The sequence below is a fragment of the Oncorhynchus gorbuscha genome, linkage group LG12 (genome assembly GCF_021184085.1).
Source record: "Oncorhynchus gorbuscha isolate QuinsamMale2020 ecotype Even-year linkage group LG12, OgorEven_v1.0, whole genome shotgun sequence".
Taxonomy (NCBI): Eukaryota; Metazoa; Chordata; class Actinopteri; order Salmoniformes; family Salmonidae; genus Oncorhynchus; species Oncorhynchus gorbuscha.
The window spans coordinates 59,521,124-59,592,857 of record NC_060184.1 but is presented as its reverse complement, the minus strand read 5'-3'; the positions used below and the strand labels follow the sequence as shown (position 1 = coordinate 59,592,857).

General features: G+C 41.5%; 4 protein-coding genes across 11 annotated transcripts in view; 3 read left to right on the top strand and 1 right to left on the bottom strand.

The window, feature by feature from the left end:
• Window positions 1-14,556, bottom strand: part of frrs1b (ferric-chelate reductase 1b) — a 22,395-nt gene extending 7,839 nt beyond the window's left edge. Inside the window, exons 1-3 of one of the 7 annotated variants that reach the window (XM_046292486.1) lie at window positions 14,429-14,554; window positions 14,200-14,259; window positions 362-463 (exon numbers count right to left, since the gene is read on the bottom strand). Coding sequence is in view for 1 of the 7 variants with exons in the window: in XM_046292483.1 (XP_046148439.1) it covers window positions 14,200-14,271 (72 nt within the window). In the remaining 6 variants the exon portion in view is untranslated. Of the gene's footprint in view, window positions 1-361; window positions 562-9,278; window positions 9,605-14,199; window positions 14,287-14,428 lie in introns of those variants that run through there. The other 6 variants (XM_046292490.1, XM_046292487.1, XM_046292485.1 and 3 more) reach the window with 6 other exon arrangements.
• Window positions 14,230-38,135, top strand: LOC123991177 (glycogen debranching enzyme-like). 2 transcript variants are annotated; one of them, XM_046292479.1, is made up of 31 exons: window positions 14,230-14,657; window positions 15,582-15,792; window positions 16,321-16,490; window positions 17,040-17,243; window positions 19,728-19,909; window positions 20,063-20,174; window positions 20,415-20,541; window positions 21,473-21,816; window positions 22,359-22,546; window positions 24,373-24,496; window positions 25,597-25,760; window positions 26,628-26,729; window positions 26,928-27,083; window positions 27,446-27,596; window positions 27,751-27,875; window positions 28,135-28,247; window positions 28,429-28,563; window positions 28,783-28,913; window positions 29,131-29,267; window positions 29,609-29,742; window positions 29,935-30,110; window positions 30,285-30,387; window positions 30,595-30,820; window positions 31,131-31,242; window positions 31,351-31,486; window positions 31,653-31,765; window positions 31,979-32,190; window positions 32,561-32,658; window positions 33,493-33,580; window positions 36,418-36,551; window positions 37,439-38,135. In XM_046292479.1, the coding sequence occupies exons 1-31, from the start codon at window positions 14,576-14,578 to the stop codon at window positions 37,554-37,556; spliced, it is 4,608 nt and encodes a 1,535-aa protein (XP_046148435.1). In that variant the 5' UTR covers window positions 14,230-14,575; the 3' UTR covers window positions 37,557-38,135. The 2 variants fall into 2 exon arrangements, with proteins under 2 accessions (XP_046148435.1, XP_046148434.1); XM_046292478.1 differs by lacking the exon at window positions 24,373-24,496 and adding an exon at window positions 25,005-25,128 and having other exon boundaries at window positions 14,232-14,657.
• A 5,009-nt stretch (window positions 38,136-43,144) lies between these two features.
• On the top strand, window positions 43,145-51,385 carry LOC123991175 (putative ferric-chelate reductase 1). Its single transcript, XM_046292475.1, has 16 exons — window positions 43,145-43,167; window positions 43,663-43,846; window positions 44,030-44,163; window positions 45,518-45,615; window positions 45,755-45,914; window positions 46,086-46,280; window positions 46,535-46,636; window positions 46,858-47,002; window positions 48,173-48,280; window positions 48,403-48,515; window positions 49,875-49,961; window positions 50,165-50,256; window positions 50,353-50,411; window positions 50,534-50,671; window positions 50,898-50,923; window positions 51,046-51,385. Exons 2-16 carry the CDS (start codon window positions 43,663-43,665, stop codon window positions 51,133-51,135), a joined length of 1,731 nt encoding a protein of 576 aa, XP_046148431.1. The 5' UTR covers window positions 43,145-43,167; the 3' UTR covers window positions 51,136-51,385.
• Window positions 51,386-51,529: 144 nt separating this feature from the next.
• eif1b (eukaryotic translation initiation factor 1B) lies at window positions 51,530-54,316 on the top strand. The gene is made up of 4 exons (XM_046292477.1): window positions 51,530-51,731; window positions 52,262-52,425; window positions 53,089-53,190; window positions 54,133-54,316. Exons 1-4 carry the CDS (start codon window positions 51,701-51,703, stop codon window positions 54,175-54,177), a joined length of 342 nt encoding a protein of 113 aa, XP_046148433.1. The 5' UTR covers window positions 51,530-51,700; the 3' UTR covers window positions 54,178-54,316.
• The last annotated feature ends 17,418 nt before the right edge of the window (window positions 54,317-71,734 follow it).

Below are 71,734 nucleotides of genomic sequence, written 5' to 3'. Positions count from 1 at the left end.
ACTGGATGTATTATACTTTAGAATTGCATTGGGGGCATACTTATTTCACTGTACAGCCTTACCTATGGATTGTGAATCAGTCTACTCAGTGACACCCAGAGAACATTAGTGTCGTAGCTCTTATTGCAGGACTCTGAAACAACTGAATTGAGCCACATTTTTTGTCAACCTGTGTATTGTCAACCTATGTGTACAGGTGATGGTGCCGGAGGGTAGGGTTGCGGTCTTATTGGCTCTCAACCAATCCTGCTATTTTGTTAGTTTTTTCACGTTGTTCGTAACTTGTTTTGTACATAATGTTGCTACTACCGTCTCTTATGACTGAAAAGAGCTTCTGAACATCAGAACTGGGATTATTCACCTCAAAATTGGACGAGGAGTTCTTCTTCAAGGAGTCGGACACGAGGGATACACTGCAGACACCCGACCAGGCTCAAACCCCGTGATTCGCTGGAGAAGGAAACTGAGATTGAGGCAAAAGATCAGGGTGCCTTGTGAGGATCAGGCGACGAGTGACTTCATCTGCCCTTGCCTTCCGTTCTGCTAGTGAATGTTCAATCGCTGGAAAATAAATATGTTGAACTGAAAGCACGTACATCCTTCAAAATGGGACATTAAAAACGGTAATGTCTAGTCTTTCAGAGTCGTGGCTGAACGACGACATTAGCACACAACTGGCAAACACTATCTGCGAGACAGAACAGCAGCCTCTGGTAAGACATGGGACAGGGGCCTATGCATTTGCGTAAACAACTGCTGGTGCACGATATCTAAGGAAGTCTCAAGGTTTTGCTTGCCTGAGGTAGAGTATCTCATGATAATCTGTAGGCCACACTAACTACCTAGAGACTTTATCTGTATTTTTCGTAGGTGTCTACATTCCACCACAGAGCGAGATTGGAACTTAAACCGCACTAAATGAGCTATATTGTAAGCAGAAAGCACCAGTGACTCAGTCTATAAAAACAGTGGTCAGATGAAGCAGATGCTAAACTACAGGACTGTTTTGCTAGCACAGACTGAAATATGTTCTGGGATTCTTCCGATGGCATTGGAGTACACCACATCAGTCACTGTCTTTATCAATAAGTGCATTGAGGACGTCGTCCCCACAGTGACCGTACGTACAGCCCCCACCAGGAGCCATGGATTACAGGCAAAATTCACACAAAGCGAAATGGTAGAGCTGCCGCTTTCAAGGACCTTATAAAGAAATCCCGCTATGCCCTCCGACGGACCATCAAAACAGGCAAAGCATCAATACAGGACTAAGATCGAATCCTACTACACAGGCTCCGATGCTCGTCATATGTGTCAGGGCTGGGAAACTATTACACACTACAAAAAGGGAAGCACAGCCGAGAGCTGCCCAGTGACACAAGCCTACCAGACGAGCTAAATAACTTCTATGCTCGGTTTGAGGCAAGTTACACTGAAGTATGCATAAGAGCATCAGCTTTTCCGGATGACTATGTGATCACGCTCTCCGCAGCCAATATGAGTAAGACCTTTAAACAGGCCAATATTCACAAGGCCACTGGGCCAGACGGATTACCAGAACATTTAATCCGAGCATTCGCTGACCAACTGTCAAGTGTCTTCACTGACATTTTCAATCTCTCCCTGTCGGAGTCTGTAATACCAACATGTTTCAAGCAGACCACCATAGTCCCTAGCCCCAAGAATACTAAGGTAACCTGCGCAAATGACTACCGACCCGTAAGCACTCACGTCTGTAGCCATGAAATGCTTTGAAAGGCTGGTCATGGCTCACAACACCATTATCCCAGAAACCCTACTAGAACCACTCCAATTAGCAAAATGCACCAACAGATCCACAGATGATGCAATCTCTATTGCACTCCACACTGCCCTTTCCCACCTGAACAAAAGGAACACCTATGTGAGAATGCTATTCATTGACTACAGCTCAGCGTTCAACACCATATTGGCCTCAAAGCACACCACTAAGCTTAGGACCCTGGGACGAAACTCCTCCCTCTGCAACTGGATCCTAGACTTCCTGACCTGCCACCCCCAGGTTGTAAGGGTAGGTAAAAACACATCCGCCACACTGATCCTCAACATGAGGGCCCCTCAGGGGTGCTTGCTCAGTCCCCTCCTGTACTCCCTGTTCACTCATGACTGCATGGCCAGGCTCAACTCCAACACCATCATTCAGTTTGCTGATTACAACAGTGGAATAAAGAGATGATTGTGGAATACAGGAAAAGTAGGACCGAGCACACCCCCATTCTCATCGATGGGGATGTTGTGGAGCAGGTTGAGAGCTGCTCAACCAAGTTCCTTGGTGTCCACATCACCAACAAACTCTTCCCACTATCATCCAAGCCCACCAAGACAGTCGTGAAGAGGGAACGACAAAACCTATTCACCCTCAGGAGACTGGAAAGATTTGGCAATGGTTCTCAGATCCCCAAAAATGTTTTCCAGCTGCACCATCGAGAGCATCCTGATGGGTTGCATCACTGCCTGGTATGGCAAATGCTCGGCCTCTGACCGCAAGGCACCACAGAGGGTAATGCGTATGGAAGAAAATCCCCAAATCCAAATGTGAAAGTTGATACAGTCATACCCAAGATGACTCAAAGCTGTAATCAACACCAAAAGGTCATTCTACAAAGTACTGACTCAGCGGTGCGAATACTTATTTAAATGACATATTTCTGCATTTCATTTTCTATATATGTGCAAAAAATTCAATACATTTCTAAAAACATGTTTTCACTTTATCATTATTGCGTATTGTGTGTAAATGGGTCAAAAAAACATTTTGAATTCAGGCTGTAACAAAGTACAAAATAAAGAAAAACAATTACGGGTCAACATCTAAATATTGCTCCCAGCGTCGATCAAAGCTCAGAATGCTCATATTTTTGATCTGACTGAGTTCTAATCGCACCTGCCTCTTTGCAAAAGAGTGGAATCATGAACAGTGGTTTGTTTGTTATGTTCGCCTGCGTCCCCTGATTTGCCTTTTTAGCAGCACATTCACCACTCTTTTAAACGGCTAACTACGCACTCTCGCGGCACAGGTCGAGGGAAACGCGGAACTACCCAAGATCACAGTTGGCTCAATAGGCAAATAGTCTAGAAGCGACTATGTTTTGCAAGATGCCAGACAAAAGGCCATTTTAAAACCGTCCCACGACTCCTAATGTGTCTACAGACATCCCAAACAAACAAAAAATGACTCTCGGAGAATGAGTGCACAAGTAGTAAATAGTCACTTATAGATATTTCAGTCAGGTGGGTATCTGACGACAGAGACCTCTATTACAGTAATGTTGAAGCGCTCTGGCTAGTATTACTTAGCCAGCTAGAAGGATGAATTAAGAAGCAAACTTTACAGAGAGTATGCTACTGAGACAGACGGTGATGTGGAGCTCAGTGGAGAGGCTGAGGCAGGCTGCGATGCATGCAGGAGGAAGCAGATATAGCCCTTGGTTCACCCCAGACTTGACTGCCCTTGACCAGCACAAAAACATCATGTGGCGTTCTGCATTAGCATCGAAATAGCCCCCACGATATGCAACTTTTCAGGGAAGTCAAGAACCAATATACTCAGTCTGTTAGGAAAGCTAAGGCTAGCTTTTTCAAACAGAAATGTGCATCCTGTACTACCCTCTGGAGAGCCTTACGGTTATGGGCGGAGCAGTTGTCATACCAGGAGGTGATACAGCCCGACTGGATGCTCTCGATTGTGCATCTGTAAAAGTTTGTTTTAGGTGACAAGCCAAATTTCTTCAGACGCCTGAAGTTGAAGAGGCATTGTTGCGCCTTCTTCACCATGCTGTCTGAGTGGGTGGACCATTTCAGTTTGTCCGTGATGTGTACGCCAAGGAACTTAAACTTTCCATCTTCTCCACTACTGTCCCGTCGATGTGGATAGGGTGGTGCTCCCTCTGCTGTTTCCTGAAGTCTACTATCATCTCCTTTGTTTTGTTGACGTTGAGTGTGAAGTTATTTTCCTGACACCACACTCAGAGGGCCCTGACATCCTCCCTGTAGGCTGTCTCGTCATTGTTGGTAATCAAGCCTACCACTGTAGTGTCGGCTGCAAACTCGATGATTGAGTTCCAGGTGTGCATGGCCACGCAGTTATAGGTGAACATCACATCTGCTAACCATGTGTATATGACCAATAAAATTTGCTTTGATTATTATTATTTTTTTGATTCAACCTCTTTCGTATCGTCTGAGATCTCCAAAGATTGGAAAGCTGCCACGGTCATCCCCCTCTTCAAAGGGGGAGATACGCTAGACCCAAACTGTTATATACCTACAGTATATCCATCCTGCCCTGCCTTTCTAAAATCTTCGAAAGCCAAGTTAACAAAACAGATCACCGACCACTTCAAACCCCACCTTACCTTCTCCACTATGCAATCTGGTTTCCGAGCTGGTCATGGGTGCACCTCAGCCACGCTCAAGGTCCTAAACGATATCATAACCGCCATCGATAAAAGACAGTACTGTGCAGCAGTCTTCATCGACCTGGCCAAGGCTTTCGATTCTGTCAACACCACATTCTTAGTGGCAGACTCAAAAGCCTTCGCTTCTCAAATGACTGCTTCGCCAACTACTTCTCAGCTAGAGATCAGTGTGTCAAATCGGAGGGCCTGTTGTCCGAACCTCTGGCAGTCTCTATGGGGGTGCCACAGGGTTCAATTCTCGGGCCAGCTCTTTTCTCTGTGTATATCAATGATGTCGCTCTTGCTGCTGGTGATTCTCTGATCCACCTCTACGCAGACGACACCATTCTGTATACATCTGGCCCTTCTTTGGACACTGTTAACAAACCTCCAAACAAGCTTCAATGCCATACAACACTCTTTCAGAGGCCTCCAACTGCTCTCAAATGCAAGTAAAACTAAATGCATGCTCTTCAACCGATTGCACCCTCCCACCCGACTAGCATCACTACTCTGGATGGTTCTGACTTGTAGACAACTACAAATACCTAGGTGTCTGGTTAGACTGTAAACTCTCCTTCCAGACTCACATTAAGCATCTCCAATCCAAAATTAAATCTAGAATCGACATCCTATTTCGCAACAAAACCTCCTTCACTCATGCTGCCAAACATACCCTCGTAAAACTGACTATCCGACCGATCCTTGACTTCAGCAATGTAATTTATAAAATAGCCTCCAACACTCTACTCAGCTAATTGGATGTAGGCTATCACAGTGCCATCCGCTTTGTCACCAAAGCCCCATATACTACTGCGACATGTATGCTCTCGATGGCTGGCCCTCACTACATATTCGTCACCAAACCAATGGCTCCAGTTCATCTATAAGTCTAGGCTAGGTAAAGCCCCGCCTTATCTCAGCTCACTGGTCGCCATAGCAACACCCACCCATAGCAACACCCACCCATAGCATGCGCTCCAGCAGGTATATTTCACTGGTCATCCCCAAAGCCAAACACTTCCTTTGGTCGCATTTCCTTCCAGTTCTCTGCTGCCAATGACGGGAACGAATTGCAAAAATCACTGAAGCCTTATATCTCCCTCTATAACTTAAACACCAGCTGTCAGAGCAGACACAGCTTGTCTGTAAATAGCACACGCAACTACCTCATCCTCATATTGTTACTTATAGTCTTGCTCTTTTGCACCCCAGTATCTCTACTTGCACATCATCATCTGCACATCGACAACTCCAGTGTTAATGCTAAATTGTAATTATTTCACCTCCATGGCCTTACCTCCCTACTCTTCTACATTTGCACACACTGTACATATATTTTTCTATTGTGTTATTGACTGTACATTTGTTTATGTGTAACTCTGTTTTTGTCGCACTGCTTTTCTTTATCTTGGCCAGGTCGCAGTTGTAAATGAGAACTTGTTCTCAACTGGCCTACCGGGTTAAATAAACGGTGAAATAAATATATATATATTTTTTAAAGCAGAGAGAGACAGAGGAAGCAAGCAAGCACAGAGAGCGAGGTTGGTACAGTGGTTCCCAAACTTGGGGTCTGGGCCCCATTTGTGGTCCCCTGAGAAATTCTGCACTAATCTCATCAAACATGATAGAAACATTAAAAAAGATCTGTTTCAGTATGAACATCTTCCCTATAGGACGACATTTAAAATGCAATCAAAATGTAAACAATAGAGTCCTAAAAATTTCGTGTTTTTGTTTCGTCGCCGATGCTACATGTCAGTGTGAAACATTTATCATATTTCCCTCCTTTCAAGGGTATAACATTACAATTGTATAGATGGGCTTTGTGTTTGTTTTGTAAATCGACTGAAATGAATGAATCTTGAGCAGCCAATGTGATAATGGCTGGGGTGATTTTTTCTTGTGTTTGCTGTTCTCCAAATAGCATTGAAACGTGTTCTTTTGTTTGTTGTATAGCAATGCAATAAATTAACTTCAAACAAATATTTTTTAAAGTTATTCCTTCCGGATCTCACTAAAACTCAAACCCTAGTTATGGCCCTCGCACCAAACCAGTGTCTACATAATCGGGAAAAAAAGCATTTCTATGAGAAGAAAGATCCTATAAAATGCTTCTCTGCGTCATCACAGGGTAGGATTAAGAGCAAAAAGTGTTTTCAAAACCTGCAATGAGTTTCTAGAAAGAGGGTTCTGGCTTTGCATGATGTAGAACTTTTTTTCTTTTTACACAAAACATAGAAAATGTGCAGTTTTCAAATATGTAGACATTAGTTTTGTGATGGAGATAACCATTAAGGTTGAAAAGTAATGGAATTGCCCTTTAAAAGGAAAAATATACAAAATAATTATCTTGATATTTTTTTCATTAGTCTACTATTGAGACAGTTAAAAAATGTTTTGCAATTCAGCAGTCAAGTTTTCAAGATATAGGACATTCAAGAAGCAAAGGGAAATTTACCTCATCAGTCTGTTACAGATAAAGAAAAACTGAGCTGGTTGTCACAGATAACAACAAGCAGTATTCTCATGACTTGCCCAAGAATGTTCTCTCGGGGAGCCTACTCTTACTCCTTAAGGTCCAATGACCGTATGTTAGTTTCAGAAACATAAAGCCCTTTACTTTCAAATCACATCAGAATAATTTCACAAATGTAAAATATACACTTATATACAAATATACACTGTTCTAACAGGCTTTATCACAGTTGCAGCCGACAGTATTTATCCATTTACAATATGCTTCTGGTGACCTTCTTCCATTACGGTGCGAATACTTTCAGAAAGTATTATCACCCCTTGACTTTTTCCACATTTTGTTGTGTTACAGCCTGAATTGAAAATGGATTCAATTGAGATTTTGTCATTGCTGGCCTACACACAATACCCCATAATGTCAAAGTGGAATTATGTTTTTAGAAATGTGTATAACTGAATACAAAATGACGAGCTGAAATGTCTTGAGTCAATAAGTATTCAACCCCATTGTTATGGCAAGCATAAATAAGTTCAGGAGTAAAAATGTCACATAATAAGTTGCATGGACTCACTCTGTGTGAAATAGTGCTTAACATGATGTTTGAATGACTACCTCATCTCTGTACCCCACAAAGAAAAGCATAAATGGAATATCCATTTGAGAATGTTGAAGTTATTATTTACACTTTCGATGGTGTATCAATACACCTAGTCAAATAAAAATGTTATCTGTCACATGCGCCAAATAAAACAGGTGTAAACCTAACTGTGAAATGCTTAATTACAAACCCTTAACCAAAGATGCAGTTCAAGAAAGAGTTTTAGAAAATATTTACTAAATAAACTAAAGTAAAAATGTTATTAAAAATAACAATAACGAGGCTATATACAGGAGGTACCGGTACCGAGTCAATATGTGGTGGTACAGGTTAGTTGAGGTAATTTGTAGGTAGGGGTAAAGTGACTATGCATAGATAATAACAGTGAGTAGCAGCAGTGTAAAAACAAAGGGTTGGGGGGGGGGGGATTTTATGATTTGTTCAGCAGTCTTATGGCCTGGGGGTAGAAGCTGATAATGAGCCTTTTGGACCTAGACATGGCACTCCAGTACCGACTGCCGTGTGGTAGCAGAGAGAACAGTCTATGACTTGGGTGACTGGAGTCTGACAATTTTTTGGGCCTTCCTCTGACACTGCCTAGTATACAGGTCCTGGATGGCAGGAACCTTGGCCCCAGTGAAGTCCTGGGTGCAATGCACTACCCTCTGTAGTGCCTTACGGATGGGTGCCGAGCAGTTGCCATACCAGGCGGTGATGCAACCGGCCAGGATGCTCTCGATGGTGCAGCTGTAGAACTTTGAGGATCTGCACAGGTGTTCGCGTGTCTTCCGGTTGTTTGTCTTTCGTAAACGCGCGCTGTAACGTGGAGATATGGCCATGTGGGAACATACGTCCCCAAAACCGGAACGCAAGCGATCTGATTTATTGTTCAGAACAAGCATCGGAGCTCTTAACAAAACTTCCCGTGCAAGATACTATACTGTGCGTTAAAGGTAGTTAGCGAACCCCCCAAAATACTGCTCACACTCACAACAGTAATATCTTATGGTGTTTTCTTAAGACGGTGGGAAGAGAAATGTTAATCGACTTCCCATGTACAGTTAGTTGGTTCTATCAGTCTGCTGTAGACAAAGAATAACTGAACTGTGGTTGTTACAAAAACGAGTAGTCTCATGACCAACTGTAGTGGCTGCTTGAAACACGAGTTTACCGTTTATAGTTATAGCCTACAGGTCCCAGTAGGGTACATGTAACAATTTATTCAAACATATAAATATAAATTGTTAGACAAATACATAATGCGTAGAGCAGTAGCCTACAATATGTAGGAATGGGACCGATTTTGCCTTAGTTATTGAACCTTTTTTACATCTATACATTTAACTCACTGCCAATGATAGGCCTAATTCTAACAAAGCTACATTTGGCGTTGAATATTTCTTCAGAAAATCTCATTCTTTAACACAATTGTTGATCAGTGAATCCATTGTATTCTAAATATGCTCGTCATTGACAGCTCAAACAATATTGGCAAATAAGACCAAAGCAATGATTCCTTTAGGTAAAATCGGAATGTAGAGGATGGGTCATAATAACCGACTGTGCTTACCTGCACACACACACCACTGTCAAAACAAATATTTTATTGAGTGTGTTCTGTAAACTAAAGAAACCAAAACAATTCGCAATGCTCTCTTATATACGATTTCGTGTGAAGAACGGTAGGCTATATTACCTATTGCAGGACAGTAAGAATGTTTATCTATTTCACTCTTTAAAATAAATGTAATTGAGCATACCTTACCTTGTCTCACTCAACTCTTGAAACCAAATTCAAGTCCGTCGGCAAATAGCCAACGGAAAGGGGGGCTGTCCTTACTCAGTGAGTGTTGATTGGTTGAGGAGATGTAAAGGCAAAGAGTATCTATTATATTGACAAGAGAGCCGAGTGACCGCTTGTGATCAATGAATGAGGGCAGATAACCATATGAACAACAGGCACAACCTAAGTAAGACTGTGTCTCTTACCAGTTCATTCTGGTTTTGTATTCTGATCATGAAGTATAGTAGTCTGTCTGGCTAACTTGTGCTCGCACGTCAGCTTCGCTGAGCAGTGCAGAGCTGTTGGGAAGGAAGTTGTTAAGGAAGTGAGTGTGTGTTTATACAGGACCCCCCGCCCTCACCTACCGTTAACCAATCATGTCAATATAGCGCCCTCCGCATTGTTACAACGTTTGAGAGACGCATAGCTATGAAGTAAAGAGCTCAATTTGGCCTGGCGTGCCTCGATGCTCCGCGATTGCGTCACACCATCCATACGGCGTATCCGACCACATGTCATATGACGTTTTTTAATTTGTAATTAAATAATTAATATATATATATATTAATATATAATATTGTATATATATTTATATATTTTTTAATTTAAATGTTTTATTACCAATGTAGAAAAATCTGTATACATACAATAAGTACATAAATAGACAATGATAACATATGATAGGAGGTACAACAAATTACAGATTATACAAAGACCTTAAAAGAAACACACATATTGATTGTTTTAACAACTTTCATATTAGATGAATATACACTGCTCAAAAAAATAAAGGGAACACTTAAACAACACAATGTAACTCCAAGTCAATCACACTTCTGTGAAATCAAACTGTCCACTTAGGAAGCAACACTGATTGACAATAAATTTCACATCCTGTTGTGCAAATGTAATAGACAACAGGTGGAAATTATAGGCAATTAGCAAGACACCCCCAATAAAGGAGTGGTTCTGCAGGTGATAACCACAGACCACTTCTCAGTTCCTATGCTTCCTGGCTGATGTTTTGGTCACGTTTGAATGCTGGCGGTGCTTTCACTCTAGTGGTAGCATGAGACGGAGTCTACAACCCACACAAGTGGCTCAGGTAGTGCAGCTCAACCAGGATGGCACATCAATGTGAGCTGTGGCAAGCAGCAATTTCAGCAAATTGCAAATCATTGTTGGCTGACTGCAGCAGCAGCAGTAGTACGGGTTCAACGAGCCAAACCCAATATAGTTGGTTAAGCATGTTTGATCTTGAACAGAACTTACAACATAAATCAACATGTCTCAATCAAAATGGTACAGAAAAGAGTTGGACTCTGTACCTGAACAAATGTCAAATCATAATTTTTGCCGAGATGGCCAGTCAATTTGAGTATTTTTTTAATTTAATTTAATTAATTTTTTTATTTTTATTAACAACAAATCAATACATAAAGCACATGAGGGAACACAAGCATACATAGATTACAAACAATGGAAAATCGAGCTAGGGGGTACAATATCACATTACAATTACACAAGGACCTTAAGGGACATGCATATACTTACAATTCTAATAGCTTTTTTGTTAGTAGAGCATTTAACCGTCTTAAAATACAGTTCAATTTCTTTTTGTAGGGTACGAAAATGTGGTTTTCTGTTTGTAAATTTACATTTGTGTATATGAAATTTGTCCAAAAGAATAATGAAATTAATTACATAAAAATGTTTCAGATTATTTATATTGTATGTAAAGAATCCAAACAGTACATCTCTCCACAATAGTGTAAAATCTTCATAAATGTGTTCAATTATAAACCTACTGATGTCTTGCCACAGTTTTCTTACATGCATACAATGCAAAAAAGATGCAACACTGTTTATGGGTGGTCATTACAATAGGAGCAATTTGAGTTGATGTTTTCCTTAAACTTCTTCATATAGTGGTTGGCAGGATAATATTTATTAATAATTTTTAAAGAAACTTCCTTAATTTTGTTAACAAGTAGGTATGTGTGTGGCAACATCCAAACTTTTTCCCAACAGATATTATCAATAAATCCATTCCAATAAGGCACGACATAAGGTATAGACACAATATCCTGCTGAAGTAAGGATCGTATCGCTCTGTTGTGGAATGGACCAAAAGAGAAACAAATCTTTCCTACTGATGAGTCAACAGGGTCAATAGAAGGTAGGCTCTGAGGGTCAGGTCTTGACACGTTCCTGAATAACATAGCAACACCTGAGGGAATGGCATCTAAAACAATTGCAAAATCTTTAGGTGTTACAGGGACCTTGTAAAGTGATAAGAATTCTTTATAACTGAGTAAAAGACCCTCTGCATTTACCAGTTGGCTCACCAATAGGATATTATTTCGGAACCAATTTAAGGTATATATGAGGTATTTTTATACAATATATCCCGATTATTTCATATATAATATCTGTGTGGAGAAAAATTGTGTTTATAAATTAAGGACCATGACAAGAGAACCTGCCGATGAAAAGCAGAAGGTTTCACTGGAACTTTGTCAATATTATAATTGCAAAACAACATGAAGTTAAGGCCACCAAAAGTAGAGAAGACATGATGAGGAATACAATTCCAGATATAAGTGGGTCTTCTTAGGAATTGTTTTATCCAATTGATCTTAAAAGTATTATTTAAAGTAGTAAAGTCCAGAAAATTCAGTCCACCATTCTCATAAGTGCTCATTACAACAGTTTTCCTAATGTAATGGGTACGGTTTCTCCAAAGAAAGTTGAAAAGCATCTGGTCTATCTCCTTGCTTATTTTACTGTCAAGATATAAAGATAGAGCACCATATGTTAGTCTAGAGATATCTTCAGCCTTGGTTATTAGGACTCTACCTTTTAAAGATAAGTCCCTCTGTAGCCATTGATTTAGATTTAGTTTCTTCTGGGGTTTTTAATAAGAGGGTTAAAATTTTGTAAGCCTCTAGACTTCTGATCCTTTGTAATGGTTATGCCTAAATATGTAAGTTCTTCTTTTACTGGAATACCACAATATGAAGGTGTCACACAATCTTTGACAGCTATGAGTTCACATTTATTAATGTTAAGATATAGACCAGATGCTTTGGAAAAGGATTGTATCACATTGATCGATATGGGAATTTGGTTAGCGTCATTCAGAAAACGTGTAGTATCGTCAGCCAGCTGGCTTATAATAATTGATTTACCAGCTATGGAAATACCTTGTACAGGAATAATATTTAAAGAATTTGCAAGAAGTTGGGTGATTAATAAAAACAGGTATGGAGAGATAGGACAACCTTGCCTAATTCCTCTCTTTAACTCAAATCTAGTTGAGGTGCCATGTTTCAATTTGATAGAGCTGTTACCATTTGCATAGAGAGTCTTATTAGCCTTACAGAAAAATTCCCCAAAGCAAAGTCTCTCAAGGGAGTGGAAGAGGAACTGATGCTCTACTGTGTCAAATGCTTTATAAAAATCTAAAAAATAATATGAAGCTATCCTTAGTTATTAGGTCTGAGTAGTCAAGTATGTCTAATACTAGTCTGACATGGTTAGAAATATGTCTGTTCCTCATGAAGCCAGACTGTGTTTCATCAATGATTGCATCCAGGACTTCTTTAATTATTTTTGCAAGTAGTAAGGCTAATATCTTATAGTCATTATTAAGAAGACAAATTGGACGCCAGTTATCGATGAGCAGCACTTCTTTTTTAGGCTTAGGTATCGGTGTTATTAACCCCTGACTCATTGTAGGAGGGAGAACATTGTCTTTAATACTCTCTAAAAAAGACTTCAAATAGGAAGGGAGCTACTTGTTCAGAAAATAATTTGTAAAATTCTGATGTAATTCCATCAACACCTGGTGATTTATTGTTCTTTAGATGTTTGATAGACTCTATAATCTCTTCAACTTTGATGGGTTAATCACACTGTTTAGATTCTTTATCACTGATAGAGTGAACATTATTCATTGAGTTAAAAAACATATCTGTGGATTCCTGACGGTACGTAGAGCTATACAATTTTCTGTAAAAATTGCTACAGTATTTAGCAATTAATTTTTGGTCATCTGTAATAACACCATCAATGTTTAACTTATGGATAGTGTTATTTTTAGAGTGAAATTTCTCAAGTCTAAAGAAATAGGATGAATACTGTTCTCCCTCCTCAATCCATTTTTTCCTAGATCTAATAAAGACTCCTTCTGCTTTTAATTGATATATACTGTATTATCCCGTTTATTTTGTAACTCAATTAGTTCCATCTTCTCCTCCCCCAAGAGGTCGGCTGGGGACCTCTGAGAAAGGGAAGTTATCTTAATGATCACATTTTCCTCCTCAGCTCTTCTGGTCTTAGCAAGATTACTACCATATTTTCTAAGGTATTTGGACACCTCAAATTTAAAGAGCTCCCAGTTCTTGCAACACGATTTTTCTTTACAAGCCCTTTCCCAAAAGTGTGAGAGCAGATCTTTAACCTCAAATTTAACTATATCATTATTTAATAATGAGCTATTTAGCTTCCAGTAGAATGCTCTACCAAGCTTCGTATCAGGGGTCAATATTTTGATATCAATGTAGTCAATTTGAGTAACGTTAACGTGTATTCTACGTAATGACACCGTTTTACGTTATCACGCAATGACATCACAACGTCATTTAGCAACAAATCAACCTGCCCTGAAAATGAGTTGGCAACACTGGCAGTGAGCACTCGGAAAAACAAGATGATTCACCTCTAGCAAAGAAACATGTTACTATTATGTTGCAACTATTGTAACGTGTAAACTCGTTCATAGTTACAATGTGTCGTTTCTTCTACCAGGGCTGAATATATAAATATAAATCTATATTTCAATACAGCCAAACAGTTTTGGTGTTGTTTTTAGTAAGAGATCAACTATTATTGAACTTACTTTTGATGAATGTGGTCCCCAGGAATAATTTCTCCGACTTCTTGAACAGCTAATGGGGATCTGAAAAATCATGAACGTGTGTGAACAGCAATAAAAGCGACATGTATAGGCCTATGCTGTTCCTTACGTTTAGAGAGAGACATTTATGAATAGGCTACCGTGGCCAGTTACGTACATATGAAACCCATGGACACACATACATTCACGTAGGCTAGCCTAATGTATTTACGTTGTGCTGCAGGATAGCGTGCTCTTTCACACGGTGGCGTTATCTCTCATGACTTCGGTCTCTCCCCCTATTGAAGTGAGTGTCATGTAGGAATCTGGGGGCACCGCTTCCTGCTTGAAAAGGACACCCTAAAAAAGGAACGTCAAAATGGTTCGAAGCAGACAAACCAGAGTACTGTTCCTGAATGACATGGAGCGACTAGAGAGGACTCTGTTCCGACTAGAGCAAGGTATGTAGGCAATGGCCATTCAAATCCTGGGCAACTTCACATTTGCACTTGCGAATAATACAAACAAAAACTACTGGGTATAATTTGTGGAACGTTCCAACAGGAATCTGTTCCAAAAACGTCGTAAAGTACAAGGATGCCCACAAACAACGCATACAAAGTAGCATGACCAATTCACCTCGCTAACTAGCTGCAGAATATGCATCAACTAACCACGTAGTTTATTCTTAACGTTTTAATTAACGTGGTGGTGAGTGAAAAACATAATCAAATTGCTCACTGCAGTATCTTATTCTGCCGCTATACAACTTTGTATGCGTTGTTTGTTGCAAACAGTCCTGCGAATTATAGGCTATTTGAAGTTTGTCATTATCAGACAATTGTTTTTTTTTGTATGGTGCTATCTTGCTTTTATTTTACCCCCAGGATGGATATTATTCCTGCTGTTGAAAATATAGACATTGAAATGCACAATTAGTTCATGGGGGAGTGGTAGGCTAGGCATGGGCTGAACATTGCTATGCATTTGACACTTGAGTGAAGTAGCCTATCTTGAAATATTCTAGTGAAAAGTTTGCTGCTATAAATAGCAAGGTAAAAGGCCTTGTGTTCTCTGTGGCTTAGCTGTACTGTTTCTACTGTTTGGCAAGATCGATTGCTTGGGCGGGCATCACTTAAGACATTGGATTTGCTTTTAAACTGAGTTTTAATGCACATTTGATTGGCAGGACACCATAACAGCTGCCTATGTGTTTTCCAAGTTTACATTTTTCCCATTAGGACATTATTAGTTCCAGTCATTGTCCAGGGTGAACCTTTCTGATTTCGCTGTGGACTCCAGCAATGCTTTTAGCACATATCCTGCTTGTGTATTACTTGTTATTATGTAATGATAATGACATACTATTATTATTCTACCATTAGGCTTTGAGCTCCAGTTCCGGTTGGGGCCCACTCTGCAGGGGAGGCGTGTGCAGGTCCACACTAACTACCCTGCGGAGGGAGAGAAGTTTGACCGGCTTAAGTTCTGGCCTCTGAACTGGATAAACCCAACGGGGAGAGAGGATGACTCAGACAAGTACTGCAAACTGGACCTGCAGGTGGCAGGGTCCTACCAGTATTACTTTTGTGCTGGGTAAGAAAGCACTGTTTCTTGTTCAGAAGGAGTGTACACACATAGATTCCCGTTCACTGTTCTGTGTGCAGTACTTTCACATTGAATCAAAATGTACTAGATATGTGGTGGTGGTAAGCCAGCACTGTTTATGCACTGTTCTTTTGATTTCTGACATCTAATCATGATGTGTTCGATTGAAAACAAGACATAAGAGTCACAATGTAAACTGGGGAATCACAGTTAAATCCCTGTCTGTGACACCAGTCTCCCGAGAGTGTCTCAGGGGGAGTGAGATATGCAAAAAACGTATTTCCATTTCACGCCTCACACTTGTACAGGTTACCCACTTGCACATGCAGTGAAACAGGACTATATAAGCACCCTATAACCCTAATAATAATTTGAATAATAAATACTATTATTTAACAAAACTACAGGTGATTTTGGGGCTCAACTTCAATAGTCAACCCTTTTATCCCATACACGTTATGCTGTTGATTGATCCCGTTGCCTGTTGTATTGCCTGATGTGGTCTGTGATTCCCAGGACTGAAGAGAAGACTGGTAGTGGCTACATAGTGGTGGACCCAGTGCTGCGTGTGGGTGCTGATAACCATGTCCTACCCCTGGACTGTATTGCCATTCAGACATACCTGGCCAAGTGCCTGGGGCCTCTGGACGAATGGCAGGACAGGCTCAGGGTTGCCAAGGAGACCGGTGAGGGGCAGAATGAGATACCATAGTCAGCTGGCCAACATTCAGAAGCATGGCTATTGTCTTCGTCAGTATAAATGGGGTTTTCTCCTGCTCGGGTTACGTGGTCAGGAAAAATTCCTGTCCTCACTCATAAGTGTCACACTGTCACATATTTAATTTGGTTTAAATTGCTGAAGTAAATGATTATTTTTGAAAGCACAGCAATTGTTTTTGCTTGTTCTTAATCATGTGCCTGCAGTTCAAAAGTACAGATACTAACAAATACAGAGTTCATCTTTATTGGTTCATCGTATAGATTGTGCTGTACAAGGGGGATAATCACACAGTGGTTGAGATCTGTTTGGTTATACTGGTGGGCATTGACCCATTCTAATATCTGCGAAAAATATTTGCAGTGTTTGCCGTTTCTTAATATCTGTCTGTCCAGACACACATTGGGTTCATTGCAAAACATGTAACGTACCGATAGCATAATTGTTACTGTGGGTTCATAGATTCACATTTCTCATTCATAATATATTTTTATCTAAACTCTCTCTCTCTCCCTAGGTTATAACATGATCCACTTCACCCCGCTGCAGAAGTTAGGGCTGTCTCGCTCCTGCTATTCTCTGGCCGACCAACTGGAGCTCAACCCAGAGTTCTCTACTGAAGGGAAGAACTACACCTGGAAGGATGTGGGCAACCTGGTGGAGAAACTGAAGAAAGAGTGGAACATGGCCTGCATCACTGACGTGGTCTACAACCATACAGGTATTGTTTTAGTATATAGTGCACTACTATAGTCCCTGGTCAAAAGTCATTAACTATTAAAGGAATAGGGCATCATTTGGTGAACTCTACACATGAGCATCGGCTCACACTGTCTCGACACTGTAGGATGAATGCATTCCCATTTTGTGAATGGTGGTGTGGTAGGCTACGTAACGTACCGCATGGATATGTAACATACCTATCCATGCTGCCATTTATAGAGACAGGATATCTCATCTCTAAGCTCTTCAGAAGATAGTGTTTCATGAAGAGTTATGACTGACCTTCTGGGTACTATTCCCAAGCCACAGGGAAGGCTTGCAGGACTGACTGATAGTAAAATATGGGTTAGCAAAGTCTCTTCTCAGATAACCTGGGTTTGATATAATATATAACTTTGCAGAGGTGATTTGTAGTAGCTCCCTTTTTAAAATAGCCTTAATACTCTTCGTAATCTTCAGGACAGCAAGTGGCTTTAGTGTCCAGAATGTTCAGATCTTTGAAAATGACAAGTGCATACTTCACAAGTTTAGAATCCAACACAAAACATAAATATTTGCTTGTAAATCTTTCATAGTCATGGTGTGAACCCATCATAAAATGCAATGGGGTAAATATCAAGAGCTCAATACCTGACTGAAAATTTCCCATGTTTCTTACCCCTTACCCCTTATCCCTTTCAAATATACCAAATACATGTGTTATTTTTTGGGGATGTTTTACCCCCTTTTTTCTCCTCAATTTCAATCTTGTCTCATCGCTGCAACTCTCCAGCGGGTTCAGGAAGCGAAGGTCAAGTCATGCGTCCTTGGAAACATGACCCGCCAAACCCCGGTTCTTAACACCCGCCTGCTTAACCCGGAAGGCAGCCGCACCAATGTGTTCGGAGGAAACGGCTTTCAACTGACGACTGAGGTCAGCCTGCAGGTGCCTGGCCTGCCACGAGCGCGATGAGCCAAGGAAACCCCACCCTGAAAAACCCTCCCCTAACCCGGACAACGCTGGGACAATTGTGCGCCTCCCTATGGGACTCCCGATCACGGCTGGTTGTGATACAACCCGGGATCGAACCCGGGTCTGTAGTGACTCTTCTAGCACTGCGATGCAGTGCCTTAGACGTCTGCGCCACTCAGGAGGCCCAATACAGGGTGTTTTTATACAGCAAAACAAACAATGTTACCCAAGATTCCAGCTTAAAAGGAAATGCATGTATATTTATCAAAATTGTATCATGAATATATTGCAGGGTCATGGTGACTCATGCCCTTCTAGTAGTTTAAAGGCTATGACAGAGAAACTGGTGCCAGGTTGTAGTGGACTTTGGCAACCACTCAAGTATGGTCAGCAGGACTTCTGCCAATGCATTAGCCAGTATGCGAGGAGAGATTTGCATCCTTTACATCACGTGTTAATGGACAGAGGAAGATGGTATGTGAACAGCAGGTTATCCTATATCCTTACTAGAAGTACACAATGAAAATACTGATTTAATAAACATGTTTGACTTGTCACCAAACATACATTTGATCAATTCAATGGTAACAACCATTGTGATAACAGTACAAATTAATAGAACAATCATGTGTTGGATGTCCATAGCAACGGTGAAAGTTGAAGCACTTAGTCATAAATTGAAACAATCATGTCACAGAGAGCGCACAGTCAAACAACCACATTTATTACAATCCACTATTAGGCAAAAATATCATCAGAAGCTCAGCTTCACACATTGTGCTGCAGACATGGGGGAGCCATGGTTATCTTTCCACCCCTATCATAAGCACCAATAACTAATGAAGGTGTGAACATGGTGTGGCAGTGTGGCAACATTTTAAACCCCCCCCCCCCACTCAGTTGCCTTTGAAGACACAGGATGCATCCCAAATGGCATCATATTCCCTATTCCGTGCACTACTTTCTGGTCAAAAGTAGTGTACTATATAGGAGATGGGGTGCCATTTGGGACACAGCCGGTGTCATGGAGTGATTGGCTGGTTCATTGAAGTATTCCCCTTTGCAATCTGACCTTCAATGTGAAGAGGCTAAATGCTGACCGAGGAAACTGAGACCATGATGCAAGAGCCACAGCTGCCTCTGTAATGTTTGTCCTATGTAAAGGGCAATGGTGTTAGGGTGCACTGCACAACTCCTACCCCTTTAGTGTTTTTAACTTTATTGATCTCTTAAGTACGACCTGCAAATGACCATTCAAGCAATGTTGAATGTGTTCCAAATATGTCTTATTCCAAGACATTGGAGAGAATTCCCTACTGGGGTTAGATCCATTCTTCCTCTGTCATTTTTAACAACTGTTACCTTCTTTCCCCCCCTCGCTGTGAGGTAAGTGGTTGTGGCTGCACCTACTGGGCACACACTGGTTGAATCAACGTTGTTTCTGCGTCATTTCAATGAAGTGACGTCTGTGCCCAGTGGGTATGGCTACAACCTAGTAACAGTTAGTAACAGCCCCCTCTCTCTCCTTAGCTGCTAACAGTAGGTGGTTATGTCTACACCCTGAGTGTGGCTATAATCTGGTGAACTCGCCCCACCTGAAGCCAGCCTGGGTGCTGGACAGGGCTCTGTGGCACCTCACCTGTGACATCGCAGACGGGAAGTACAGTGGCCATGGTGTTCCTGCTCACATCGAGAATGAACACCAACTCCACGTGAGTTGGTTGGGTTACCCTTCTGTTTTGTACTGTATTGAACTAGGAAAATTGTCAATCCAATTAATGAAGAGATATTTTGAGTAACCCTACTTTCAACCCAAGTGTCCCCCTTAGGACAAAGTTGGATTGATTGATTGCCTCCTCTTGTAGATGCTGCGAGGTGTCCTCTGGGATGAGATCTACCCCAGGACCAAGCTGTGGGAGTTCTACCAGGTGAACGTGGAGAAGGCTGTGGAACAGTTCAGGAATCTGCTTCAGGCAGGTAAGGGCTACCAACCACTCAGGACTTGTATTTCAGTGTCATTACATTGAATTATGTTGAATGGGATGAATGGTGAATGATGTTTTTAATATCTCTTGAGCCACCCCAGGAAATCATTTGAAACAAGTTATTTGTGTTCCAGATATTGTGCTTCCACTGTTGAAGTAGCAATCAGCTCGCACTAAACATCTGGTGCACTAATCTTCTTCAGTATTTTTGTGTTTGATGTTTTCTACCCAGGAGGCAAAGCAGTGAGATTAGAGAATGAGGATAAGAAGCATCTGAGGATCCTCCCGGACCCCCATTGTCAACGCTTCGGTAACACCGTGGACATGACGTCAGCCTTGGAGACCTTCATACCCAATGGGTGGGTTCGCTTTAGGATACACCATTACAGAGAACACAGAGGGCTAACATGAATAATATGCATGTCAATCTCTCCTGGTCCAAAGTGGAGGAGCGATTAACTTCACTACTACTTGTATTTGTGAGAGGTATTGACATGTTCAATGCACCAAGCTGTCTGTCTGAACTACTGGCACACAGCTCGGACAACCATGCATACCCCACAAGACATGCCACCAGAGGTCTCTTCACAGTCCCCAAGTCCAGAACAGACTATGGGAGGCTCACAGTACTACATAGAGCCATGACTACATGGAACTCTATTCCACATCAAGTAACTCATGCAAGCAGTAAAATTTGATTTAAAAATAAATACATCTCAGGGAACAGCAACTGTGAAGCAACACAAACATAGACACATGTATACGAACACACACTACTATACGCACATGTATACATGGATTTTGTGTAGTAGATATATAGTAGTAGAGTAAAGGCCCGAGTTCACACACTTAATGTTGTGAAATCTGTTATGCATGTACTATAATGTATAACTGTACCACTGGAAGACTAGCTGATGCCTTGGCAGGAACTAATGGGGATCTATAGTAAATTCAGCAGCAGACCTGCTCATAGAGTCACTGCTATGCCGATCACCTTTCTTGTAGCGTATTCTACCTTCTATAAGACAATTACTTTGCTTATTAACCCATCTTTGCATCCGCTAAGACACTTTGCAAGGGTGTTTTAAACCCATTTGAGATAAACAGGAATTCTTTGAAGCAATGATCCCATTTTTTTTTTATTTTTATCTTAAGATGGGATTTGCTTTGTCACCACTGTTGGGTCTACGAATGCTTCTGTGCCACTCATATAGTTACATATTGCTATACCCCGCACAACATCTGCTAAATATGTGGATGTGACCAATAAAATTTGATTTTGATTTCCAGCAATGAGCCCTCATCCATCCAGGAGTGTTGTAACTGGTTGAGGAACAGACTGGAGGAGCTGAATGTGGAGAGCTATAAGGAGATGCACTACCATGAGGAACAGGCCACCAACTGCATTGTGGGAAATGTAGTGTACGAACGCCTTGCAGACCACGGGCCTAAGTTGGGACCTATTACCAGGAACCATCCAGTGGTGTGTGGATATTTCACCTTCCCGTTTGAGGACAACTTGACCTTTGACCAGGAAATGCAGCTGATGAGCCAGACAGACAAAGCGTGTCACTTCCTGGCCCACAACGGCTGGGTGATGTCAGACGACCCCCTGAGGAACTTTGCAGAGCCAGGTCAGCTGATAGTTCTGTTCTAACTATTTCTACAGACAGAACATGCTCAGTATTCACATACTTCTCTTTAAAAAGTTTGTAAGGACCTTGGGTATTTACTGACCACTTGTCATGAAAACATGTCGTGCCCGAGTGGCGCAGCGGTCTAAGGCCACCAGCGGTCTAAGGCCGTCTCTATCTCAGTCATAGAGACGTCACTACAAACACCCTGGTTCGAATCCAGGCTGAATCACGATGGGTCGTGACTGGGAGTCCCATAGGGCGGCGCACAATTGGCCCAGCTTCGTCCGGGTTTGGCTGGTGTAGGCCGTCATTGTAAATAAGAATTTGTTCTTAACTGACTTGCCTACTTAAATAAAGGTGAAATAAAAACATTTGATTTATGGTACATTATGATTGTTATATCAATCCTATGCCAGAAGATGATAATGTACTTTTCCTTGAGAAATGTGACTATTTTCTAATATAAGGTTTAGATATCATTGATTTCAACCCAACTAGTGTGATGGTGTGCAACTTCCCTGTTTTCTCCCTGTCTCTAGGCTCTAACGTGTACCTGAGGAGGGAGCTGATCTGCTGGGGAGACAGTGTGAAGCTGCGTTACGGTGAGAAACCAGCGGACTGTCCCTACCTGTGGGCCCACATGAAGAAGTATACAGAGATCACAGCCCAACACTTTGCGGGCGTGCGCTTGGACAACTGTCACTCCACTCCTCTACATGTGGCCGAGGTACAGTATGCTGATCTGACTGTAGATGCACCATTCATAGCTACATATCCTGGTGAATATTTTCAGTGATACACTTAGGGTGTGTTCGTAAATTCACTTTGGCTATCTCATCTGAGAGCGCAGAATAACTGATGAATTTACGAACACGCAACACCCTCTGTATATGACCGGTGTCAGTAAATGTTGGCAATTTATTTTTTACATTGTTTACATCTGTGAGCTTGTGTGGCCTACCACTTCGCGGCTGAGCCGTTGTTGCTCCTAGACTTTCCACTTAACAATAACAGCACTTACAGTTGACTGGGGCAGCTCTAGCAGGGGAGAAATTTGACAAACTGACTCGTTGGAAAGGTGGCATCCTATGACGGTGCCACATTGTAAGTCATAATAAGCACGCTGAGCACGTGATAACTATAAATCTCCACTCCACATTTAATTCTAAATGTCTACTGCTTACTTGATCAAATTTTTCAACTAGGCTATAAAAATAATGTTGCATTCTATCTGTGCTGGCTTTTGCTGGCTACCTGAGACATTAAACAAATAGGTAGGAGGACATTCAGCCTACATTAATAAATTGCTGACAATCAGCCTAAATGGGTAATGGAAGCACTTTAACTTTTGTGGTTTTTATTCGACACTTGGGTTTTGCAAAAAACAAAAAAATAGTTACGTCGTTATGTCCAGCTGTTTTTACTGATGCAAGATAGTTAAATGGAAATGCACCCTAGCAGAAAATTGTTGCATCTATACTAAACCAAAATATCCATGCAACATGTAAAGTGTTGGTCCCATGTTTCATGAGCTTTTGCCGAAGAATAGAATGTTCCTTTCTCTAACGTAAGCCGCCTCAAACGTCATTTTAGAGAATTTAGCAGTACATCCAACCGGCCTCACAACCACAGACAACGTGTAACCACGCCAGCCCAGGACCTCCACATCTGTCTTCTTCACCTGCTTGATTGTCTGAGACCAGCCCTTTTGTGGGGAAAAACACTCCCAGGCCCATGGCTGCACCCCTACCCAGTCATGTGAAATCCATAGATTAGGGTCTAATAAATGTATTTAAATTGACTGATTTCCTTAGATGAACTGTGAAATTGTTGCATATTGCCTTTTATATTTTTGTTCAGAATATTTTCTAACTTTCTAAATTCATGGAAACATACAGTAGCTACTATTCTTGGGCTTCCGAGTGGCGCAGTGGTCTAAGGCACTGCATCTCAGTGCAAGAGGCATCACTACAGTCCCTGGTTCGATTCTAGGCCCACAATTGGCCCAGTGTCGTCCGTCATTGTAAATTCTAATTTGTTCTTAACTGACATGCCTAGTTAAATAAAGGTTTAAAAAAATATCTTATTTTTATTGCTCTGGAAAAGTTTTCTAGATTCAAAATTGGGTTCCCCTAGTCTCAGAATGTGTGATTCTATTGGCTGTTCCTGCCCTTGTGCATTCAGAAAGTATTCAGACCCCTTGACTTTTTCCACATCTTGTTACGTTACAGCCTTATTCTAATATGGATCAACTTTAATTTCTTCATCAGTCTACACACAATATCCCATAAGGACAAAGTGAAAAAGTTGTGTGTGTGTGTGTGTGTGTGTGTATATATATATAAAACGGCAATACTTTATTTACATAGGTATTCAGAATGTTAAAATAGCTAGTGTCAAATAAATATGTACGTAGTATTCAACAAAACAATTGAACCCACGTAGCCTTTAATGTTATTATGTAGGGAATTATGACACTTCATCATGCATATTAAGGCTTTATGAATGCTACATGTCACCACTCTAAGTGTAGTTTTACCTTGTGCTCTGTAGGCGATGCTGGCAACAGCCAGGGGGGTCAGACCTAACCTCTATGTGATAGCTGAACTCTTTACGGGCAGCGAGCTGATTGACAATGTGTTTGTAAACCGCCTGGGGATTACCAGTCTGGTCAGAGGTACTGCTTCTGCCTTATCGTACTGTGGGAACTGGACTGATGCAGTCTGACTGAGCATGATGCTAAATGTTGGTTCTTTCTTTCCTTCTCTTTCTTTCTTTCGATAATCTTATTCCCTTCTTCTGCCACGGGCTTACTTTGAATCTGACATTTTCATCATACTTATCCTGATCAAATTCTCCTTCATTAATGTATATCTTTACTACCTTTCCCAACACCACTCTCTCCTCCTTTCCCACTATTAACATTTTGTTGCATGGTAATTGACACTTTGCATGTCCCCCCCCCCACCTCCTGTGTGAGTTGTTTTCATATTTTCCCTCTTTCTTGCCTAGCCTGTCCCCCTTCACATCTTGTCTCATCTAATCTCACTTTCTAAATCCCCTCCTTTCCTCTGTTCCTCCTATCTTTTCTCATCTCTGTCTGATTTCCCCCCCCCCCCACATGCTTTTCTTGCATTGCATGCCCTGGCTTTGGCCTGTGGTGTGGGTGGCTGTGCTGTGTGTAGTACATGCTGGAGAGAGCTCGCGAGCTGAAGCCTGACCTGTATGTGGTGGCTGAGCTGTTCACGGGCAGTGAGGAGCTGGACAATGTCTTTGTCACTAGACTGGCCATTACCTCCCTCATCAGAGGTAAGAGCCTGGGTAATGCACAAATGGCACTTAATCTATAGCCTGTCTGCCAGTCTTTGTGCAGTCTCGCCAACTCCTTGGCAATGAGCAATGTAGTTGACGATCACAAACAGATCTGAGACCAGTCTACACATCTGATAGAAATAGAAAAATACATGTTTACTGTTTTCTGTTTTGCTTCATGTGGCATGGATATGTGTTAGTGAAGTTGGCTATTGGCTTTGTTCATGGTATGAAATACCTTTTTTATCAAATATTGATACACGGGAAACTGAATAAATCTGCAATTGATCGCCTCTTGGCTAAAAAAGGACCGTTGGTGGTAATATTTGAAGTTAAACTGAATTCATTCAATATTTAAATCAGCCTGGGTTATTTGTTTTCTTATAAATGACTGCAATGACCATATTGGCTATAACCATTTGCCTGTTCTACAATAACAATATAATCTGTCTCTATCTTCCTCAGAGGCTATGAGTGCAGGGGACAGTCATGAGGAGGGCAGGCTGGTCTACAGGTTTGGTGGAGAGCCTGTGGGCTCTTTCGTCCAGTCCAGCCTCAGACCTCTGGTGCCCTCTATCGCCCATGCCATGTTCCTGGATGTTACTCATGACAACGAGTGCCCTGTCCAGGTAGTTTGCAGTATGTAGCTGGGGTTACTCATGACAAGTCCCCTATTCAGGTAGTGTACAGTATGTTGTTACCCATGACAATGAGTGTCCTAATTAGGTAGTATACAATATGTCACTGGAATGTCAACATCCCTATTTATACCGAATTAAAATATAAACACAACATGTAAAGGGTTTGTTTCAGGAACTGACGTAAAAGATCCACATTTTTTTCCATAAGCACAAAAAGCTTATTTCTCTCAGATTTTGGGCACAAATTTGTTTATATCTCTGTTAGTTAGAATTTCTTCTTTGCCAAGATAATCCATCCACCTGACAGGTGTGGCAAATCAAGAAGCTGAATAAACATGATCATTACACAGGTGCACCTTGTGCTGGGGACAAAAGGACACTCTAAAATGTGCAGTTTCATTACACAACACAATGCCACAGATGTCTCAAGTTTTGAGGAATTGGCATGCTGACTGCAGGAATGTCCACCAGAGATGTTGCCAGATAATTGAATGTTGAGTAAAGTCTTTGCAGATGAGCAGGGACCCTGAGCATTTTTTGTTTGGTGTTTTTCAGAGTCAATAGAAAGGCCTCTTTAGTGTCCTAAGTCTTCATAACTGTGACCTTAATTGCCTACCGTCTGTAAGCTGTTAGTGTCTTAATGACCGCTCCACAGGTGCATGTTCATTAATTGTTTATGGCTCATTGAAGATGATCTGTGAAGTTTATTTGGATTTTTACTAATTATCTTTGAAAGCCAGAGTCCTGAAAATGGGACATTTCTTTTTTTGCTGAGTTTGTAGTAGTGTTATTGTTGATCGATGTTGTGACTGTTTGTTGGTGTTATTTATTTACTATTCCTCTTCTGTGTTGTAGATTCGCTCGGTGTACGACTCCCTCCCGAGCTCTGCTATCGTCTCCATGGCCAGTTGTGCTACAGGCAGTACTAGAGGATATGATGAGCTGGTCCCTCACCAGGTATGAAAAAGGGCCATGATTATCAAAAGTGTGTGTCTTTGTGAGAGTGTTGTAAAGTGAGTTCACTTCAAAGACAAAACTGTAAGCTAAAATCACTTCTATATTTATCTCGTCTATATTGAAACTGCTGACAATGTATGAAACGGACAGTGTTTAGTTCTACGTTTTGATTCCAACTTCCTGTGTGTTCTTGTGCAGATCTCTGTTGTGAAGGAGGAGCGCTTCTATCCAAAGTGGAACTCTGAGGCCAAGCCCTCCTCTGCAGGGGAGGTGAACTCCCAGAGTGGTATCATCGCTGGGAAACTGGCCCTCAACAAGCTGCACCACGAACTGGCCTCTAAGGGCTTCTCGCAGGTTAGATGGACTTCTAAGATCCACTCTGAGACATGCACTGGGCACATAGCCATGGGTATGGATGGGCAGCCAGCAAATGTCTTGACTATTTTCCCAGATCCAGATTTAGCCTAAACCTGGACTATAAAGCATGCTCAATACAGAATCTCTATGGAAAGTGCTTTCTAGTCCAGGACCAGGCTTATTGAAAATGGCCATCCAGAAACTGGACATGGGGAACTAAACTGAATTGCTCAGCAAGGGACTTAACCTGAGAGAAGCGGAAACACTTTTGAGGGAATATTGAATTGTAGAGTTGCAGATTAAGTGCTTCTACTGAAGAACACAACAAAGAAGTGTGTGTGTGTGTGTGTGTTTTGCAGGTCTATGTGGACCAGGTGGATGAGGACATAGTGGCAGTAACCAGACATTGCCCCAGCACACACCAGTCTGTGGTAGCTGTGTGTCACACTGCCTTCAGGAACCCCAAGACTTATCAATATAGACAGGAGGTTCCCCCCATGTGCATCCCAGGTACAGTACCCCAGTTTCCCTCAATCCTACTCCAGGAGCCATATTGAGTATCACCACAGTAGGCTATCTATCACTAATCATCTTGATATCACTTCCTTTTAGTAGTTTCCATGAAAACCCAGATCCGGTCAGTGTCGACTGTGTTCTCCTGCAGGTAAAATAGAGGAGGTGGTACTGGAGGCCAGGACCGTGGAGAGGATAGCTGGGTCGTACCAGAAAGACCGGAAGAGCATCAACGGTCTCCCTGACCACACATTAGAGATCAGAGAACACATCCAGGTAACACGAGAACCGCACCATGGAATTACTTTACACCCGGTTTAGAATACTAGTTGCAAGCTTATCCCTCTAGTCTATCATTCCTTTCTATTGAAAGAAGTGGGCCAGGATTTGCTCAGGTCGCAGAGTTGGCAATGTTTGTTTTCTTGTTGAATGGTTTTGTTCTTGGGTCTCTTCATTCCAACCACCTGTATATGAATTCGACTTAATTTGAAAGATACTGATGGTGTGAACACTTTCTACTCCAACTGTCTTGCAGCTACATGACAGCAAGATTGTGAAACAGGATGATGTCATGTGTAAGGACCGCAGTGAATTTGTCCAGGAGATTGAATTCGAACACCTCAGCCCTGGTAGTGTGATAGTGTTCAGGTAAGAATACACTGTCCTATTGAGTTAATTTCACGTGCTGTATATATCAAGTGTCTAGGAGTATCCCCCGTGTCCATACCATATGCATTTATGATCGGAAAAACCAAAACTGATCCTAAATCAACACTCCTACTCTTAAGTCATGCCTTACGAGTCTGTAACCCGTGGTCTTTGTCCCCAGGGTGAGTCTGGACCCCAGGTCCCAGGAGCTGGTGGGGGTTCTGAGGAGACACCTGGTCCAGTTCAGTGACCATTACAAGACGGGCAGTATGCCTGACAACAACGCCCCAGCCATACTCACTACTCCTCTGGCAGCGTACGTATACTCTAGATAATTCTTTCACTTGGTAAATTGATGGTTGCTTTTGTAAGGAATCTCAGCCCATATCTCTGCTAATATCTGAGCCATTCATTGCAACATAAGACATGTCAACTAATTAAGCAACTGCTGTAAGACTTTTTCATAGGCTGTCTTCCACTGGTAAATGTTAATCCAGCCCACTGTTAACCTTCCTACCTGTCTGCTCCCTCCCAGTATTATGTCCAAGGTGACCCTGGCGGACATGAACGTGTTGCTGTTCCGTTGTGACGCTGAAGAGCAGGAGGACGGTGGAGGCTGCTACAACATCCCTTCCTGGATGAGTCTCAAGTACGGAGGCCTGCAAGGTACAAAACAGGGGGGCTTTCTGGAAAATCATGACTCCTACTGCATGCATATTGCAGTGTTAACCGTTTTGTGCCGGGAACCGTAAAACTATGATCTTCCATTTACCAGTCAGGACCGCCAAGCTACCCTTCCTCCTTTTAGGGACAAATTACATTGAAATGGACATGTATGATGAGTTTGTTTGTCAGATGGAGTAACCTCTTTTGACACTCACAGGTCTGATGTCGGTGGTGGGGGACATTCGTCCCAAAAACGACCTGGGACACCCCTTCTGTGACAACTTGAGGCGGGGAGATTGGATGATCGACTACGTCAGCAACCGGCTGGTCATCAAGGGAGGAGCACTGGGCGAGGTAAAACATGACAAACCTCACCATCATGGCATCCCAAATGGCACTCTGTTCCCTATGTAGTGCACCTCTCAAAAGTAGTGCACTAGTGCATAGGGAGTAGGCTGCTATTTGGCACCCAGATCTGGTCAAGATGATGTCTATTCCTTTGGGTCCACTCAAATGTTTTTGAGGGCAATGGTGATTCTTCAATTGGAACTTTACACATCATTACCAAGCCTTACCACTCATACACTCAGCATCATTGTTGTATTGCATTGATTATGTCTATTTAGCCTGCTAACTGGCCATAGAGACACACAGTTTTGCCGTTTTAATGAATATGTCTCTTGATGTCCCTTCAGGTAGGCAAGTGGTTCCAGGCCATGTTTATCTATCTGAAGCACATCCCTCGCTACCTGGTGCCATGCTACTTCGACTCCATCATTGTTGGGGCTTACACCACCGCCTTGGATATTGTGTTCAATAAAATGTCAAAGTAGGTTGAATAAAAACCAGCTATTCCTATTCATAAATGAAATAGAAACGTCTGAATTTGTAGTACTTAAAAATAAAAATAAAACTGTACCAAAATAATTCTGTTCTGAATGAAAGGTGAAACTTGAAATCATTCCTCAAACTTCTAAATTCAGCTTGTCATCTCTGTGTGTTTGTCCTCTGGTTTTCTAAGCTTCATCCAGACCGGTTCCACCCTGGTGAAGCAGTTAGCTCTGGGCTCAGTACAGATGGGTGGAGTGGGCCTGCACCCCGCCCTTCCCCCCCTGGCACCCACGCTGCTTGACGTGCCCTACCGTCTCAATGGGGTTACCAACGAGAAAGAGCAGTGCTGTGTGTCACTGGCTGCAGGTAAGGCATTTAATTCAATTCAATACAACTCTATTCTGGGCAATCCCTACTAGGGACCAGCCAATCAGTCTATATACTTACAGATACATCCACACACTTTAGCTCCCTCTCTCTTTTCTCTCTGTCTCTGTGTGTGTTACTGGTTGGCTAATGGTTGTCTGTCTGATGTCACAGGTCTTCCTCATTTTGCGGCTGGGATGGTCCGTTGCTGGGGCCGGGACACTTTCATGGCACTGCGAGGTCTGATGCTGGTGACAGGAAGACACCTGGAGGCCAGGTACGTGATACATTCTCCAGTAGAACATCGGTGTCCTATCTGATATATATTTCAATTAAAGTATATATTTTTGTTAAAGTAACAAACTCTAGTACACCTGTGGTCTTGGATGCTGCCAAACAATTGAATGGATTTCACACCAGTGTTTTGTTTGCCCTTCATCAGAGTTCATCAGAATCCTTTAATTTCTGTCACTGTTTTCCATAGAAACATAATCCTGGCGTTCGCTGGCACCCTGAGGTATGGCCTGATCCCCAACCTGCTGGGACAGGGGACTGGCGCCCGCTATAACTGCCGTGACGCAGTATGGTGGTGGCTGCAGTGCATCCAGGACTACTGCAACATGGTGCCTGACGGAGTCAACATCCTCATGTGCCCTGTGTCAAGGATGTATCCCACCAATGTGTCCCAGCCACAGCCCGCTGGAGCCTGGGTGGGTTCACACAAACACACACACACACACTCTACAGCCCACCAGCGCATGAGTAAGGGGCATGGTGGTCTCGCTTCGTCACCACAGGACTTTAAGTCTGGCTCATGAGACTAGGGCATGTCTGGGGTCAAACAGCTTGGTTATAGCAGCCTATTGATATGTCATACTCTGTAGATCTGACGATGCAGTCCAAAAAAATGTGCTTATTGTTAGAAGTTCAAACAAGCACTTTTAGACAGGACCGTTAGTCATTTAGTGATTCCTTAATGTCTGCCCATATTAAATTATATCTGTGATGTTAACTCTGCAGATCCAGCCCCTGTATGATGTCATTCATGAGGCGATGACGCGTCATATGCAGGGGACGGAGTTCAGGGAGAGGAACGCTGGACCACAGATAGATTGCAACATGACCGATGAAGGCAAGATAAACACGCGCGCACACACACACACACACATGCAAATCTAGAGGCGTGGTTGATCAGCTATTTACGTGTTTTATCATACCGATTTTTGTCTTTCCCTACCAGGGTTTAATGTTGAGGCCAAGGTGAATGAAGACACTGGGTTTGTCTATGGAGGAAATCGCTTCAACTGCGGGACATGGATGGACAAGATGGGAGAGAGTGACAAGGCTCATAACAAAGGAATCCCAGCTACACCTAGGTACTGTTTTCCTCTCCTTTGGTAAAGAGTTGCTTGTCTTCACTCAGTCTAGGACAAGCCTACATATCCATAGTAATCTATTGTAGTATGTGCAGTGCTTGTTCCTTTCCCCTTGAGTTAAGTGTTTTCACAAAGGTGTGCATGTTTGTGCCTGCGTGTCTTCCAGGGATGGCTCTGCAGTGGAGATAGTGGGTCTCTGTAAGTCCACAGTGCGCTGGTTAGTGGATCTTCATACGCACGGCTTCTTCCCTTACGCAACCCTCACCATCCTTAGTGATGGTACGTTCTGGAATAAACCCAAATCTTCATATTTTTCCCAGCTTTCTCACTTCCTCAAATGTTAAAAATTAGACCATTATGATAATTGGGATACTACTACATAGTAATTTCAGATGTTGAAATTTGTATTTTAAACAATAACCTCACTAAAATTGTAAAATTGCTGGGGGGTTTTTCTCCATAGTGAAGCTAGACATATCTGTTCTCTTCTAGGTCGTAACATCTCTGTGCCCTATGAAGAATGGAACAGAAAGATCCAGGAGAACTTTGAGAAGATGTTTTACGTGTCTCACAACCTTCAGGACCCCAATGAGAAACACCCAGACCTGGTGCACAAGAGAGGCATCTACAAGGACAGCTATGGGGCCTCCAGTCCCTGGTGTGACTACCAGCTCAGGCCCAACTTTGCTATCACCATGGTGGTGGTAAGCACGGCTCATTTTAACTGCCTCATTAGCCTTGTAACTAATGTCCTATCGTCCTGTCCAAGGAATGGACAACATCAAACTGCCTCATGCTAAAGAAACGGGAAGATAGGCCCCTACTATATGGGCTGATCTGGCACTGATGAGGCTTACCTACTTACCTCATCGGTGTTGTAAAGACTAGGCTAGTCAGTGCTCTGGTTAACCCTAACCCTCTCAATGTGGGTGTACTGAGGTTACCAATGTATTTGTGCTGAACATTATTTGAGTCTTGCAAACCCAATTTGCAAAGATGTATCACTTTTACAAGTTGTCGTCTTAGGTCAAGTATCTCACCTCTGTGTGTACCTTCTCTCTCTGTGTTCTCCAGGCTCCAGAGCTGTTCACAGTGGAAAGGGCCTGGGAGGCACTAGAGATGGCAGAGAAGAAGCTGCTCGGCCCCCTGGGAATGAAGACCTTAGATCCAGAGTGAGTGGGATGCTTCATCCATAGCCCCATTTACAGTAACACATTCACTCTGTTGCTTTATTTAGACAGCTCGGAACTGCAGAGAGGGTAGAGGACAGATCAAGAGGATCAACAGTTACGAAATTGGTGGCGTATCAGGAATTCGCTACAAAGTAGTCTGGAGACCTACTAGACTAGACCAATGGTGTATACAAACCCTGGATTTCTGATGCTATGTATTGGCCAATGAGAGTCTTTGAAGCCACCGGCCACCGCATTGTTACTCCTCACAAGAAGCAGTCCTCCGTAGGAAAGAATGGTATTCTATAGTATCCCAATTAATTATTTAATGGACAAATTGACAGGTATTTAGGAATATATTTATTGTAGTGGGGACATGCAGTAACTGTAGTACTCTCAAAATACACCTTTTAAGGTAAATGGTATATTTATAATTTTTATGTTCAGTTCACATAATATAATTTAAAAATATTTATTAAGGTGTCTGTAATATATTTAGCAAAAATGAATGTAGACATTTGTAAATGCATTTTTATAGCTTCTCAAATATTTTTTTACAATGTTGGAAGATTAGAAAAATGGGTGTGCAGGGCTTCAAAACAGCGCCCCCTGTCCGTCATGTAGAGTTTACACACATTAGACGAGACCAGGTTTTTCCCAAACTCTGTGTAGTGTTAGGGCAAAAACTATAACGTGCACGTCTTGTGGTCCCGAGGACTGAGTTTGGGAAAAGCTGGACTAGACCCAGTTCTGGCATCACAGTCATTCTTTATCTCATTCCTGTCCTCCTTGTCCCACAGTTAACATTTTCTCTCTTTCTTTCGCCTCATAAAGTGACATGAAGTACTGTGGTGTCTACGATAATGCTCTGGATAGTGAGAATTTCAATGTTGCTAAGGGCTTCAACTACCATCAAGGACCTGTAAGTACATTTATTGCAGCCCACATAAACATTAGTCAGTAGACAGGAACTTAATGGTGATTGTATGGTACCAAACTAGGGTTCGTGTTCCCATGTGGGGTCACCTGATTTGAAAATTAGGTCGCCAGAGAAACTTGGTTCATAGAACCGCAGTTACGTGAGTAACCTCTAACATCTGCTAAATGCTGTTGTGGCAAACAGAATGGTTTCTGTTTTCTTCCAAAAAATTTAGCTCTAACTTTTGAACGGTTGGTGCTGTCATGACCACAATCCTGAAAGCTTAGACTCTCATGAATATGGACGTTCTGTATTCCTCCACGATCCTCAGAAGCCACGCAGGACTCGTTAGAAGAGTGGACAGGACCAGGCACCAAATCAAACTGGGCAAAAAAGAACATTGAAAGCAATGATGACAGGGATTGACATTAAGGTCTGAAAGGCACTTGCCCATCATGCAAGACAAGAGTATTTTGGGGTTTCCAAAAAAATGATGATCACTTGCCTGAAAATGAAAATTAGACATGTGCGCCATGACCAGTGGAAGCAAAAATAGCCCCATAGCATCAAATATCCACCATATTTTACAGTATATATTCTGCATATGCTTCTGTTGTTCAACACCAAACCCACCACTGTGTGGCCGACGAGCTCTATTTTCATGTCATCTGACCATAGCACCGGTTCCAATCCAAGTGCCAATGCCGTTTATCAAACTCCAGGTGGCGCTATGGTCAGATTACATGAAGAAAAAAAGCTCTTTGGATACACTCACACGACTTGTGTGTTTGGCGTCTCAAAAAGGAAGCATATACAGAAAAGCACCTCAAACCTACAGTAAAATATGGTGGTGCATCATTGATGTTATGGGGCTATTTTGCTTCCACTTGTCCTGTGGCCCTTGTTAAAGTCAACAGCATCATGAGGGTGCTGGAGTATTAAACTAGATTTTTTAAAGATTTTGTTTTACTACTTGTTAAAGAATCTTTCTCTGAGCAATTACATTTACATTTAAGTCATTTAGCAGACGCTCTTATCCAGAGCGACTTACAAATTGGTGCATTCACCTTATGACATCCAGTGGAACAGCCACTTTACAATAGTGCATCTACATATTTTAAGGGGGGTGAGAAGGATTACTTTATCCTATCCTAGGTATTCCTTAAAGAGGTGGGGTTTCAGGTGTCTCCGGAAGGTGGTGATTGACTCCGCTGTCCTGGCGTCGTGAGGGAGTTTGTTCCACCATTGGGGAGCCAGAGCAGCGAACAGTTTTGACTGGGCTGAGCGGGAACTATACTTCCTCAGTGGTAGGGAGGCGGGCAGGCCAGAGGTGGATGAACGCAGTGCCCTTATTTGGGTGTAGGGCCTGATCAGAGCCTGGAGGTACTGAGGTGCCGTTCCCCTCACAGCTCCGTAGGCAAGCACCATGGTCTTGTAGCGGATGCGAGCTTCAACTGGAAGCCAGTGGAGAGAGCGGAGGAGTGGGGTGACGTGAGAGAACTTGGGAAGGGTGAACACTAGACGGGCTGCGGCGTTCTGGATGAGTTATTGTATTAGTATGACCTAATATAAGGGGGAACCAAAAAGATCAGTACTGGAATTATTTGTATTTTGGTTGCATGCTGCTGACTGCCATGAATTCCGTAAACTATCTGTCGATGTGGTGGAACCACAAAGATCAGTTTTAGGCTACTAGAATGATTTATTAATACAAAAACTCAATCACCTGCCGAATGGTGCAACCTCAGAGCAGGCTTAATTTATGTGACTGCTCAGTTCACTTGCTTCGGGCAATGGGTCAACCCTTAATGTCAATACCTGGATGTTCTTTTCTGCACAGAAAAGTCATCAGGTCGATACTGGAAAGTGATGTTTTCAACTAAAATTATGGAAGCGGGGTACAGAAGAAATGTTTCCCTATTGAAACCAGTTCAGCCAAGCCTGAATTCAAGCGATAATGACACAAAGTAAAAAATAAAAAGGTTTTGTATTGTAACTGGATTATAGCTCCTGTCTAAATGTTGTGAATTATATATATTATTATATATATCTACCAGTCTGTTTTAATGAGTGTTAGCATGCTAATAGCACACCATGTACACAAAAAATGTATATTTTTAAGGGGTATGCAGTAGGTTGATAACGATATCACCAGAGTATGTTGTATCAGACATTTAAAATAAAATGTCAAACTAATGAGAAAACAGTCATGGTATTTCATTTTAAGAGAATTAACTAGATTTAGCAAGGCAATGTTGGGGCTAATTTGAATGGGCTCCAACAGCAGATTTAGGGGATCCCAGTACCACCCACATGACTGCAGTGAAACATCACTTTGTGGGGGCTCCTAAACAACTATTGCCTGATGATCTTTTGAATTTCCCAATAGGTTTCTGAAGCATTTTAGCCACTTCAAGCCGTACTTCCTTCAGATGAAGATTCTTTCAACGTAATCTGATTGATTTGTAATACTGTCAAGGCCCCAAATAAAAAAGTTAAATTGGCTGCTGATTGCATCACTGTTTTTGCATGGTGTGGTCGCGCTTTAAAAAAAATATATATATATATATTTTTTTTTATCACTAATATTTTTTATATAAAAAAAATGTTTTTACATTTCACCTTTTTTATTTAACTAGGCAAGTCCGTTAATAACAAATTCTTATTTACAATGATGGCCTACACCGGCCAAACCCAGACAATTCTGGGCAAATTATGCACCACCCTATGGGACTCCCAATCCCGGCCGGTTGTGATACATCCTGGATGGGGCCACGGGCCAATAAAGTTTGGGAGCCCCTGCACTATGGTAACCGTAAATGTGTGTTTCCCTCTCCTAGGAGTGGCTCTGGCCAGTCGGCTATTTCCTACGAGCCAAACTGTACTTTGCCAAGAAGATGGGGCCAGAGATATACGACAAGACTGTGTACCTGGTGAAGAATGTCCTCTCTAGGCATAACATCCACTTTGAGAGGTAAGACACAAGCACAAAGACTTGTTAGGTGACTTCAAATGCTATAATGTTCTCAATTGTTTTAACAACAATTCAGGTGAAAGGTACCCTCTTGAGGATAGTGAGAGGCTAGCGTCTCAAGTGGCCAATTGCCTGGGGAAATGCAGAGTGCCAGATTCAAATAAAATTCTATAACATTCAAACTTTCATTAAATCACATGCAAGATACTCAATTAAAGCTACACTCGTTGTGAATCCAGCCAACATGTCAGATTTTTAAAATGCTTTTCGGCGAAAGCATGAGAAGCTATTATCTGATAGCATGCACCCATCAACCAGTAGTAAACAAAAGAACTATCAATCTGGCAATCTGTATTCAATAGAGCAAGTAAACAAACCATGCACCTTTTTTCATCTTGCGTAACTCTCAACAGTGTAACGTTTTCCAGGATGTGCTTCTTCTTCGTTGCACCAACGATTAACTTCAACCCAATTCCAAAGACTGGTGACATGTGGAAGTCGTAGGAACTGTAAAATGGTCACTATCAAATATCCCTTGGCAAAGACAACTGAGGGAATGGTCAGAGGCAAAAAATATATATACAAAATTTTGAACAGTTTTTCCTCTGGGTTTTGCCTGCTACATAAGTTATGTTATAGTCACAGACATGATTTAAACAGTTTTAGAAACTTCAGAGTGTTTTCTATCCACACCTATCATATGCATATAATATATTCCTGGCATGAGTAGCAGGAAGTTGAAATTGTGCACGCTATTTATCCAAAAGTGAAAAGGCTGCCCCCTATCCTTAAGAAGGTGTACATAACTTTTTTTTTATTGTTTCACTCAATTGATATGATTGATTATAATTGTCACATAATCAATATTGTAATTTATCACCCACCAGATCATCTTGGAAGGGTCTACCTGAGCTGACTAATGAGAATGGCCAGTACTGTCCCTTCAGCTGTGAGACTCAGGCCTGGTCTATCGCCACCATACTGGAGGTGCTGCATGATCTGTAGATGGAGAATGTCTTATTTTCTTTTGCAGTTTTCAAAAATATTTCCTTTATGCAATATTTTCGTGAAGCCCTTTTAACCATTATCACATAGCCACATGGTTCTAGAACCTGTGGCTATCTCTACAAAACTGCCTTCAACATAAACCCCTAAACCTCTTTGTTACATGTTGATATCAATGTCAATGTATGCTTTCATAAATGTGGCTTGCATGTTCATTGTAGTCAATACATATTTAATTGCTTTAAAATCGGTTAGACTATTCAGTACATTCAGAAATACTTTTTTCTTAATTCTGCATTCTCATCGCTGCAGGGATGAATTGTCCCTTCCCATTCTAAATGCTGTCTCATACTATATATATATATATATCTCTATATCTATATTATTTTGTTTTGTTTTGTCCTTGTGACTGATGAGACGTTAAACTGTGAATCAGAAATATGAATCAGATCCACCACAAGAATATGCTTCACATGCTACACCACCGTAATAAAAAAAATATTTTAAAAAATCACATTTTTGTTCCAATCCAAACTTGTGTGGATAATACCAGTAGAAATAAATCATGAAGTAATCCTCTCTTGCTGTTTTGTGCATTGTCATGATTCACCCCCTCTTTTCTGCAAAGTCATGGTTCACTTATCCCCTATTACTGGAAGACCTCACCCCCTACGGATTCTTACTGTACATACTGGAAGTGGCATTGCCCAACGTACTGACATTTTCACCAAGTAGCTGTGTAGAAACAAAGGAGACTCAACCAACAGCACAGTTTCAGTGCCACTCACATCCTGTCATGTTCAATTATCCTGTCAATATTAATCATTACAAAAAGGAAAACACTCTTGTATAATTCCAGTCATCGTCCTTGGTACCTTTGTCATAGATTGGTGGTAGATTGTATTCAGTCATTTCAGTGAAATTATTATAATGTTCTACCTATTGTTGGGAATAGCAAGGGTCCCACTTGGCACAGCTGTCTGTTCAACGTCTAGTTTTGATTTACATTTGGTTGAGTTGTCAACTTCCATGTATTCAATGTGAAATCAAATACATTTCACCCTGCCATTGATTTTGGTTATTTAAGAAATTACGTGAAACGACGTTGATTCAAAACCGTTCTTGCCATCCAAAGTTCCATCTTCTGTGGACATAGTTCGTCTTTCTAAAGCCTCGGCTCCAGGCTTCGTTCACGTTGTCTTTTATTGTCGCTAATGGGAAGGGTGGGTGTTTCAGCACATACAGTGAATTCAGAAAGTATTCAGACTCCTTTTTTCCACATTCTGTTACATTACAGCCTTATTCTAAAATTAATTGAATTGTTAATTTTCCTCATCAATCTACACACAATACCCCGTGATGACAAGCAAAAACTGAAATAAAATTTACATAAGTATTCAGACCATTTACTCAGTACTTTGTTGAAGCACCTTTTGCAGCGATTACAGCCTAGAGTCTTCTTGGGTAGGACGCTACATGCTTGGCACACCTGTTTTGGGGGATTTTTCTCCCATTCCTCTCTGTAGGTCCTAGCAAGCACTGTCGGGTTGGATGGGGAGCATCGCTGCACAGCTATTTTCAGGTCTCTCCAGAGATGTTCGATCGGTTTCAAGTCCGGGCTCTGGCTGGGCCACTCAAGGACATTCAGAGACTTGTCCCAAAGACACTCCTGCATTGTCTTTGGCTGTGTGCTTAGGGTCATTGTCCTGTTGAAGGTGAATCTTCGCCCCAGTCTGAGGTCCTGAGTGCTCTGGAGCAGGTTTTCATCAAGGATCTCTCTATATTTTGCTCCATTCATCTTTGCCTCGAACCTGACTAGTCTCCCAGTCCCTGCCGCTGAAAAACATCCCCACAGCATGATCCTGCCACCACCATGCTTCACCCTAGGAATGGTGCCAGGTTTCCTCCAGACGTGACGCTTGGCATTCAGTCAGTCCAATGAAGTTCAATCTTGGTTTCATCAGACCAGAGAATCTGGTTTCTCATGGTCTGAGCGTGTTTAGGTGCCTTTTGGCAAACTCTGCCTCTTTACTGAGGGGCTTCCATCTGGCCACTCTACCATAAGGGCCTGATTGTGGGAGTGCTGCAGAGATAGTTGTCCTTCTGGAACGTTGTCCCGTTTCCACAGAGGAACTCTAGAGCTCTGTCAGAGTGACCGAGTTCTTGGTCACCTCCCTGACCAAGGCCCTTCTCCCCCGATTGCTTAGTTTGGCCAGGCAGCCAGCTCTAGGAAGAGTCTTGGTGCTTCCAAACTGTACTTGGGGGCCTTCAATACTGCAGAAATGTTTTGGTACCCTTCCCCAGATCTGTGCCTCGACACAATCTTGTCTCTGCGCTCTACGGACAATTTCTTCGACCTCGTGGCTTGGTTTTTGCTCAGACATGCACTGTCAACTGTGGGACCTTATATAGATCAATTTAATTTACAACAGGTGGACTCCAAGTTGTTGTAGAAACATCTCAAGGATGATCAATGGAAACAGGATGCACCTGAGCTCAATTTCCAGTCTCATAGCAAAGGGTCAGAATAGTTACATAAGGTATTGCCGTTTTTAATTTTTAATACTTATGCACACATTTATAAAAGTCTGTTTTTGCCTTGTCATGGGGTATTGTGTGTAGATTTTAGGTAATGTTTGTATTTAAGCAATTTTATGATAAGGCTGTAGCATAACAAAATGTGGAAAAGTCAAGGGGTCTGAATACTTTGACGGCACTGTATGTCCTAGGGAGAGTCTCAATTGCATACTCCTCACGCCCTCTCCTCAAAACCCATTGGATGAGAACGCAAGAGGTCCCTCCCCTCATGGATTTTGAGAAAGATGCGATCAGAGGGGACACAAGAAGTAGGCAATTTAGATTCTCCCCAGTCTTATTCACCAGACACTTCCTTTTGAATTGTGTCCAGGACAGCATCCAAGTAAGTCTGCAGCGCAGAGTGAGGAGTAGCCTTCCACCTAGTGAAATAACATCACTTACCAATGGTAACATAGGCCTGCTATTGGAAGTTGGTATAAAGTGAATAATAATGTTATTTCAACTATTTATTCTCAATGCCCTTTAGTGTTATATTATGAGCTGATAGTAGATACATTTAAATGTAAGCTTTAACAAATACTGTATATAAATATGTAACATGTCCATCTAAAAAGGTAAGTATTGTATATATTTTAAATTCTTTTGACTGTATTCTTGTAATAAAGTCCTTCTGAAGCTCTTTAAGTTGGGATGATGTCATGTCGGCTAGCTTTGAAGGAGAGGCTCCTTCACTAGAGACATCATTGGACTCTTTTAAATGTATATGAAAGCTATTCATTTAGAGCAAGTATATTTTGTATTCATTCAAATCCTTCCATAAACAGTGTTTACTACACTGCTAAAAAAAAAGGGAACACTAAAATAACACATCCTACATCTGAATGAAATATTCTTATACTTTTTTCTTTACATAGTTGAATGTGCTGACAACAAAATCTCACAAATGATCAATGGAAATCAAATCATGGAGGTCTGGATTTGGAGTCACTCTAAATTAAAGTGGAAAACCACACAACAGGCTGATCCAACTTTGATGTAATGTCCTTAAAACAAGTCAAAATGAGGCTCAGTAGTGTGTGTGGCCTCCACGTGCCTGTATGACCTCCCTACAACGCCTGGGCATGCTCCTGATGAGGTGGCGGATGGTCTCCTGAGGGATCTCCCAGACCTGGACTAAAGCATCCGCCAACTAATGGACAGTCTGTGGTGCAACGTGGTTTTGGTGGATGGAGCGAGACATGATGTCCCAGATGTACTCAATTGGATTCAGGTCTGGGGAACGGGTGGGCCAGTCCATAGCATCAATGCCTTCCTCTTGCAGGAACTGCTGACACACTCCAGCCACATGAGGTCTAGCATTGTCTTGCATTAGGAGGAACTCGGGGCCAACTGCACCAGCATATGGTCTCACAAGGGGTCTGAGGATCTCATCTCGGTACCTAATGGCAGTCAGGCTACCTCTGGCGAGCACATAGAGGTCTGTGCGGCCCCATGAAATGCCACCCCACACCATGACTGACCCACCGCCAAACCGGTCATGCTGGAGGATGTTGCAGGCAGCAGAACGTTCTCCACGGCGTCTCCAAACTCTGTCACATGTGCTCAGTGGGAACCATGCTTTCATCGGTGAAGAGCACAGGGCGAATTTGCCAATCTTGGTGTTCTCTGGCAAATGCCAAACGTCCTGCACGGTGTTGGGCTGTAAGCACAACCCCCACCTGTGGACATCGGGCCCTCATACCACCCTCATGGAGTCTGTTTCTGACCGTTTGAGCAGACACATGCACATTTGTGGCCTGCTGGAGGTCATTTTGCATGCCTCTGGCAGTGCTCCTCCTTGCACAAAGGTGGAGGTAGCAGTCCTGCTGCTGGGTTGTTGCCCTCCTATGGCCTCCTCCACATCTCCTGATGTACTGGCCTGTCTCCTGGTAGCACCTCCATGCTCTGGACACTACGCTGACAGACACAGCAAACCTTCTTGCCACAGCTCGCATTGATGTGCCATCCTGGATGAGCTGCACTACCTGAGCCACTTGTGTGGGTTGTAAACTCAGTCTCATGCTACCACTAGAGTGAAAGCACCGCCAGCATTCAAAAGTGACCAAAACATCAGCCAGGAAGCATAGGAACTGATGTGGTCTGTGGTCACCACCTGCAGAACCACTTCTTTATTGGGGGTGTCTTGCTAATTGCCTATAATTTCCACCTGTTGTCTATTCCATTTGGACAACAGCATGTGAAAATAACTGTCAATCAGTGTTGTTTCCTAAGTGGACAGTTTGATTTCACAGAAGTGTGATTGACTTGGAGTTACATTGTGTTGTTTAAGTGTTCCCTTTATTTTTTTGAGCAGTGTATAAGTCCCAACTAGCAACAGTTAAATTAAAATAAATATCCAGTTAAAATGTCACTGTTAAAATTTTGTATATAACTCATACCCAAATAAAGTTGTTGACTTGTCCTATTGTTGTATTTGTGGCAAAAGCATACATTAGCGAAAAAACACTTATAAAACCACACCTCAATCCAAACAGTTTTAAAACTGCTTGCTATTTCCTCAAAGAACATGTCATATTGGCTGAGCTGGCTAATCAGCGGTCCACTCACATCTATATTTTAATGATGGTATAATTCCATGCCATTCTGTTGTTGGGGTACGCCTACACCATTCCAACAGAGAAAAGCTGCGTTTTAACATAATTACCATTTTCTGGAAGAAAAACTATTTCACTCATATTGTAATTAATTATAGGTAATATATTTCATAGAAATCTGGGAAAAATTGACAGTTACTTTAAGTATTTAAATTGTATTGATTTTTATTGGCTTAATTGTGCATGGTAGGTAACACTTCAGGTGTGCCTGATTATTTAATTGCTCAAGCCAGAAAGAGCAACAATGGTGTTTTCATATTGTTCTATATCAGGGCTCTCCAATCTTCTTCCTGGAGAGCTACCATGCAGTACGTTTTTGCTCCAACCCTAATCTACCGCACCTGATTGTAATAATGACCTGGTTGATCAGATGAATCAGGTTATTTACAACTGGGGTTGGAGTGAAAACCGACAGAAAGGTAACTTTCCAGGATCAGGGTTGGAGACTCCCTGTGCAGTGTGTCTGTCTGAAAGGCGAGCTTTTGATTTATCACCTAATACCAATCTATTTTGCGCAATTAAGTATTTCTATTAAGTTGCATCCTCAGTTTACTTGTATTACATAATTAATGTCCTTTACCCAGATGTATAGTAGCCACTGTTGTCTTCTATAAGATGTAGTGTTTATGTAGAAAATACATAGTTATGAAACGAACTGTTCTGAGCCAGAACTAGCTGTATTTTTGTGTTGTAAAAACACTTTGGTCTCACAGGGTTAAGTGCTTAAGGCAACGGCCGTACTTGTCACACTAGTATCCAGAAGGGAGGTAGTCCCTGTCTTAACGTTAACTTCAAACAAGGCACTAAACTAGAAAGTCTGCCCTCACCCAAACTCCCTAACTTGTCGACTCTGGTACGCCACGCTCTCCATCAGTAGCCTGTTTTTAATTATTTTTCTGTTTCATTTAATCTAGATGGATCGATACATATTGATCATTGCGTGTGTTCTGCGGGCCGTGCGGTGCTACAGCTCCGGAGAGGTGACTGAGGCGTGTGACGATATGGCACCGCAACACTTCGTAACCGCACAGCAGAGCCCTGCGCCATTCTCTGTCACCGCTGACCGGTCCAGCTTCAAGGAGGGCGATGAAATCACAGGTGAGAAGTCATGTCATATTTTTCATGCAGTGATCTTGAACACTCCCCACTATAGTTTTTATTAATGTTATGGTTTGGCTGTTGCGGGGTTTCTTTTAAAAGTAGATATGGACTGAATCTCTGTCTCCATTTTCTATGGTGATGCAACTGGTGTTTTAAATCAACTACACACTGTGTTAACAGTCTGGCTCCTGGCAGATTCCACTCCATTCATTGGGTTTATGTTACAAGCCAGAGCAGTTAATGGAAGCAGTCCTCTGGGAGTCTTCACTGTAACAGGTGGAGAGGCCCAGCTCCTCACCTGCAATGGACAACCTGTGAGTCTTTTCCCATAGAGATTGTGTAATTTAATTATGTCTTCCCACATGGCCTATAGCCTGTTTTGCTGTTATGAGAGCTACAGTATTACATAACATTGAAAGAGTAGTTTTTTTAATCATCTTATAGCCCTAAATGTATTTGAGATGTAAAACACTCTATTTACAAAGTGATCAAATATCCTGTTCCCACATGGCTCTTCCTGCTACCCCAAACCCACTAGCCTACATTATGTAGTTTGCTCATGAAATATGTTTTGGGCCATTTGAGCCCAGGAAGGCAATTTTTTTTTGTGGGGGGGCGGCGGCATCTGATTGGCCTGGAAATTTTCACATAGGAACTTAATTTGGGAGGATGTATTTATTACAATATTTTGGAGGGAAAATCATTATGCTTCCTGTAAGACCCTTAAATAGGTGAACCATACATGATGCAGCTATCTTGGTGTCATTATACTCCTCATAGTGATCTAAATATGGATTATGTCAAGATTCAAATCTTTTTCATATTGAATAAATTTACTTAAAATAATCTGAATATCAAGTACCCTTTTAATATATAAATTAGATTTTTTAAACATTATTTTCTTCAAATTGCTCAAATTTCCAGTGGGCTCTTTTGAAGATGATGCCAGTTTTATGGATATAAATTGACATTGGTTGTTAACCCCAGCCCTCCTTTAAGATCGCACATTCAGCAAATCACTAGCCGAGGGAGTTCCCTTTTAACCAGTGCTTCCATTAACTGTTGGTTGTGCTCATAATTTAGAGGTTGCACCGTGCGTGCGTGCGTGCGTGCGTGTGTGCGCGCGTGCGTGTGTGCGGACCAGGTTAAACTCTGAGACCTAGTAGTAGCAGGGACCTTTAAACAATGTTTATTTTTTAATTAAAAAAATAACTCGAGGCTTATTGAATTCCAGTAAGCCTAAAACTGAGCTCTTGTTCATCCACGTTGGTGAAAGATGGACAAAGAATGGGAGCCGGGCAAGTTGAACCTGCTGTGGTTGTCCCATGGAAAGTGTGCTGTTCTTTAGACATGCATCTTTTGGTATATATATTTAATGTTAAATATATTCATGTTAATGTAAAAAAAAATGACACCAAGTCTATGTAATGTATGATTCATAGGGTCTTACAGGAGGCATGTATAGGTCTAAAATGGCCACTTTCATCATGGTTTGAGACAAATTCAAAAATAATATAAAACATCCTTTCTAGAAAGTTCTGGTAATTCTCACATAGAAAATCTGCGATACCAGACAGGATTTTTAGGCCTTCCTGGTGTGGAATCACCCTGCTGCGTCGGAATAAAGCCTAACTAAATGTTCATGGATCATTTTGTTCCTGTTCCCAGAAGTCTGCAGTTTCTCACACATCAGCATCAGCTAAATTATCCATCCAGGGAACATGGAGGGCCCCCACATCATATGGCTTTAACTCTATCCAATTCAGGTGATTCATCCATCCTGTAGCTCCTGAACCAGAATGTTCAGTACTTATACCCTCAGATCAATGACTGGAGAACCACCATTGAACATGAGTCTGGGAAAACAGCCCTTGATGCTATTACATTAACAATTTGTTCTACCAGTGCATCCTTTGTAATAGATTTCTCCACCTTCTGGGTTGGCGTGACAAGTTATCCAGTCACGTTCAGTGGCACTGCTGCAACACCAGCTAACAGCACATCCATACCCATCACCTCGACCACCTCCGCCTCATCTACAGCAGTATTTCCATCGCAATCCTCAGTACGTATGGTGTTGGATAATGGTATTTGAAACATCTGTCTTAATGTATCACAAGTAACTGACTCTCTGACAATATTGCCATATTAGATTTTCAAACGTGTATATATTTCTAAGCACTTTACATCAGTTGTCCCAAGTGCTTTACAGTAAGATTGATTTTGTTTGCAACAGTTGTCCATCTCGAGTGCTGGATGTGGCAGCAGTAAGGTCTGTTTCAGGCAACCTCTGAACTGTGACCCTGGGGTCAGCCCAGACTGTTACTTCCTATCTGCTATGACCTCTATCAGGGATACAGCCATCCATTTGGAAATGACCGGCCCTTCAGATGGCTACATCGCCATCGGCTTCTCAGATGACCAGATGATGGTAACGCTCACTGCCTTGAACCTGCCCTCATCTAGCCTGGTACTCCTAATGGTCAAACATGTTTGGCATGACAATGCCCATTAGGAGTTGGCAAGACTGGGCTAGCAGATCTCTAACCAGGCTATCCCTTAAACAATTTTCAAACTAAACTTGTTCCTTTTTCATTTATATAAAAGTAACTGGACTGAATGTCACTACAATTTGAATGAGCAAATTCAACAGATGTGACTGTGTTCCTCTCATCTTCCCATAAGGGAAATGATGATATCTTTATTTGTGGCCGGGACAGTAACGGGATCATCCAATTGCAACATGCCTATTCAACAGGAAGAAGGCGGCCGGACATAGTTCCTCTGGTAATTGCACTCCTCTCACGCTCGCTTGTTATTATGACATGAATAGCGTAGGTGTTTACATAACGCTTAATAGGGTTAGGGGTCCATTCCAGTGATTGGGACTGACATTTCAGTTTACTTCCTGACTTGACTGAATCTAAATGGAATTGACCACAACCCTGATGCTTAATAAATCCTAAAACAATCGGTAATGATGCAAATGTTTCTTTGTCATTTTGTAGGGAAATGTTTCTGATGTTAAATCCTCAATGAAGGATGATATCATTAGCTGTTCCTTCACGACTAGGAACCCCATCTCAATTCCGCGATCGGTACGGTCCAGTTCCCCCTACTACCTCATGTTTGCTCACGGACCAACTAGTAATGGTAGCGTATGAGACCAAATCTTACACTAAGGTAGCACCAGTAATGGTAGCGTATGAGGTATTCTGCCTTGTTGTGCAGAAGACTAGCCTTTAGCCCTGGTACAGTACATTCGGAAAGTATTCAGACCCCTTCCATCACATTTTGTAATGTTACAGCCTAATTCTAAAATGTATTTAATTATTTTTCCTTATCAATCTACACACTAACCCATAATAACAGAGCGAAAACAGGTTTTTGGAAATGTTAGCAAATGTATTAAGTGAAAAACATAAGTATTCAGACCCTTTGCTATGAGACTTGAAATTGAGCTCTGGTGCATCCTGTTTCTATTGCTCATCCTTGATGTTTTTGCAACTTGATTGGAGGCCACTTGTGGTAAATTCAGTTGATTGGACATGATCTAGACGGGTGTGTTGCTTTCTAAATCAAGGTCCCACAGTTGACAGTGCATATTGGTGCAAAACCCAAACCATGAGTAAGAAGGAATTGTCCGTCGAGCTCCTAGACAGGCTTGTGTCGAGACACAGATCTGGGGAAGGGTACTAAAAAATGTTTGCAGCACTGAAGGTCCCCAAGAACACAGTGGTTGCCATCATTCTGAAATGGAAGAAGTTTGGAACCACCAAGATTCTTCCTAGAGCTGGCCGCCCGGCCAAACTGAGCGATCGGAGGAGAAGGGCCTTGGTCAGGGAGGTGACCAAGATCCCTATGGTGACTCTGACTGAGCTCTAGAGTTCCTCTGTAGAGAAGGACAACCATCTCTGCAGCACTCCACCAATCAGGCCTTTATGGTAGCGTGACCAGATGGAAGCCACTCTTCAGTAAAAGGCAGATAACAGACCACTTGGAGTTTGCTAAAACGCACCTAAAAGACTCAGGCCATGAGAAACAAGATTCTCTGGTGTGATGAAACCAAGATGGAACTCTTTGGACTGAATGGCAAGTGTCACATTGTGGGGGGGAACAAATGAATACATTTTAGAGTAAGGCTGGAACCTGAGTCAAGGTGTCTGAATACCTTCCCGAAGGCACATGTACCACAACCCCCTAAGGCCTTATTGCTTAATTATAATATTTTGGACGTGGTACTGATGACGTCAAGCCAACATAGGACACACATGAATGCTGAACTAAGGTTATCCTATTTCTCTTTTTGGTTGACTTTTACAGGGGAAATTGGGCATCATACAAGCACCTTCCTCAGTGACACTAAGATGGATATTTCAAGACCTCAGGGCATCACCAATTCAATCCAACCTCCTATTATCAAAGCACATGGTAATGTTACTGTTGTCCTATTGAGTAGACTTTGCATGCATAACCTCAAACGTTATTGTAATGTACTAATTATAACTACAGATACTAGTGTATTGATGACTGGTTATCCTGTTGCGCTTCAGGTGCCCTGATGTTGATAGCATGGATGACCACAGGTAGTCTAGGGATGATCACAGCCAGGTATCTCAAAGATGTGGCCAATGGGGAGGAATGTTGGCACAATGTTTGGTTTCTGGTGAGTTTCTGTTACATTAACATATTGGATACAGTATAATGGCGTTTGATTGTAATCTCCCGCCTTAGATTGAAATGTCTCCACCCCACTGCAATCGAATTGGTACCTTTTACCAAGCGGGCTGTCATGTGTGTTTGCGAGGCTGAGATCCTGGAACTCTGTCGCAGACATCTGAAGCTATATTAAGCCAGCACATTGACATCTATCACATTGGCACGTCTAGATAATGGTCTCTTTGCCTATGGGTCAGGATGTGGGCCCTAGGCATGTGAGGTGTGTCGTAGTTATGAGAATACATCTATATTGTTTTTAAGGTGAGGCACCACACCCTGGTGGGGGGCAGGATAGGATAAAGGAGGCAATTAAGACATGGATTGTATGCCATTCAGGAGGTGAATGGGTAAGGCAAGTGCCTTTGAACAGGGTATGGTAGTAGATGGCAGGTGCATCGGTGTGTCAAGAACTGCTACACTGCTGGGTTTTTCACGCTCAACAGTTTCCCGTGTGTATCAAGAATGAGCCACCAACCAGACAACTATGGGAAGCATTGTAGTCAACATGGGCCAGCATCCCTTTGGAACACTTTCGACACTTTGTAAGAGTCCATGCCCCGATGAACTGGGGCTGTTTTGAGACAAAAAGCACAACTCCATATTAGGAAGGTGTTCCTAATGTTTGGTATACTTGGTGTAACTTAATCTTTCAATGCAAAATACTAAACACATGTACGTGAAGTGCATTTTTTAAAATTAAAATGTTATCTAGAATAAAAAAAATTGCCACATCAGTATATTCTCAACGTGTACAAAGATTATCTAATATAACCACACTTTGAATGACGATAGATGAGAAATTAGTTGAACAGTCCAACTTTCGGGAAAATGGCAATTAAAGACAACTCTGCCGAATTTAGCCAATCAATCACAAGTGTGTGTGTGTTTATATATATATATATAACCATCAAAGTAAGTTACTGCGTAGATATTAGTTTGTAACGTTCTCTATGAAATGGGCTTTTAGATTGTGATTTAATGTAGTGAGCTTTGAAATTATAGATATGAATTTGAACCACATTCAAATTGACAACATTAACAGTATGATAAAACAGAAAAAGAGTTTGCATCAAGTTTGATTTTGTTTTCTAATATTAAAGGACTAATGCAAAAATGTAATTTCACCCTGTCGCGCCTTGCCTTAATTTGGCTTGTTGGAAGACTATTTGCATCACGGGAGGATGGTACATTTCTCATTGGAGTTGATAAAGTTTAAGAACTCCTGGTCTATATTGTATTAGGTAGAAAGTTCTTAGTACTAAATAATGATGCCACATTATGTCCTCTTGGCTTTTATGCTCATCAGGTACACGTGTTTCTTATGACACTAACTGTTGCTGCCACCATCATTGCCTTCATTTTGTCCTTCTCACATGTTAGAGGCTGGAGTGGGGTATGTAATCAAACCTTTTTATTGCGCCTATACATTTATTATTAAAACCAACGTCAGTCTTTTAATAGCCAATTTCTTCTGAATAAAGTTGACTAATGCTGGCTAGCCTACAGTTTTCTTACTCAAACAAACCTACTTCATTATGGAAGGCTCAGATAATTGAAATGGTTACTAGACACTTTATGAGGCCAGTGTTTTCATAGGGAGCCCATCCTGTGTTGGGCGGGGTCGTGGTGATTCTGGCCTTCTTCCAGCCGATCGTTGCAATGTTCCGATGTGGACCTCACCATCGCTGGTAAGGGATCTATAATCGTACCTCCTGTATGGGCGTTTGCGTATGTGTAATTGTCTATAAACAAAGTGCCATATTTTATCAATGTGTTTTTCACAGGCGATACCTCTTTAATTGGTCGCATGCTTTAAATGCAGTGGCGATAAAAGTTTTAGCTGGTAAGGAATTGTGATCAATATATTTTTATTTGCGTAGTACAGTGTTTATTTTCTCAGTCAGTATTTGTCAATGTTTGTTGCTCTATGGACATGTTAGTAATTGTGGTCACATTTTCTTCCAGTGGTGGCCATATTCACTGGGTTGTCATTGATTGACAGCTCTGAGGATAAGTGGCTTCTGAAGGTGATGGGTGGTTTTGTTGGATGGGAGGCAACACTGTACATCCTGCTAGATGTTCACATGCGCTGCAAGTGCAGTGGTGAGCGAAAACAAATATACATTTTCACTTAGTTAAATTCCCGTTTAATGCTATCCACAATACTAGGTTGCTCAATAAAAAATATGACTCTTGGCCTTTGTCTAAAGCTCTGATGGACGATAGGCGACGCATAAGCTTGAATATACAAACCAATACCAGCAACAGCAGTGTACAGGTTTCACTTTTCTTTAAAAATACTACATAAACTAACTTTTCTTTTTTCTAGATAACGAAGAGGGTGCTTCTGAATCGGTAAGCTGAATCCCACCATTGAATCACATTTTCAATATACTTAATGTATTAGTGATTTGTAAAGTGATACATTCTTAACTATTCTGTTAAGGTGTGATTTTACTTTTCATTTCTCCCCACAGGCATGCAAGGCTTTGTTACTACTGGTCCTGTTTTTCCTAGGAAATATGGCCTTTTTGGTAGCACTACTTGTTGGAATTGCCATGTCATGAAAAGCTGCTGAGCAATGGACATATTCCTATAATATAGCTCACTTTGACTGTATTTGAGAATTTTATAACGTTATGCTCTGAGAATCATACCGAAAATGGTTGTGATACCTTGTTTACACTGGATGATAAAACTGTATTTTAAATTGACTTCAACCATAATGTTTAAATTACATTACATGTATATCATTATTAATACTGTCAGTGACTTATAATAAAGTAATTGTTCAAAATGTGTAATAAACAATTGTGCAAACTATGCATTTCCTATTTATCTTCACCAAAGTTCCTGGTTAGGCAACGTCCCTCCAACAAGGTGGATGGCAGTATTGAGTCCAGAGTCATTGTGGTGGATGTCTTGCTAGCACCAACGATGAAGTCGAACAAAAGCAAACGGATTCGAATACTTTTTTGTTCGAAGCCATTTTGTCAAGGATACGAGGCGTGCGCTCAGGTTGCTTTTGTCCTTTTTATTTGATCTACTTTGTTAAATAATACTCGTATAAATAGGCACGGCATTACATCGCCGAGATATTTCATCTCCACAAAGTTATCGTCCTAATATCGCATGTCCTCTATTCAGAACCTCCAATCTTTTGGTAAGTTAAAGCGCAAATTCCAGCCAGCTAGAAAGGCTGACGTTAATTGACAGTAGCAAGTAACGTTAGCAAATGTACATTTAGACCATTCTTGACTTCATGGTACAATTTAGCCACGGCTGTTTTGTAAAACAGCTTAATGAAATACGATGGCCCGGCTAAATTATTGTAAGCTAGTTGTATAGTTAAAAGCTGGCGCTAACGTTGGCTGGCCAGCTTCCCATGGCAACTGCTGAACTGTTAGCTACGGTCTGTCATTAACTTACGCGTTAACGTTGGTTAGGGATGTTATCCATGTTTAAGCTTCTATCGTGTTGGGTGTCTAAACGGGGCAAGACGACCAGTCACCTAGTGAACGTTGAATCCTAACCATCTAATAGATTACAGTAGCCAGCCAGGACGAGAGAAAGTGGTATTTCTAGTTTTTTTAGGGCTATTAACAGTGCATATTTGATGACACCCGTCACCGAATTTAGCTTTGCATGAGTAGCTAAATAAACGCTTAGGATTCCCCCCCCCTCTCTTTTCAGATCCCTTTGCTGATGCAACCAAGGGTGACGATTTACTCCCGGCAGGGACAGAAGATAAAATCCACATAAGGATACAGCAACGAAACGGACGCAAGACCCTAACCACTGTTCAAGGGATCGCGGCCGATTACGACAAGAAGAAGCTTGTGAAGGCCTTCAAGAAGGTGATGATGCGGTCCAGACGTATTCAAGTTTTTTTTTTTTATGTACAAGAATCTTAACTTGCAAGCCCTAGCCTAGTGAAATATTGAACATTTAAAGTCTAAGAAAACAAAACGAGGAAGCTATATACACTGTCAGTACCAAATGTGCAGAGATACTGGAGTATTGAGGTATGTGTAGGCAGGGATTAGCTTCAGGACTTTTTGTTTACGTCCTTTTGTGATGACGAGCAACACTCAAAGTGCATGATGATGCTGAAACGCTTTGGCCTATGGCCATTACCCTTTGCAGAGTGGAAAATCTATTTGCAGCATCAATAGGTCCGTTTTATTCCATAAGCCACCAGTTATCACTGGGGAATTTACTGGGGACCCCCCACACACACACACACACGAGGATGTAGCTAGCTAGTGCTTGAAAGGGGCTTTGGGCTTGTCCTGCACTGAATGCTAATGGGAAGGTTACTTGGCCACATGCCCCTCTCAACCTCTCCTTGTGTCTTCTATTATTTAACTGGTCATGTTTTCAGATGTCTCTAATTGGAATGTGTTACACAACAAATACCTAAGACTGTGTGTGTTTACTATTTCAACTTTTCATGCCAATGTCAGCTAATTTACACAAAGCTAATCATGTGATTTACTGGGGTTGTCTCTGCCTGACAGAAATTTGCCTGCAATGGTACTGTGATTGAACACCCTGAGTACGGTGAGGTCATCCAGCTGCAGGGAGACCAGAGAAAAAACATCTGCCAGTTCCTCATGGAGGTAAGCGTCTTTCAGATGTGTGGTTGTTTTACCTACACTTGTTGAATGCACTGATTGTAAGTCTCTCTGGATAAGTAAATGCCTTCAAGTAATCAGATGTTAGATACTTTGCTGCATTTCACACAACTTGGTCACACACATACTCTATAGTACTTAAGCATACTCTAAAATGAATACTTAACAGAAAACCAATAGAAAAACCAAACTGTAGTGGAGCATTATCAAAGTTGTGACAATGTTTTGATTCTGAGGTAGAACTTCACCTAGAAAGAATCTGGTAGCCTCTTTTTAAAAAACAGGGTTGTCAGTGGTGCAGAAACTTGTCAGTGGGCGGCAGCGTAGCCTAGTGGTTAGAGCGTTGGACTAGTAACCGGAAGGTTGCAAGTTCAAACCCCCCCCACTGTTCCCAGGCCGTCATTGAAAATAAGAATTTGTTCTTAACTGACTTGCCTGGTTAAATAAAGGTAAAATTAAAAAAATTATTTAAAAAATTAAAAACTTAATGCTGGAATCCTTAAAGGGGTAATTCACCCAAATGATAAAATCATTAATTGGTTTTCTTACCCTGTAAGCAGTCTACGGACAAGGTATGACAGCAATCCAAGATTTGGTTTATTTTCCCTGGCACTGTTTCCACCTGCTAAAGTTTTAGCATTTGTGACACAAATCCCACTCAAGTCATAGGACCGATATTACAATTTTTCGTGTATCATTGTCCAAATCATCTGGAAGTATCGAAAAATCGATTTGTGAAGCTCGGTCATGTATAGATGTTTTTACCATGAAGTTTGAAAACTGCTAATATTAGGTTTTTCCCCCACATACTCTTGGCTCTGTAGTCACATCGACTGTAACCTACTGGCTCTTGTTTGTATTGTTAATGTGTCCTGTGGTCTTACTGTTACTGTGTAGCCTAATTTGTCTACCCCCCCCCCCACACAGATCGGCATTGTCAGGGAGGAGCAGTTGAAGGTCCACGGATTTTAAAGTAATGCTGTTGCTTCAAGACCAGGTCCTCATCGGCTTTTAGACTTTTCTGTTATGTATTGACCAATAAAGTTCAGCCGCATGTCTGATGTAAAACTCTGAGGCAATAAAAACACAATGTCACATTTTTTAAAGCGCATAACACAATCTCGCCTCTTATTCACACCTTATCCTCCATCTCTGATCTGATTATAGAAACATGTACAATTGTTGAAAATGTAAATGAACTCCCAATGTCCTGTATGTATGCAACATTACCTTCAGCACACCCAAGCATGCAGTGTTTGCCCATTGTGGCCTGTAACAGATGGGTATTGGGTCTGACAGGAGTCCAGTGTTGGACTGTAACCTGGCTGATGTTTTTCTTAACATCACTGCCCAGTGAAACATCTGCATGTAAAATGGTGTTGTCAGGAAGCGGTCTTATCAGAGGTACAAAATTCCACTGAGCCACTTCCTGTCATCTATGCAATATCCTAGATTATCAGACCTTCTGCACAGCTGTAGAGTAATGGGTGGATACTCTTGGTCATGTTATTAGTCAGTCAGAGCTTGATGTGTTGTCTGCTTTTTCTGGATACCCTGGTTAAACCAGATTAAACACTGCAGCGTTAACCAGCCTATATTGGGGAGTCTGCAGCAGAACAGAAGGGCCCTAGCTGCACTGTTAATTTCTACAAATCCCACACGAAGCGAGAGCCACAGGGTAATCAGGTTCTGTGTTCGGTGTACGAACAAGCAAAGGAAAAGTGAGTGACTCAATCGATGCCTCCCTTGTGTCTCTTCCGTGGACAAACCTAACGAGTGCATTGCGTTCATATTTGGCCGAAAAATGTAATCCGTTTAAACTGTATTTATGATATTAGGGAGATCATTGTGTTTTTTTGCCTCAAAGAAAATACTTATCTAAACTATCACTCTCCCAAGATGGAGAACTATGCACAGGTGATCATCTGAATAAGGGACCAAGTTGTATCGATTTGGTGATGGGAAGTTAGTGGTAGTGATTGGCGTTTCAGGTCTTTTCAGTGAGCCTGCTTATTTGGCTCTGTTCATCTAAAAGAGCATTTCAATTGTCTCCCAAATGGCTCTTTGTTCAGTAGCGCTTAAAACTACCTCAAACTGATAAAACTACCTCAAACTGATAAAATGGCTAATCTACAAAGTTGAATAATGTGTGTGGACCTGAAAATGTCTCCTCACTGTTGCTCCTGCAGTGAGGAATTACAATCTTCAGAGGATGTTTATATAATTTATCTGCAGATAATTGTCTGGAACTCTAAAAGCAGTAGCAACAGTATGCCAAATGAATGGCTTTTTCACAAATGTGATTCACCAAAAAGCCGGTCGTTTACGAACGACCCATCACTTGTTACTTGGTAGTTGTTCAAGACAAATCACTAGCATACTTTGATACTATTGGAATTGGTCATAGCTTGGAACCAAACTGAAATGTTATGTTTGCCTTTTGTTTTACTTCACAACAGAATGTGAGCAGTTTATTTTGGGTTACCAGGCTACCTTTTTTTTTGGGGGGGGGTTTGATGTCTGACATTCAGGATTACAGGATAAAATCCCAGGGCATTTGATCACCTTTCTCATCTTAATCTCTAGTGCCTAATCTCAATTCTGTCAGTGAAATCACATTATGAAGTTAGTTAGCTTGATGCCAAAGACTCCGGTGAGCTATAGCCAGGCTATGCTGCTTGCAATTTATGGAGAAAGTATGGTCAAGTGTAATTACCGATTGAACGGTCTATCAATTATGCCCTCTTTTTCTTGTCAAACTATAAATGTAACATCTTGGCAACCTATTCCCTAATTAGGGAATAGGGCTGTTAGAATGTGTAATTTTATTACTACAAGCTACAAAGCAATATAATGTGTTTTATTATAGTCTAATTATGGATCGCAGAGATTTGTTGCTAAATGTTTTTTGTTGTAAAAATGCAGTAAGTGCAGTTTGTTTTATGAATATTTGATATGGAAAACCATGCCCTATATATGTAACAAATCCTTCCTTCCATGCATTTGATATGGAAAACCATGCCCTATATATGTAACAAATCCTTCCTTCCATGCATTTGATATGGAAAACCATGCCCTATATATGTAACAAATCCTTCCTTCTATGCATTTGATATGGAACACCATGCCCTATATATGTAACAAATCCTTCCTTCCATGCATTTGATATGGAAAACCATGCCCTATATATGTAACAAATCCTTCCTTCCATGCATTTGATATGGAAAACCATGCCCTATATATGTAACAAATCCTTCCTTCCTTGCATTTGATATGGAAAACCATGCCCTATATATGTAACAAATCCTTCCTTCCTTGCATTTGATATGGAAAACCATGCCCTATATATGTAACAAACTTGCATTTGATATGGAAAACCATGCCCTATATATGTAACAAATCCTTCCTTCCTTGCATTTGATATGGAAAACCATGCCCTATATATGTAACAAATCCTTCCTTCCTTGCATTTGATATGGAAAACCATGCCCTATATATGTAACAAATCCTTCCTTCCTTGCTTCCTTGTAACAAATCCTTCCTTCCTTGCATTTGATATGGAAAACCATGCCCTATATATGTAACAAATCCTTCCTTCCTTGCATTTGATATGGAAAACCATGCCCTATATATGTAACAAATCCTTCCTTCCTTGCATTTGATATGGAAAACCATGCCCTATATATGTAACAAATCCTTCCTTCCTTGCATTTGATATGGAAAACCATGCCCTATATATGTAACAAATCCTTCCTTCCTTGCATTTGATATGGAAAACCATGCCCTATATATGTAACAAATCCTTCCTTCCTTGCATTTGATATGGAAAACCATGCCCTATATATGTAACAAATCCTTCCTTCCTTGCATTTGATATGGAAAACCATGCCCTATATATGTAACAAATCCTTCCTTCCTTGCATTTGATATGGAAAACCATGCCCTATATATGTAACAAATCCTTCCTTCCTTGCATTTGATATGGAAAACCATGCCCTATATATGTAACAAATCCTTCCTTCCTTGCATTTGATATGGAAAACCATGCCCTATATATGTAACAAATCCTTCCTTCCTTGCATTTGATATGGAAAACCATGCCCTATATATGTAACAAATCCTTCCTTCCTTGCATGACAAAATACTCTGTATTTCCCTTTTATTCATTTATTTTATCATATCAATGACCCTGAACAGTTTTTAATAGCATGTTCTCTATATTAACCTTAATACTATAATACAATCAGGTTACAATCTATGTTTGAGTTGCATTAGCCCTATTTCCTCTCATATCTACAATTGACCGTGTGACTTGTTATGAGCATACTGTATATGACCCAATGATAATATCTTCTAATGACAAATGTAATTGCACAATACATTGTTTGAATTTGCCATGTTTGTTTGTCAGCACAGTAGTAACCCAACACGAGTCCTAGGTCAAAGCTCTGTGCTGGAAAACCTTGATAGTGCCTGGGTGAAATTGTCCCTTCTGTTTCTCATGTGAATTTCCTTTATTTTTCGGCTTCGGACCAGCGTAACTTCTCACTTAAAATATAGATGTTGTGTTTCATTTTGGTTCACCTCTGGCTCTGTCATACTGTGCATTGGCCTCCATTCTGGAGCTCTAGCCTTTAATCGGGTTACTTCTGGTCTCATCCACAGCCAGTCTCCTGACTGTCCTACAGGGTCAAAACATGCCCATAATCCTCTTAAACAGGCTAGAGGAGGCGTGTGTGTGTGTGTGTGGGGGGGGGGCTGTGGTAGGGAATGAATGCTGCCTGCCAGCCAGACCATAAGAGGAAGAGATTCAGGCTGCCCGTGGACAACAACCGCTAACTGTGATGCTGGCTAGACTTCACTCTAGTGCACCTATGAGATGTTGTTTTGTGCAAATTTGAAGCGGAGGCTTACTTTAAATATAGAAAATTCTAAAGGACATTTGTCCACTCCTTTGAAATTTACTACAAGAGAGTATTTATTTTTCCACAAACGCCATCTCCTCATTAACAGACAAGCATAGTTTAGGTTCCTCTCTATACTTTACAACAGGGGTTTTATGTCTACTTTCTGATAACAGAGACACTTGCTCAATGACATATATACCGAGGAACATCCAGAAAGTATATACTTTAACTATTTTTTTAGGGGTACTCTATCAGAAGACACTCCCCATCAGTAGCTATTTTGGAATTCCATTGTCTCTTAACCAGCACCAGCTGTGGTGTCTGTCGACTTGTTGTGCCTGCCAGACAGTTAAGTCAGGGTGAGATTCACTCCTTTCAGTCTGTCTGTGAGTCGTCTCTCTCGTCAGACTCGGGGCATCCTGCACAGTGCCTGTGAGAAGAGACTAGTCAGTGAGCTAATAATCGTCATCAGTTGAGTTGTGAGAACGCAGCAGCAGGAACAGACGGTGGAGGGAGTGTTGCCTCGGAGCCTCAGGCAACCCACCGTCCTCCCTGTGACACTCTATTAATTCACCCTAGAAGACGACAGAGAAATGGGCAAAGTTAATGATGGATGTCTTATAGTCCTCACCAGGCACTTGTTCTCTCTCTCTCTCTCTTCCATACGTACTATTAATGACAACAACATTTATGTCAGAATGCAAGATGCCTCAATTGAATTGAGCCTTTTTATTGTAAGCGATTGAATTAAACTTGCATTTAACAGCAATTATAATTGAGATTGTGTTGAGATATTTCAGACAAAAAGGTGCTGAACGCTAATGCATATGCATATATGCATTTGGTAGAGGTGTCAACCACATGTAAAACAACACAATTATTGGGTACTAGATTTGGCAGTCAATAGCATCTAGTGTTTTGTCGGATATTTGCTTGAGGCAAATGCAGATGTTTTTTATATTTTTTTACTTGATTGATTTGAACACTCCTTCCTAATATCCCATTCCTTGCCTCCTGAACATTTCACGCATTTCGGTCCATTTCTTTGCAGATGCATAAGCCTACACGTGATCAGGGTTATCGACAACAAGTATAATTAATCAAAAGCATGTGCACTGAAAAAGATCAAACCTACGATGATTTGTTTGTGTATTACTACCTCGAAATGTTGTGCCAGACTCTAGAGAAGAAAAAAACAACATTTTCAACTCCTGCTGTTAGATGTCCTGTAAATCAGTTTCTCGGGCTAAGTCGCCATGCTCATGCCAACTATATATGTATAGGCTGTGACCACCAGAGGGGGTAAGGGAAAGTTTATGTCACCTCTTACCTTAGCCTGGATTGGTCCTTTAGTAAGTTGGCATTGTGAACATTACTCTTCATCAACAGATGCCAGAGAGACAGAAGTGAGAAAACAAAAGAAAACAGCCCATACGTTTCTATTTCCTCTTTATTTCATTCCTCTCCTTTCATCCAATATTTCTTTATGTGTTTGGTTATTGCACATCTGTGCATTTATTTTGTAGCCCCTGGGGTTATTCTCTAAAATCTTAAGCCTATACCATCTGTCTGTTCAAGCAATTAGTCTGTGATGCTGTTTATCAGAAGCGTCATCAAAAGTGTGTTGCAAATGAGTCCTGTAGCTATTCCACATTATCATCTTTGTAGTAATGCATTTTATTTCACAGACAGACAGTAAAACCACTTAAGCCTAGTGGGCCTTTGATAAAGTTCATATTACCTAAATCCTGCTCCCTTGAGGAGACTACCGGCTCTAGACATCAATATTGTACTTAATAATTTATGCAATCACCAGACTCCGGTGCATCTGTAATTGATGCTCCTCACATCTGGAGTGTGGCTGTGTAACCCTGTGATCATAACAGCTGTTCAGGTAACCAACAGAATGCTATCAGGCTGACAAACACTCAGTGTGGATGTGTCAGCTAGTGTTATGTGCTATGTTCTATTGTTTGGACATTATGATGTTTGTTCTATTGTTTGCATGGAGTTCTGCTAAACTATAACCTAAGGCATCCATCATTCAGTATTCAGTAAGCCTATTCACTAGTTTGAAGGTAGTGAGATTGTTGACAACTTGGCTAAATCCAATGACGTCAGGCTATAGATGCAAATTCACTGTATGTGCAACATCAAATGGACACCAAAGCTATATTACGTAGCTATATGTACATGCTAAGAATGTAGCTCCTTACACACACTTAGACCTGTTACTGTGCATGTTCTGTGCCAGGCTGGCTGATTTAAAGTTGACCATTATTTATGGGTATAATGTGCAATGTTGAGAAAGAGAACTCTCAGCAGAACACATCTGGCGCAAATAAATCTCATGGTATTACTGGATACGTGCTGGTTCAGGTTCAGTACCAGTGGTTTGCATTTGGCTCTGAGTCAAACAACTCCTGTCTAGTTGAATTTATTTACTTGTCATGTCTCTTGCTCCCACCAGATGGCGATGTTTAATTGATAAGCATTAGCAGTCAGGGGAATCATTGGGAGGCCATCTCACACATTTTTATTTGTAGGAGACAACTTCCTCTAAAGTATTTTCACCTGTTTATGGATGATGTTGCCTTTTATCATATACGTTTATAGCTTATATTTCCATATGTACCACAAATGAATGATTGAACAAATAAATATTTTTTTTTTTACATCATTGATTAAACAGTATTCCCCAAGTGTGTGTGTGTGTGTGTGTTACAGCACAGAATGGATAATGTGTGTGCGCGCGCGCGCCCACTTGAGGAGCTGTGCCAAGACACATAAAGTGATAGTCAGTAGAGACACAGTGGTAGTGACACTACTGAGGGAGCCAATGCAGGCAAGCAGCCTCTGCAGCTAATAGCACTAAAGATCCTCAATTAAAAGTGGAGACAGGGGACTAGGTGTTTTCATTGGCCCGTGAACACTGCTGCGGTCGCTGCCAGAGAATGGTTGGGTTCGGTTATGTTGCAATATGTTCCTCTGAGCATTCCATTTAAGAGATGAGAAGTAAAGTAGGCCTGTGAAGAACATTTTGTGTGTATGTACATTAGGCAAACTGACCTATCACTCTATCTCTCTCGACAGAAAATGTAGGCTGCCCTGAATCTGAAATTAGGAAGAAGAAACACCGTTTGGCATTATCACCTTAGTCCACTTGTTGTGGCAGCTGTGAGGTGTGGTTTTCAGATGTCCCTCCAACGGTGGGAGTTACGCAACGTTCAAACACGCGGTATTCTCTCTCAAACACCTGTCACTGCGGTAGCGGCGCTCAGCGGGGGTTGTTCTACTTCGTGAGCTTTCTTCCTCACACTTCTTGAGTAAGGTCTATATGCTGACAGGAAGCCCACAACAACAACAAAAACAACCGATCAAGTTTTGTTTGAGGATAGTCTTACACAAACTATGTTGAGTCATAATAAACTTCATGTAGGTAAGCCTTAGCCTATCAGAGATTCAGCACCACTGACATCGACGGCGTCAGAATGAAGAACTTCAGCACCACATACCAGTGGACAGCTGCCACCTAAGGCGAAGTCATTCCCCACTGGGAGAATCCCTAAAAATGTACACATCAAAGTCTAACCAAAAGAACAAAAAGCCTGGAAGAAGAAGGCTCCCCCACGAATAGCTGTATTGATATATTGTGAACACCAACTTGTAACTAATACATTACAGCTCAACAAAATACCTCTCTATTTTGTTATTGAACTCCCAGCTACAGTTAATGTCTTATACAGAAAAAGACTCATTAAATGTAGGGAACTAAAACATCTCTGATATGAAGGGGTTTGGGTGGTCAATGGGTTTGTACTTTAGTGGTAAACGTTTCACCCAATGTATTTAAGCTCTGTTCTGCTCTGCCATCTTTACTGTCATCCAGTCAGCCCCTTCCCTTGGAGCAGTCCAAAAATATTTCAGTTGCTAAAAACAGATTCCATCCCTCCTTTATCGTTCTATCGCTCACCCTATTTTTTTTGGTCTCACACTTCCCCCTCTGTCTTTTTTGGCCCTGTCAAACTTTTAAAAAGTGGACCAAAGTGATTTTAAATAGCATGGTGCATGACTAATGACAGAAACATGTTCGAATCATTGCAGGAGAAGTCCTTGGAAGACAAATGAATTTTCAGCAGAATAATTAACTTAATTAACAAATTTGCATGCATATTCATCAAGCTATTGAAGTCTCTCCAGCCTGGCTTGATGAACACTGCCGTAATAACCATCTAATTTACATTCTGCCATCCGACGCCATTTGTAGACGAAGATGAGACCAAAAAAAAGTGACGTACTCACACATACTGCACACTTCTCTTAATGGATCATCCACAGCCTCAGACTGATGTATAGATGTTGTAGATATGTATGTCACACATGTTATAGATTCACTAGTGAAATCTATCTTGATGTATAGTGTAATGGGAGATTCATCCAGAGAATGTCTCTGCTACTATCTGGGCCCGCTGTGTGGTGCCTGGTCCTGGGGTGCGGGACAGGAGGCTGTAGCTCCCCTAGTCCCCCTGCCTCAGCTGCTCTCCTGGGTATAATGTTGGCAACGGTCCCTGACTCATGGTTCTCCAGGGCCTCCAGACTGCGGCGGGTAGAGGCTGGCATTCCCCCCCCCGCCGTCTCTGCAGGGCAATCTTAAAAGGTAGCAAGGTGTGACGGCACAGACTGGCAGCTTGGCACGTGTGGTGCCCGAGGATACCAGGCAGCATTCCTGCAATCAAGCAGCTCCATGGCTGCAACGCCCCCCACACGTGTGTGTGTGTGTGTGTGTGTGTGTGTGTGTGTGTGTGTGTGTGTGTGTGTGTGTGTGTGTGTGTGTGTGTGTGTGTGTGTGTGTGTGTGTGTGTGTGTGTGTGTGTGTGTGTGTGTGTGTGTGTGTGTGTGTGTGTGTGTGTGTTTGTGTTTGTGTTTGTGTTTGTGCGTGCGTGCGTGCGTGCGTGCGTGCGTGTATGTATGTATGTATGTATGTATGTGTGTATGTATGGGTGTATGTATGTATGGGTGTGGGTGTGTGTGTGTGTATTTATGACTGTATACACATTTCTGTGACACCTTCAATGACGTCTACATATGTATTGACATACTGAAGGCCTTTTCTGTGTTTTTGTATTGCCTAATGGTCACACAATACTATGTAACTGTGTATGTGCAGTGAGTGCTTTTGTTTTTGAGCTTGATGTTTGTAATCAAGCACAATACCACACCATAACCATATCTATATGTCTGCTCCTCTCTGACACCCTTAGGCCACCACACACACACACACCCAGAACCCCTCTTTTTTACTATGATTTCAAAACAACAAAAAAATTGAAGTTTTTGAGGTTGGCACATTTCCAGGCGATGCGGGAGAGCAAAATGGCATCGGTAGAAAAACTCTCAAAAGCCTCTCAGAAGTTTAGGCCATCATTCCATTTAGGCTATCCTCCAGAGCTGTGCCACACGGTGCCTGTTTGATGGTGGCACAGACAGGAAAGTTCTGAAGAAAGTCCCAAACCCACTGAGGGAATTTGATTACCTCTATTTATTATCCTCCTTCCTCTGAGTGAGTGATGGAGCCCGCTAACCATCTGTCCTCTGTTTCATTTGCATCGTCAACACCTGCCTGCATGTTTATCGCTCACACTTTTTTTATTCATCCTTTTTTTTTTGTAATTTATTTTCTCTTTAAAAAGACCACTTTAATGGAATCAACAACAACAACAAAAATGGGTTGAGAGGAGAATGGATTTGTTGCCGGGAGTGATGGGTGGTGTGTGTTTGTTTCATTTCCACAATAATACGACACTGTGTCTTTGGACATGAGGAAATAATTGGAGGAAATGACTTTAAGTTTGTGCCAAAATTAATTAACACAAAAAAAACCTTTCTCTGACATTGGAGTTAAAGATAAACCTGATATAAACCACATAGTGAACAAGGAAATCACCCATGGTGCTTTAATTACATTCTGGCATTGTTACCATTGTTTTATAAGAATGATTAGCAATGGCCCAAACATGTAACTCTGTCTGTCGTACACAGTACATTTCATAATTATAACAGAATTCCTTGACATTACATTTTCTTCTAGAATTGTAAATGTTTCTACAGAAGTCCATCCTTTGTTTCCTACGTAAAGGAACCTCGATCCTCTGTCGATTGGTGAACAGTTCACATTCTGTAGACTATGGACTTTAAGATCACTTTTGGTGAACATGTTTAGCCTATTGCAGTCTTTGTGCTCCTGTCTTTCCCAGATGGGTGGTGTCTGGGCCTGCAGAGGCTGTCGGAGGCTCTGCCTCTGTGTGTGTGTGTGTGTGTCTGCCTCTAGTGCCTCTGTCTGTGCCTCCACTGGTGATACATTGACTAGCATGACATTTTGTTGGACCACGACCAAACGACAACCCTATTATTCTTCCCCCCCCCCACCCTCCACTCCTCCACCCATCATGTACAGACTGCGGACCCCTCCACCCTCCACTCCTCCACCCATCATGTACAGACTGCGGACCCCTCCACCCTCCCCCTCTTTGTTTCCTCAGGCCTTCCCTACACACACACACACACACGCACGCACGCACGCATGCACGCACGCATGCACACACATGCGCAAACACACACCTCCTCCCCCTCCCTTATGCCTCCATGGTGGGGCAGACAAGGCAGCAGCAGTGAGGCATGTACACCAGTGGAATCCTGGGATAGTAGTGGGTCCCCCAGGAGGGCATGGTATAGTGAAGGAGGGAGATGGCACCACGCCAGAAGGAGAAGTACCATGGTCCATCGCAGGCTAGCATCCCCTATAGATGACTATATATAGTCAGGGTAGTTGTGTTTGTGCACTGTATGTTGCATTGGAGGAATATGTTTAGACCCAATGTGGTGTTTTTTTTTCTTTCTCACAGGTTGGCTCTTGCAATTAGATGCTTATGAAAAACAAGATATAAAAATTCAGCGCTATATCTTACAAGGTACCACCACCCCCTTCACAACCACCCACACATGTGCACATGCAGAAATGTGCAACATATGTGCAGGCAACAACTCCTGCAAATCAGCCAACACCGTGTGAGAAGAGAGAGAATAGGGAGAACACAACCTGGTGACTATTTGTTCCTTGACAATAAGCAAAGCTCAAATCAAGTAGTTAGTTTACAACTGAGATGGATAATACTGCTTCCTATCAGTCTAATTTGAACAACAACACATATAGTATTGTTCAGTTGATCTGTAGCAGGTCTCTAGAAATGCCAAAAGCTACTGTTCTATATCTAGGAACAACCAAAAGGTTCTGTATAGCCTTCAAATTTGTTCTATTTTGGGTATCATACATATTCAACCCCTTTGGATTTCAATGAATTGTATTGTTACAAAGTGGGATACAAACATACAAGTACTCTGCACTTCTTAACAATTAAAGAAAAAGTCAAAGCTAATATACTTTGAATAGATAAGTATCCACATGCTAGAAAAAACTTTTGGCAACAATTACAGCTGTGAGTCTTTTTGAGATAGTCCAAGGGCATAAATGTGGTGTAGACATTTGGGAGGGGGGACAAAGAGTAGATGTGGGGCCCAGGGGTCCTCCCCCAGACATTTTTTCCTGCAATTCTACACAGTTTGACATGACTCATTATGCCTCTCTTGAGGGATATTTGGTGGGGTATATGGAGGTATATGGAGGAAAACACAGTATAAGTGTAAAGATAAGTAGAAGGGCCCCCAACCCCCCAAAATCTGTTTTTAGGTAAAAGGAAAGGAAATGAAAGGGGGGTACCTAGTCAGTTGAATGCCTTCAAATGAAATGTGTCTTCCAACATACAGTACTAGTAAAAAGTTTGGCCATACCTACATTCAAGGGTTTTTCTTTAATTTTACAATTTTCTACATTGTACAATAATAGTGAAGACATCAAAACTATGAAATTAAACATATGGAATCATGTAGTAACCAAAACAAGTGTTAAACAAATTCAAAATATGTTTTATATTCTTCAAAGTAGCCACCCTTTGCCTTGAGGACAGCTTTTCACACTCTTGGCATTCTCTCAACCAGCTTCACCTGGAATGCTTTTCCAACAGTCTTGAAGGAGTTCCCACATATGATGAGCACTTGTTGGATGCTTTTCCTTCACTCTGCAGTCCAACTCATCCCAAACCATCTCAATTGGGTTGAGCTCGGGTGATAGTGGAGGCCAGGTCATCTGATGCAGCACTCCATTCCTCTCATTCTTGGTTAAATAGCCCTTACACAGCATTGAGGTGTGTTGTGTCATTGTCCTATTGAAAAACTAATGATAGTCCCACTAAGCTTAAACCAGATGAGATGGTATATCACTGCAGAATGCTGTGGTAGCCATGCTGGTTAAATGTTCACGGTGGGAACCACACATGCAGAGATCATCCGTTCACCTACTCCGTGTCTCACAAAGACACAGCGGTTGGAACCAAAAATGTCAAATTTGGACTCATCAGACCAAAGGACAGATTTCTACCTGTCAAATGTCCATTGCTCATGTTTCTTGGCTCAAGCAAGTCTCTTATTATTATTGGTGTCCTTTAGTAGTGGTTTCTTTGCAGTAATTTGACCATGAAGGCCTGATTCATGCATTCTCCTCTGAACAGTTGATGTTGAACTCTGTGGCGCATTTATTTGGGCTGCAATTTCTGAAGCTGGTAACTCTAATGAACTTATCCTCTGCAGCAGAGGTAACTCTGGGTCTTGAAGAAACTTTCAAAGTGCTTGACATTTTCCTGATTGAATGACCTTCATGTCTTAAAGTAATGATGGTCTTTTCTCTCTGCTTATTTGAGTTGTTCTTACCATAATATGGATTTGGTCTTTTACCAAATAGGGCTTTCTTCTGTGTACCACCCCTACTTTGTCACAGCACAACTGATTGGCTCAAATGTATTAAGAAGAAAATAAATTACATAAATTCACATTTAACAAGGCACACCTGTTAATTGAAATGCATTGCTGGTGACTACCTCATGAAGCTGGTTGAGAGAATGCCAAGAGTAGGCAAAGCTGCCATCAAGGAATCTCAAATGTAAAATATATTTAGATTTCTTGAAAAATGTTTGGTTACTACGTGATTCCATATGTGTTATTTCATAGTTTTGACTATTATTCTACAATGTACAATAGTAAAAATAAAGAAAAACCCTTGATTGAGTAGGTGTGTCCAAAATGTTTGACTGGTACTGTATTTGTTTTAGGAAAACAACTAACTTCCTGCATTTCAACACATTTTGCCATGTGGCTGAGAGAAACATTTGCAGTTTTAAAATGCTATTCTGCAGATTTTGTAGTTTTAAAGCTAATTTCATGCAATTTTACACATTTTGCCATGTGGCAGAGAGAAAAACAAATGCTTTTTTATAGCTCATTTCATGCTATTCTTCATATTTTGCCACGAGGATGAGAGAAAATTGAGCAGTTTCAAAGATAATTTCCTGCTGCTCTACACATTCCTCCTCACCAGCGTCATGATCAAAGTCTCATATGCAGTATATCGTTTGGTCATTGTACTGCCACAGAATGAATTGTGAGCAAGGCCTCAAAAAAGCTTTATATACCAGAGCCGCGAGAAAAGTTCTATATATTATTGAAACAATGTTGCAATTGTTTGTGAGAATGTCAACAGGTGTGGTTCCAGTGGGGGAAAGATTATTTTGAGGAAGGTTCCCGTGGGGTTTGCCATGGAAGCCAAGAAGAGGAGTGAGGTGTGTGTGTGTGTGTGTGTGTGGGGGGGTCTGAGAGAGGACGTGTGTCCATCTGATGAATGGGCATGTGCCTGAACTCAATTTTATACACTAATTGTTGTCTCACCCATTCATTTCTAATGACTGGCCATTTTTAAACGTCAACACCACAGGTGTACAAAGGTTAAATAAAACACCCAAATTTTTATGAAAATGTATTTTGTGTGTTCAGATGCCCTGTGTGGACAAAGTCATGGAACCTTATGACAATCAGATTAAATGAACTACATTTTTCAGAAAGAAAACTTGTAAATCAGTCCAATTCGATCAGAACACAGCAGGAGGGTTAGGGTAACTGTCTTGTGAAAATATCACTTTTAAAAGTTCATATTCTGTAAACTCACACCCAAATAATGCTGTTGACTCATCCTATACTCATATTTGTGGCAAAGCATAAACTGGAGAATTTATTTTTTACAAAAACCTCAAACTTGTATCTCTAACAGGCCATTTAAAAAATGCTTGCTATTTCCTCATAGATGATGATGTCATCCTCCAGAGGAGGAGGATGTGCTGGCCAATCATTGGTCTCCTTACATTAATATTTTTAATGACTGGTATACGGTCACACCATTCTGTTGTTGGGGTACACCAGTACCATTCCAACACAGAAAAGTAGCATTTTAACATACTTAATTGGCATTTTTTGGAAGGAAAACTATTTCACTCATATTGTAATCAATTAAAGGTCATATTTCATAGAAATCTGGAAACACTGGACAGTTACTTTAAAGATCGACTTTGGGCAAAAATGATAAAATAACATATTTAAACTATATAACTGATCAATGCACCATCATATCAGGTCATGTATTGCTTAAAAACAAAAACTAAATGGATGAATAAGATATTTGGCTACAGAAGTGCCATTTCTTACCAATCTCTACAGCTTCTGTCTACCAAAAAATCCTGTCAATTTGGCATCAACAAATACTGGAGCAGTTTGCTGGCTAGCTACAAGTGGCTAGATTAGCTAATGGACTAGCTATGTCGATTGTGGTGCTCATAACCAGAATTACACTTTGATGAACCCCCAAAGGCACACCCCATTTCTGTTTGAAAATTAAGAAAGAGGTGTTGGACTGGTTATCATGCACAAAGTCGACCGTTAATGCACATTTTCTGCAACTCTACATATTTGGCCATTGCCTATGACGTTTTCATATGCTATCTGGGGGCCCCCAACCCACCAAAACAAATTAAAAGTACATATATATATACAATGGGGAGAACAAGTATTTGATACACTGGCGATTTTGCAGGTTTTCCTACTTACAAAGCATGTAGAGGTTTGTCATTTCTATCATAGGTACACTTCAACTGTGAGAGACGGAATCTAAAACAAAAATCCAGAAAATCACATTGCATGATTTTTAAGTAATTAATTTGCATTTTATTGCATGACATAAATATTTGATATATCAGAAAAGCAGAACTTATTATTTGGTACAGAAACCTTTGTTTGCAATTACAGAGATCATATGTTTCCTGTAGTTCTTGACCAGGTTTGCACACACTGCAGCAGGGATTTTGGCCCACTCCTCCATACAGACCTTCTCCAGATCCTTCAGGTTTCGGGGCTGTCGCTGAGCAATATGGACTTTCAGCTCCCTCCGAAAGATTTTCTATTGGGTTCAGGTCTGGAGACTGGCTAGGCCACTCCAGGACCTTGAGATGCTTCTTACGGAGCCACTTCTTAGTTGCCCTGGCTGTGTGTTTCGGGTTGTTGTCATGCTGGAAGACCCAGCCATGACCCATCTTCAATGCTCTTACTGAGGGAAGGAGGTTGTTGGCCAAGATCTCGCGATACATGGCCCCATCCATCCTCCCCTCAATATGGTGCAGTCGTCCTGTTCCCTTTGCAGAAAAGCATCCCCAAAGAATGATGTTTCCACCTCCATGCTTCACGGTTGGGATGGTGTCCTTGGGGTTGTACTCGTCCTTCTTCTTCCTCCAAACACGACGAGTGGAGTTTAGACCAAAAAGCTCTATTTTTGTCTCATCAGACCACATGACCTTCTCCCATTCCTCCTCTGGATCATCCAGGTGGTCATTGGCAAACTTCAGACGGGCCTGGACATGCGCTGGCTTGAGCAGGGGGACCTTGCATGCGCTGCAGGATTTTAATCCATGACGGCGTAGTGTGTTACTAATGGTTTTCTTTGCGACTGTGGTCCCAGCTCTCTTCAGGTCAATGACCAGATCCTGCCGTGTAGTTCTGGGCTGATCCCTCACCTTCCTCATGATCATTGATGCCCCACGAGGTGAGATCTTGCATGGAGCCCCAGACTGAGGGTGATTGACAGTCATCTTGAACTTCTTCTATTTGCTAATAGTTGCGCCAACAGTTGTTGCCTTCTCACCAAGCTCCTTGCCTATTGTTCCCCCATTCCATGTGGCAATTTTGGCAATGGGTTAGTCTCTACGGGCCCGATTCAGACTTAGGAAATGTATGCCTTTCCTACGCAAATGTCAGTAGTTGGTATTCAGACTTACCGTATACAGGTGCTTAATGGGCTTTGTTGGCGTGGTTCCCTTGCATGTGCTGAATAAATGTAATTCAACCACTGAAAACCCTCCCACTTGCTGGCCAACATCATTTCTTGTGAAGTTTTTATTCAATAGGGTTTTCTGTAAATTGTTTAAAAGCCATCCCTTTAAATTTGGCGTACCTTTAATTTGAATTTTCTTGACGCGTAGGTTGTAGGTTATTGTCCTGCTGAAAGGTAAATGTATCCCGAGTGTCTGGTGGAAAGCAGACTGAATCAAGATTTCCTCTAGGATTTTACCTGTGCTTATCTTTAACCCGTTTATTTTTACCCCACCAAAAAACTCCCCAGTCTTTGCCGATTTCAAACTTACCCATACCATGATGCAGCCACCACCACGCTTGAAAATAAGGAGGCATAAGGCTTTGCATTTAGGCCAACATGTTTGTTCATTTGCCGTGTTTTTCTTGCAGTATTACTTTAGTGCCTTGTTGCAAACAGGATACATGTTTTGAAATATTTTAATTCTGTATATTTGTATCCTTCTTTTCACTCTGTCATTTAGGTCATTATTGTGGAGTAACTTCAATGTTGTTGATCCCATCCTCAGTTTCCTAACATCACAGCCATTGATCTCTGTAGCTGTTTTAAAATGACCAATGGTCTCATGGTAACATCCCTGAGCAGTTTCCTTCCTGTCCTACAGCTCAGTTCAGAAGGACGACTGTATATTTGTTGTGTCTGGGTGGTTTAATACATCCTCCACAGCATTGTTATTAACTTGACCAAGCTTAAAGATGTCTGATTTGTTATTGTTACTCATCTACCAATCACTGCCCTTCTTTTTGAGGCGTTGAAAATCTCCCGGGTCTTTGTATTTGAATCTGCTCTTGAAATGCAATGTTTGACTGAGGGACCTTACAGATGTTTTATCTATGGGGGACAGAGGAAGGGGTAGTCATTTAAAAATCATGTCACTTATTATTTGAATTGTTAAGCCAACTTTTACTCCTGAACTAATTTAGGCTTGCCTAAACAAAGAGGGTGAAATACTTATGCAACGACAATATTTTAGCTATTTAATTAGTATTGATTGGTAAACGTTTGTAAAAAAAACACACAAAAAAACATGTTTTTAAAACTTTGACATTATAGAGTATTTTGTGTAGATGAATGACAAAACAAAATCATAATTAAATGGTAGAACTCCAACTGCATATTTGGCCTTGTAGCTGAAACAGAACAGGGCTCTAGCATTGACAGTGATTTCTGATAACGGATGGATAAATCAAGGTTAAATGTGTTACACCAATGCAGATTTAGGCCAGCAACCTTTTGGACCATTTCAGTGAGCTAACCTAACCGCTGG

Bases quoted from the DNA above. Each gene is read 5' to 3' on its own strand.
- LOC123991177 (XM_046292479.1), top strand. From the start codon at position 14,576: ATGGTTCGAAGCAGACAAACCAGAGTACTGTTCCTGAATGACATGGAG. The intron at 31,243-31,350 runs GCAAGATAAACA...TTTCCCTACCAG, and splicing joins TTGCAACATGACCGATGAAG to GGTTTAATGTTGAGGCCAAG. The intron at 32,191-32,560 runs GTAAGCACGGCT...TGTGTTCTCCAG, and splicing joins TTGCTATCACCATGGTGGTG to GCTCCAGAGCTGTTCACAGT.
- LOC123991175 (XM_046292475.1), top strand. From the start codon at position 43,663: ATGGATCGATACATATTGATCATTGCGTGTGTTCTGCGGGCCGTGCGG. The intron at 44,164-45,517 runs GTGAGTCTTTTC...TCCTGTTCCCAG, and splicing joins TCACCTGCAATGGACAACCT to AAGTCTGCAGTTTCTCACAC. The intron at 48,281-48,402 runs GTAATGTTACTG...GTTGCGCTTCAG, and splicing joins TCCTATTATCAAAGCACATG to GTGCCCTGATGTTGATAGCA.
- eif1b (XM_046292477.1), top strand. From the start codon at position 51,701: ATGTCCTCTATTCAGAACCTCCAATCTTTTG. The intron at 52,426-53,088 runs GTGATGATGCGG...TCTGCCTGACAG, and splicing joins TTGTGAAGGCCTTCAAGAAG to AAATTTGCCTGCAATGGTAC. The intron at 53,191-54,132 runs GTAAGCGTCTTT...CCCCCCACACAG, and splicing joins TCTGCCAGTTCCTCATGGAG to ATCGGCATTGTCAGGGAGGA.